Source organism: Oncorhynchus mykiss, chromosome Y (genome assembly GCF_013265735.2).
Source record: "Oncorhynchus mykiss isolate Arlee chromosome Y, USDA_OmykA_1.1, whole genome shotgun sequence".
Taxonomy (NCBI): Eukaryota; Metazoa; Chordata; class Actinopteri; order Salmoniformes; family Salmonidae; genus Oncorhynchus; species Oncorhynchus mykiss.
The window spans coordinates 23,781,575-23,845,988 of NC_048593.1; the positions used below are offsets into that span (position 1 = coordinate 23,781,575).

The window sequence follows — 64,414 nt, forward strand, 5'->3', positions numbered from 1 at the left end:
TGACGTCTGAGCTGAACATCCCCACTCAGCCCCTCTCCATTCCCATGGACGTTAGAGTGCTGGAGGGGCGCTCTATAGGCCGAGTCACTCACAACACCACTCCCATCAACCTATACGTGTGTCTTGGAACCACAGCAAAATCTATCCAGTTCCTGCTCATCAAGTCCCCTCTTATTCCCGTGGTATTGGGATTCTCCTGGCTCCAGCAACACAATTCCCTCATTAACTGGTCTACTGGTGCCATCATCGGCTGGAGCCCGTTCTGCCACGCCCATTGCCTGAATTCAGCACAACCTGCCCCGGGACGTCTTCTTGGGGGCTCGGAAGGTGCCCCGGACCTTACCGCCATTCCCGCCGGGTACCAGGACCTCCGGGAGGTGTTCAGCAAGGCCCGGGCCACTTCACTCCCACCGCACCGAACTTATGACTGCAGGACTGACCTTCTCACTAGCACGACTACGCCCCGGGGATGACTGTACTCTCTGTCGGGACCAGAGACCAAGGCGATGGAGACCTACATTGGGGACTCCCTTGCTGCAGGATTAATCTGTCCTTATTCTTCTCCCGCTGGCGCATGGTTCTTCTTTGCACCCGTGCATCGACTACAGGGGTCTCAACTACATAAGGGTGAAGAACCGCTAAGGCTAAGGTTACGTTAGTGGAGGAGCAGATTGTGACCACAGCAACACTGCCACCAGACAAAGTAGCCATCTCCTGTATCAATGGAGACACCCACTATTATTAGACACTGTTTCATTAGTCGTATGAGTGCGAAGATCTGGGCTCGCACAGCTTGGTCTGCCATGTAGGTCCATTTATGGAACTTTACGGCTCTATCGCGGGCGGTCAGTTGGTACCGGGACAGAATCTTGGTTTTTAGTCACCCATAGTCAGCAGCTTCGCGGGGGTCCAGGTCATAGTAGACTTCCTGGGCTATCCCGGTCAAAAGAGGGGCTGACGCTCTTGCCCATTCTGTGAGGGGCCACTCTTCCAAGGTGTCCGTCCTTTTGAATGTTATGATGAAAGCCTCAATATCATCCTTTGAGAGGCGAGGTAAGATGGCGTGAGCAGCAGCTCTCGGCTTCACTCTCAGTTCTTCTCGCCGGCTCAGATGTTGTTGCATGAGTTCTATGGTTGTCTGCTGTGCCATGATCAACTGTTGTAGTAGAGCATTATCCATCTTTCTTGAATGGTTCCTCTGTGTCTACCGGTAGATTTTCATTTTCCTCACTTTTCCTTGTGTAACTCGTCCACCTAATTCACGCATTCTCCACCAATGTGAGCTGACCAAGTACTTTGAGGTTGCTCTAAAGCGGAAAGGTGGAATAAATGAGTCGGGAGCAGGTTCTTACGTTGAACAAAGTTCTCTACTTAGGTATTTATTTCTTCTCAAACACGATCAGGGATGATCTCACAAGGAAAACACAAATCTTCTTCTTTACAGGAACAAGGAACACAACGTGAGTAATTTTGAACTATAACATAAATTATGGGTGTGTCGCCACCTTAACTATCCGTTCGTGGAGAGCCCCCTTCGGGTGGTGGTACGGATCCGTGGTTGCCATTCCCAAGAGGTAGTTTTTCCTCTTCTTCTCCCTTCCGTCCGGTAAGTCCTCTCATTTGGAGAAGCAATAAAAAAAAAGCAATAAAAAAAAAAAAAATTATCCATTCTCCCCAACTACCGGTTCCCTCCTCTCTCTTGTAGGGGGAAAATAATAGGTCATTAGTAGCATCAGCTGTGCTTAATTGCCTCTGATCACCTTGACTCACAGGCTGGGCTACTATCCGTGGGACCAGCCTGCCCCCTGGTGGTCCTTCCACAAAAAATTAAGGATTTCCTCTTATCCGCTCGTTGTCCCCTTATGCAATAGTTTGGACATCTCAATTGTCAGTAGAAACCACATTTGTTTAAGCAAGTCAGCCATGTCTTTTTAAAAGACGGTAAATGAGGATAAATGAACTTTTTCGCTGCCAGACAAGGTACCGCAGAGAGCCAGGTATTGCTGAAAAGAAAGCTCTGCTGTTGGTACAGCTTTATATAGGCCCTAACAGTTTGTGGGCACCGTTTGTCACCGTTATAGTGCAATTAATGTATTGTTTAGTGTTGTGTTGTGTAGAGGCTTTGCTAAATGAAGATGAATGAACTGTTTCTCTGACAGACAAGGCTACGCTGAGAGCCAGGTGTAGCTGAAAAGAAAGCTCTGCTATTGGTACAGCTTTCTGTAGGCCCTAACAGTTTGTGGGCACCGTTTGTCACCATTATAGTGCAATGAATGTATTATTAAGTGTTGTGTTGTGTAGAGGCTTTGCTGGCATGCATCCCAATTTTGGGGGGTTGAGTTTGCCCCAACAAGATTTACATGCTAAAATCGCCACTGGGGACTAAGATGTGATATGGAGTTCGATTTGGCCTCTGCATTACTCCTGGTCTCCACATTTGTGTCACATGGAGCCTCCAACCACATTTTTGGATCAAGCATAATTTTTTTTTAAAGTTGCTCCGGGAAGGCATGAAGTATGAATGCCCTGACTTCTGGAAAGGCCGTATCACCAAATAAGCTGCACGGCCAATGCAGACTTCAGATTGATGTCCCAAGCACCCCGGATAGCAATGGCCTTTATAATTTTTGGTAATCCAGAGGAAGAGAGAGAAGGAAGTGAGATGTTTGAAATGGAAAAGTGGTAGCCTATGAAAAATAAGAACATCAAGACGAAGCAGCTGCTTTATAAGTGGTATGCACTGTTGAGCACTACACCCCGAGAGGTTCATGCTGATTGTGCAGAGATTGTGACAGCCGGTTAAATGCAGTCCCTTGAGAAGGCAAGAACAAGATGTATGTCAGGAGAAGTGCAGTATTATCATAAGGAGACATATACTTGGAATATGGAGGAGGAATGGAGGGAAAAAGTGAGGCAGAGGAGGTCTAAGAGAGAGAGAGAGGGAGGAAGAGGGTGAGATTGAGTCTGTTAGAAATAGCGGGAAAAGGGAAATGGTTTGTTAAAGAAGAATGGTAGAAAGTGTAAGCAGAGTGAGCTGAAGACAGGAGGAGAAATGGAAGTGAAGGAGGTCGATGTATCGGAGGTGGTAGGTGTGGTGAAGTTCTCGGAGGTCGAGGCTTTTACCGAGGGTCAGCATGAAGATGAGTGTGTGACAGCAAGAGTGAAGTTTTTGGAAAAGTGGACCCTTGCCTTTTGGCTGATCCATTTGTGGGTGAAAACAGAGTTGGGTGCTGTGGTATCGGTGAGGGTAATCAGAAGTGGTCTTGTGGTAATTGTTTGTGTTTCTGCTGGTCAGAGGGAGAAGGCGCTCCGTGTTAAACAAATGAGGACAAGAAAGGTAAATTGTTTCTCTCCCAAGAAAAGGATGCCAAAGGAGTGATTACTGGGGTAGCAGTAAATGTAAACGTTGACCAATTTAAGGGGAAGATTCACAGTGTTTGTGATGCTTGTCGTTTGAGGTAGGACTAAATAGATGTAAATAGTGGAGTAGGGTGGTGTTATTTTTAAGAAATTGTGAGTGTAGTGTTAAAATTAGAAGGTAGGGTATTTGTTAATTTATTGCTTTTTTCAAGCAAAGTATAAGGGAGGAGGCGGTAATGCAACATTTATTGGATGCCAACCGCCGTTAAACCTCATCGAAGAAAAAGGAAAGGAACAGGAAGCGAGAGGATCAACTCGGCGGCAAATCTGCTCCCCCAGCAGGTTGCGTTTTTTTTTCGTTGTTTCGCCCACCAAGCAAGTCGTTTTGTATGTAGGTCAATGACAATGTCGAATTTGGTCAACTACAATATGAATGCCTTATATGTTACGTGAGGTTTATTTGATCGAATAGAAGTTTCGTAATGCTTAAATTGTTATGAGTGTACAGATATAAGTAGGACACGTGACATCCCGGCAATTTTGAGGGGAAAAAAACACTTTTTATTGGAGTTGCCTCTAGATCGACATGCATATTCATTCATGTGATGGGGCAGTTGCATAGCGTAGAAATGATAGGCGGGAACTAGACAGCCCCTTTGTGGACAGCAACTCCCATTTTTAGGGCGGAGAGACATGTATCTTGTCAGTATATCTATTATTTTTGGCTAAATACAAACGAGATAATCCCGTGTTGAAATGGATTGAGATTACGTCAACTAAAAAACGATATATTTTTTTGCCACACCTATCAGTCGTTGAGATATATATTAATAATTATATGTTCGTGGATTTCATTGTTTTTTTTAGCTCGGTAAGTCACGTTAGCCATAGAAGTAGCTTGGGTATGGTTGTTGTTATTGTGCCCGTGCATTTTAAATAGCCATCTAGTTACTTGATTGATAATTTATTATCTGAGTTCATTCAGGGCACGAGAGGGGTTGGAAATGTGACATTTCCAATGCCTAATTTTACACACCCATCATGTATAGCTAGCTTTTCAGACAATAAACTGAACAATAGACGATTCAGTTGTTTCGCATGACGTTTTTATTTTTATTATTTGATTATCCCTGAATAGCACGTAACGTTAGCGAGTCTACATTTTAGTCTCAAGCATACTTTGTAGTGTATTGTGCTAGGCTTGGTGCTGGTTAGGGAAGGGTTAAGTGCTATATGCATTACCTAACAATGTTAGCTAATTTGATTCTGAGAAAATATTGCTGTTCTTAGAACAGCTCTCTCATTTGAGGTATCCCTACATTCGGTTTACAGTAGTAATGTTCCTACAACCTGCACCAGAACACTGCTTCTTAGTTAGGCAATTTTTTGTGTGTGCATAATCTCTCTTTACTTTGTAGGTGTAAACTGTATTTACATTGGAATTATATTATTATACTGAACAAAAATATAAATACAACAATTTCAAAGATTTTACTGAGTTACAGTTCATATAAGGAAATCAGTCAATTTAAACAAATGAACTAGGCCCTAATCTATGGATTGGGCATGTGCGCAGCCATGGGTGGGCCTGGGAGGACATGAGCCCACCCAATTGGGAGCCGGGCCCACTCACTGGGGAGCCAGGTCCAGCCAATCAGAATCAGTTTTTCCCCACAAAAGGGCTTTATTACAAACACAAATACTCATCAAATTCATCAGCAGCCCTGATGGCTGGTCTCAGACAGTCCCGCAGTTGTAGAAGCTGGAGGTGGAGAACCTGGGCTGGCGTGGTTACACGTGGTCTGCTGTTGTGAGGCCAGTTGGACGTACTGCCAAATTCTCTAAAACGATGATGGAGGTGGCTTATGGTAGCGAAATGAATGTTAAATTCTCTAGCAACAGCTCTGGTGGACATACCTGCAGTCAGCAGGCCAGTTGCACGCTATTTCAAAACGTGTGACAAAACTGCACATTTTAGTGGATTTTTATTCTCCCCTGCTCAATGTTAACATGCCACACCTGTCAGGTGGATGGATTATTTTGTCAACGGAGAAATGCTCACTAACAGGGATGTAAACAAACTTGTGCACAAAATTGGAGAGAAATAAGCTTTTTGTGTGTATGGAACATTTCTGTGAAAAACAAATTCAACTCATGAAATATGGGACGAACACTTTACATGTTGTGTTTAATATTTTTGTTCACTATACATCTAGCATAACCATACACATTGCTTGTCTGAAACAGTAAAAAAAATATCCAGTCCAGACTAGTACAACACCCAGCCTAAATGCTGACATCACATTTATGCATTTGGCAACTGTTGCAAAGTCTGAGGTTGAAAAACCTTTCTCTGTTGTAAAGCAGCATCATTTGTAAAAATTGTTATTGGTAAATCCATTGTGTCTCCCCTCCAGCCATGACTCTGAGCATGTCTCCGGCTGCGGTGTGCCAGTGCTTTACACTGGTGTCACTGTGCACATCCATCGCCGACCCAAACTGGATCCAAGTCATGAACAACACTGACCCTGGAGGCAAACAGCTCATCTATGGTGTGGCTTTCATACTGCATGCTCCCCAGAACCTCACTGACACAGGTAGGGGCAAGACTGGAGGTGGAAGAAGTGTTGTACTGAGGATTGTCTTTTCACTCTTATCAAGTTTTATTGGTCGTATGTACGGAATACACATGGTATACACCGTCCAATGACATGCTTGCTTGCAGGTTCCTTCTCGACAATGCAACATCAATAAGAAATAAAATAATATAAACAAAGTAAATCAGTAGCATATAATACACATTTTGGCATAAGTATAATACAGGAAGACAATATATATAGTCCAATATTTACATGTGTTTTGGAGAAAGGATGGATTGGGGGGCAAGTGTCATGTTGACACTGTTAAAATGTGCTCACGCTATGTCTGATAATATGTGTCTGTATTCTATTCTTCTATGTTTGCATTGTCCATATGTAATTGTGTGTATTCCCTGCTTGAGCACATTAGTCTGTGAGCAGCTGTGGGTGTACTGTAAATGTTTATACAGTGCCTTCGGGAAAGTATTCAGAACCCTTGACTTACAACCTTATTCTAAAATTGATCAAATAATAAATGTACACACAATACCCCATAATGACAAAGCGAAAACAGGTTTTTAGAATTTGTTTGCAAATGTATAAAATAGAAATACCTTATATAACTATTCAGACCCTTTGCTATGAGACTCGAAATTGAGTGCATGTGCATCCTGTTTCCATTGATCATCCTTGATGTATTTAAAACTTGATTGGAGTCCACTTGTGGTAAATTCAATTGATTGGACATGATTTGGAAAGGCACACACCTGTTTATATCAGGTCTCGAAGTTGACCGTGCATGTCAGAGCAAAAACAAAGCCATGAGGTTGAAGGAATTGTTCGTAGAGCTCAGAGACAGGATTGTGTCGAGGCACAGATCTGGGGAAAGGTACCAAAACAATTATGCAGCATTGAAGGTCCCCAAGAACACAGTGGCCTCCATTCTTTAAATGGAAGAAGTTTGGAACCACCAAGACTCTTCCAAGAGCTGTCCGCCCGGCCAAACTGAGCAATCGGGGGAGAAGGGCCTTGATCAGGGAGGTGACCAAGAACCCGATGGTCACTCTGACAGAGATTGAGTTCCTCTGTGGAGGTGGGAGAACCATCCAGAAGGACAACCATCTCTGCAGCACTCCAACCTTTAGACCTTTATGGTAGAGTGACCAGACGAAAGCCACTCCTCAGTAAAATACACATGACAGGCCACATGGAGTTTGCCAAAAGGCACCTAAAGACTCTCAGACCATGAGAAACAAGATTATTTGGTCTGATGAAACCAAGATGAAACTTGGTCTGAATGCCAAGCGTCATGTCTGGAGAACACCTGGCACCATCCCTACGGTGAAGCATGGTGGTGGCAGCATCATACTGTGGGTTTAATTTTCAGCGGCTTGGACTGGGAGACTAGTCAGGATCGAGGCAAAGATGAATGGAGCAATATACAGAGAGATCCTTGATGAAAACCACCTGCTCCAGAGCACTCAGGAACTCCGACTGGGGCGAAGGTTCACCTTCCAACAGGACAACGACCCTAAGCACACAGCCAAGACAACGCAAGAGTGGCTTCGGGACAATTTTCTTAATGTCCTTGAGTGGCCCAGCCAGAGCCCGAACTTGAACCCGATCGAACATCTCGGGACAGACCTGAAAATTGCTGTGCAGCAATGCTCCCCATCCAACCTGACAGAGCTTGAGAGTATCTGCAGAGTAGAATGGGAGAAACTCCCCAAATACAGGCGTGCCAAGCTTGTAGTGTCATACCCAAGAAGACTTAAAGCTGTAATCGCTCCCAAAGGTGCTTCAACAAAGTACTGAGTAAACGGTCTGAATAATTACAGTACCAGTCAAAAGTTTGGACACACCTACTCATTCCAGGGTTTTTCTTTATTTTTTACTATTTTCTACATTGTAGAATAATAGTGAAAACATCAACTATGAAATTACACATATGGAATCATGTAGTAAACAAAGTGTTAAATAAATCTAAATATATTTTATATTTGAGATTCTTAAAAGTAGCCACCCCTTGTTTTGATGACAGCTTTGCACACCCTTGGCATTCTCTCAACCAGATTCATGAGGTAGTCAGTCACCTGGAATTAATTTCAATTAACAGGTGTGCCTTGTTAAAAGTTCATTTGTGGAATTTCTTTCCTTCTTAATGTGTTTGTTTGAGCCAATCAGTTGTGTTGTGAGAAGGTAGGGGTGGTATACAGAAGAGAGCCCTATTTGGAAAAAGACCAAGTCCATATTATGGCAAGAACAGCTCAAATAAGCAAAGAGACACGACAGTTCATCATTATTTTAAGGCATGAAGGTCAGTCAATCCCAGAAAATGTCAATAAATTTGAAAGTTTCTTCAAGTGTAGTTGCAAAAACCATCAAGCACTATGATTTTAAACTGGCTCTCATGAGGACTGCCACAGGAAAGGAAGATCTAGAGTTACCTCTGCTGCAGAGGATAAGTTCATTAGAGTTACCAGCCTCAGAAATTACAGCCCAAATAAATGCTTCACGGAGTTCAAGTAACAGACACATTTCAACATCAATTGTTCAGAGGAGGCTGCGTGAATCAGGCCTTCATGGTCAAATTGCTGCAAAGAAACCACTACTAAAGGACACCAATAAAAAGAAGATAGTTGCGTGGGCCAAGAAACACGAGAAATAAACATTTAGACCGGTGGAAATCTGTCCTTTGGTCTGATGAACCAAATTTGAGATTTTTGGTTCCATTCCAACCGCCTTGTCTTTGTGAGACACATAGTAGGTGAACAGATGATCTTTTAATCTGTGGTTCCCACCGTGAAGCATGCAGCAGGAGGTGTGATGGTGTAGGGGTGCTTTGCTGGTGACACTGTGATTTATTTAGAATTCAAGGCACACCTAACCAGCATGGCTACCACAGCATTCTGCAGTGATACGCCATCCCCATCTGGTTTGCGCTTAGTGGAACTATCATTTGTTTTTCAACAGGACAATGACCCAACACACCTCCAGGCCGTAATAAGGGCTATTTGACCAAGAAGGAAAGGGAAGGAATGTTGCATCAGATGACCTGGCCTCCACAATCACCTGACCTCAACCTAATTGAGATGGTTTGGGATGAGTTGGACCGCAGAGTGAAAGAAAAGCAGCCAACAGGTGCTCAGCATATGTGGGAACTCCTTCAAGACTGTTGGAAAAGCATTCCAGGTGAAGCTGGTTGTGAAAATGCCAAGAGTGTGCAACGCTGTCATCAAGGCAAAGTGTGGCTACTTTGAAGAATATAAAATATATTTTGATTTGTTTAAAACTTTTTGGTTACTACATGATTCCATGTGTTATTTTGTAGTTTTGATGTCTTCTCTCTTATTCTACGATGGAGAAAATAGTACAAATAAAGAAAAACCCTTGAATGAGTAGTTGTGTCACTTTTGACTGTTACTGTATGTAACTGTCATATTTCAGTTGTGTTTCTAATAAATTTGCTATAATTTCTAGAAACCTGATGCTTTGTCATTATGGGGTATTGTGTGTAGATTCCCCCCGATAAATGTAATACATTTTAGAATAAGGCTGTATCGTAACAAAATGTGGAAAAAGTAAAGTGGTATGTGTGCGTTCCCTCCCTGCAGGTCCCCTGGGTGGTGTAAATGGCTGGGGGGTGTGGCTGCTTTATGCCCTGGCAGCTCTGTGCTACAGTGCTGTCCTGCTCTCCAGCTCCTCCTTCCTATTGGACTTCCTGGGGACTGGGATGTCCCACCCTCGACTGGTGGTGTTACTCCACATCTCCACAGGTAACCTAACTTCTCTGTCTCTCATTTTTATTTATTTCTCTCTTGCTCTCTTTTGCTGTCTTTTTCTGTTTTCTCACTCACTGAGGGCTTATCACAATACTGTCATCACTTGAAGAAGAATGCACTCTCACAGGTCTCTCAAAATATGAACTCTCATAGAATGACGAGCCATGTTTGCTGAGCCATGTTAGCTTACATCACTCTCTGCAGTTCTCTCTGGGATTAATTAGTATGTCATTCTCTCTCTCTCTCTTACCAACTCTCTCTATTTTCTTCCTTCCTCTCTACCCAGTGGTTCTCCTCCTGTCTGTTCTGGGAGTGTGTGGGGCCTGCCTGTACATCATTCACTGCAACCTTCAGGAGGGCAAGCTTGGGCCACTGTGGGAATGGGTGGGGGGCTGGACCTGGCCTGGGTCTGGCTCCAGGAGCCAGGGAGGGGTGGCGGGGATGAAGCCTTACCCAGGGGAGAGCTTCTACATCACCATGCTGGGCCTGCTCTTCTCCTGCCTGGCCGGTGTGATCAGCCTGAGCAGCCTAGGGGACACCACCTCCACCCAGAGGGACTACATAGCTGTGGTGGAGTGGGACGACAGTGACACAGAGCCCCTTACCCCCAGGGAGCAGGGAGTGGGACAGTCTGACGAAGAGGAGGGGGTAGGAGACGTGTTGCCTGAAATTACTCAGGGGGAGGTGGGTGGAAGTGGAGACTCCTAAAGGGGTTTCTCGGACCACTACAGAGGTAGAGGTTTGAATGTGTGGCCCAAAATGGCTTAGTTTCGGGCTAGAATAAAAACCAGGACCACACCACACATGGCCTGTAACAGACTTAATTAGACAGCAGTGCTGGCGCCTTCCCTGGTCATGTTTTGAATCCCTATTGCTTCACTGGACCAAGCTGGTGGAATCCAGTCAGGAGCCAAAAAAGAGACCAGATACATTTCCTAATGTTGTTTTAATGTTTGTCTGCCTAAAACATGCCTTCTCGGGGTATGTACAGTTGCACAACATCAAGTCAATAACCCATTTACCCATTTTTCATTGTGGGAGTTTATGCCCAGCGTCTCACACTTGACCTGACCAAGATAAATCGTTCTTTGGCTAGCTGTGATATTTGGAAAAGTGTGACAAGAATGTAACACGGTTAAGCTATTTCTGTCTGTGTGTGACCAGGGAAAGTGAGAGTCTGTATGTTATAATCGATGTGTGATGCAAATTATATGCCCTTCCTGCTCATCAATGGGAACAAGCTTTGACCCTGTTCACATTACTGCAAAATAACCACTGGGGAATGTTCCGGATCAGCGAATGGTTTGTAACAGTTCAGAACCAGAAAATATGTTCAATGAGCAGAAGTTCAGACTGCTTAACATTGCGATCGTAACACAGTACAATCACCTATTCTCCTCTTCTAGTTAACATAAAAATCACTAGAGGAAGGTTTTTCTGATTCTCTTCTTTTAACAGGTTGTTTTTTAACGTATGCATTATTTTAACTTCTTAAAACCCTTTGCACAGTCGTCCATAGTGACACTTTAAGTTTCCCAAATGGTGGAAACAAATCACAGATTTCTATGGAAGATTTACCTGAAGTATACTGAAACTGGAGTTTCCTCTGAGAAATTCCATTTAAAAAGCCCATTTGGCTTCTATTATGGCCACTATAGCTTTAATCACAAATTGAGGAACTATTTATTAGCATGGTTGTTTACTACTATAGGAAAGATTGAGTGGGGATATGAAGTCTTTCCTTTCCACAGTAGGTAGTGTAAATACATGGCTCTTGCCTTTAAATGACTTGCTATCTAATCATATTTGAATATGATGTATTAAATATTTGATGTGCTTAAATATTTATTGTTTCATAAAATGGCACTGCTATTGGTCACTAGATACCTCAGATCACTGTGAAAATATATCCCGGTTTGGCATCTTTAGGCGTCTACATTACAGCACAAACCACTGTATGTATGCTTAACCTACTTGAAGGTAACCAATAAGACAAGCTCCTTGATGGTGCTTGGTTGCATGTGACGGTAGGACCATGGATATTGACTTGATAAATTAAGATGGCTGCCTAGAATCAGGTTTTCCTTACCCGCTTATACCCTCAAGGCCTGTTTCCTGGACACAGATTAATCTTAGTCCTGGACTAGGAAACATTTTCGATGGAGATTGTTTTTAGTTCAAGACTAGGCTTAATATGTGTCTAGGAAACTGTCCCTCAATCTTTTCCTCAGGTACATAGGAAGACGTTCCTTCTCTTATTCCAGGGTCACAGTCCCATCTCTATGAATCCGACTTTTCATTGTTGTTGTTTATGATGCTATTTATTCATTAAACTATTTTTGCGTATTTGTAAAACATGTGTACATGCATTTTCTTTCTGTTCCAGAACAGAAGTGTCCAGTCCAGTTACTCTCATTCCCACTCATCTGCTGCATGTGTTGGTGTCTGTCATCTCTGCTTCTATAGGTTCATTTCCAACCTACATCATCAGGAAATGGTCTTCATCCAAGACCGCACATGACCAGGTATTAACTTAGAATGTACATGGTAATTATCCAGTAATAACCTACAGTATGAATTACTTGTTTTCTTTGGGATTCATTTAAACAAGCCCCCACAACATTCACCATTTGGTACTAGGTTATGAAAATGTGTTTTAATTGTTATAAGTACCTAACGCCATACTATTTCTCTAGTAAATGCCAGTCTACACAGTATCAAAAATGAATTGCTACCAAAATTCAGCCTGTGGCAACATCTTATTATCAAATGAGGCATCTACTGTAGTAGAGGGCTAGGGATTTTCTTTTAACCACAAACAATGAGATCGTCCCCCGATGATGTTTGTTGTAATGGAATGTGTATACAGTATCTTCATAGTGTATATCTGACTACTCTATGCAGGGTTCCATCCTATCAAAGAAAAGTTGTCTGGACCAATGTCAATATTTTCCATAGTTACTGGCTTGTGTTTGTGTGGGGATGTTCTTATTTATCATGGGAGTGTCTAACACCCCTGGACATGATTGACATCTGAATCCTGTCTGTTGTTGACAGTAGGTATCCTGGGTTATATGTAAGACTCATTATAGGGACTGCTAACCTTCTCTTCATTGACAATCAGATGGATCCAAATATACCTCTCCCTTTCAGAACTGTCCCACATCTTTCCTGAAGTCTTTCTGAATGCATAGGCAGGATTTAGGGTTAGCCAGGCAGGACTCGCTGTGAATATGATGTCCCCTCAGTCAGCAAGCAATGACTTCAGCAGACAAACCACTACTGGGTAAATATAAATAATCTAAAGATATGGTTGAATATAGCCTATATCTATCCTATTAGTAGATTGGCACAAGGTTGGTTTACACCTGGGTTGCACTGTTCCAATCAAAAGCCCCTCTCTTTTCCTCTCCCCAACGGCTCCCTCTACTGTCACATGACCCCACTCCCTTCTCTCATTGGACGGAAACCATTACCATAGTGACCTTGATAAATTGTTGATGTCGCCAGTGAATTTGTGAATGAGAGATAAGAAAGGAGAGAAGTGGGAGAGAGTCAAAGAGCCTATTTTAGTGGTGGTGTTGCGCTGCTGGGTATGTGAGTTGAATTTGTTAGTTTACATACACTTAGGTTTGAGTCATTAAAGCTTGTTTTTAAACCACTCCACAAATGTCTTGTTAACTAACTATAGTTTTAGCAAGTTGGTTAGGACATCTGCTTTGTGCATGACACAAGTAATTTTCCCAACAATTGTTTACAGACAGATTATTTCACTTATAATTCACTGTATCACAATTTCAGTGGGTCAGAAGTTTATATACACTAAGTTGACTGTGCCTTTAAACAGCTTGGAAAATTCCAGAAAATTATGTCATGGCTTTAGAAGCTTCTGATAGGCTTATTGACATCATTTGAGTCAATTGGAGGTGTAACTGTAGATGTATTTCAAGGCCAACCTTCAAACTCAGTGCCTCTTTGCTTGACATCATGGAAAATCCAAAGAAATCAGCCAAGACCTCAGAAAAAAAATTGGAGACCTCCACAAGTCTGATTCATCCTTGGGAGCAATTTCCGAATGCCTGAAGGTACCACATTCATCTGTACAAACAGTAGTACGCAACTATAAACACCATGGGAACACGCAGCCGTCATAACACTCAGGAAAAAGACGCATTCTGTCTCCTAGAGATGAACGTACTTTGGTGCGAAAAGTGCAAATCAATCCCAGAACAACAGCAAAGGACCTTGTGAAGATGCTGGAGGAAACAGTTGCAAAAGTATCTATATCCCCAGTAAAACAAGTCCTATATCGACATAACCTGAAAGGCCGCTCAGCATGGAAGAAGCCACTGCTCCAAAACCCCAATAAAAAAAGTCTGACTATTGTTTGCAACTGCACATGGGGACAAATATTGCACTTTCTGGTGAAATGTCCTCTGGTCTGATGAAACAAAAGGCTTGCAAGCCGAAGAACACCATCCCAACCGTGAAGAACGGGGGTGGCAGCATCATGTTATGGGGGTGCTTTGCTGTAGGAGGGACTGGTGCACTTCACAAAATAGATAGCATCATGAGGTAGGAAAATTCTTTGGATGTATTGAAGCAACATCTCAAGACATCAGTCAGGAAGTTAAAGCTTGGTCGCAAATGGGTCTTACAAATGGACAATGACCCCAAGCATACTTCCAAAGTTGTGGCAAAATGGCTTAAAGACAACAAAGTCAAGGTATTAGAGTGGCCATCACAAAGCCCTGACCTCAATCCTATAGACAATATGTGGGCAGAACTGAAAAAGCTGCCCCTCAACTTTCACACCTCTAAAGTTGAGGGGCAGTGTCTTTAAACAATGGAAAGCCCATCCCACGCACTACCTCTGCAGGGTAATACCGGTCTTAAGAGTTTTGTCTCAGAGAGGATAAGAGAGGGCCCTCTCCTGGAACATTGTGTTGCTAAGGGTAACCAGAATCACATGACCGGGTCAGCCAATCAGTGGCCTAGTCTGGGGTTGGAGACCCCAGTCTGTCCCTCAACTCTTTAGTTGTTTCCAGGAGGGCAGGTTGAGACAACCTCTGTAAACTCCTGTTCTCCACATCAACTCACATGTGGAGTTGGGTATGTAAACATATATGATATTTACATACCCTACATTACTCATCTCATATGTATATACTGTACTCTATACCATCTACTGCATCTTGCCTATGCCGTTTGGCCATCACTCATCCATAATATGTACATATTCTTATTCATTCATTTGTTGTTGTGAAATTGTTAGATTACTTGTTAGATATTACTGCATGGTCGGAACTAGAAGCACAAGCATTTCACTACACTCGCATTAACATCTACTAACCATGTGTATGTGACCAATAAAATTTTATTTGACATCTGGAAATGTTCATATAGACAATCCAGCCTCTGGACTTCCTGACCGGTGTTTAGTGCATCTTTGACCACACAACCACTATCACTTACACTTCTATTAATCCCCTCTTCCTGTGTGCTGTGTGTGTGTCTGTTTGGTGTGTGGTAATAAAGTGTGTATTGTATCCCTGTCTCCTACTGGTCACTTACGTCTTCACTGGGGTGCTAGGACAATTCTACCTATATCTAAACTGGCACCTCTATCTGAGTCCACCCCCAGTTGATGGTGCTCTTTTACAATTATGTATTTATTTTACAACCCTAATATTCCGTATTCTGTGAGGCAAGTGGATGATTCTTTCAACAGAGCTTCCTGAGTTATGCGTGCATGTGGAGTTCATCTACATGGAGGAGTGGAGAGAGGGATTAGAGAAGCGACATGGACGAACCTACTAGTGGAGCTGTGAGATTCCTCTTTGTATCCCTTCTTCCTCAGTTTTCCTCTCTCTCCTCTTTAGTGACATTCAGCCATGGCTGCTCAGAAATTTAAAAAGAGGAGAGAGAAAGAACAGTGGTGTTATTCAAGATGGATGTCAGATCCTGTTTTACTAGCGTACTTGCATGCGGTTCCTTCTCTTAGTAGCCCATGTGTGTGTGTTTATTTATACACTGCTCAAAAAAATAAAGGGAACACTTAAACAACACAATGTAACTCCAAGTCAATCACACTTCTGTGAAAGCAAACTGTCCACTTAGGAAGCAACACTGATTGACAATAAATTTCACATGCTGTTGTGCAAATGGAATAGACAACAGGTGGAAATTATAGGCAATTAGCAAGACACCCCCAATAAAGGAGTGGTTCTGCAGGTGGTGACCACACACCACTTCTCAGTTCCTATGCTTCCTGGCTGATGTTTTGGTCACTTTTGAATGCTGGCTTGAATGCTCTAGTGGTAGCATGAGACGGAGTCTTACAACCCACACAAGTGGCTCAGGTAGTGCAGCTCATCCAGGATGGCACATCAATGCAAGCTGTGGCAAGAAGGTTTGCTGTGTCTGTCAGCGTAGTGTCCAGAGCATGGAGGCGCTACCAGGAGACAAGCCAGTACATCAGGAGACGTGGAGGAGGCCGTAGGAGGGCAACAACCCAGCAGCAGGACCGCTACCTCCGCCTTTGTGCAAGGAGGAGCAGGAGGAGCACTGCCAGAGCCCTGCAAAATGACCTCCAGCAGGCCACAAATGTGCATGTGTCTGCTCAAACGGTCAGAAACACTCCATGAGGGTGGTATGAGGGCCCGACGTCCACAGGTGGGGGTTGTGCTTACAGCCCAACACCGTGCAGGACGTTTGGCATTTGCCAGAGAACACCAATATTGGCAAATTCGCCATGATCCTCAGACCCCTTGTGAGACCATATGCTGGTGCGGTTGGCCCTGGGTTCCTCCTAATGCAAGACAATGCTAGACCTCATGTGGCTGGAGTGTGTCAGCAGTTCCTGCAAGAGGAAGGCATTGATGCTATGGACTGGCCCGCCCGTTCCCCAGACCTGAATCCAATTGAGCACATCTGGGACATCATGTCTCGCTCCATCCACCAACTGTCCAGCTGTTGCACCACAGACTGCCCAGGAGTTGGCGGATGCTTTAGTCCAGGTCTGGGAGGACCAGGTCCGCCACCTCATCAGGAGCATGCCCAGGCATTGTAGGGAGGTCATACAGGCACGTGGAGGCCACACACACTACTGAGCCTCATTTTGACTTGTTTTAAGGACATTACATCAAAGTTGGATCAGCCTGTAGTGTGGTTTTCCACTTTAATTTTGAGTGTGACTCCAAATCCAGACCTCCATGGGTGGATAAATTTGATTTCCATTGATAATTTTTGTGTGAATTTGTTGTCAGCATATTCAACTATGTAAAGAAAAAAGTATTTAATAAGAATATTTCATTCATTCAGATCTAGGATGTGTTATTTTAGTGTTCTCTTCATTTTTTTGAGCAGTGTATATAGATAATCGGTTGTATTTGTTTTTAAGGACATAAACAGATGGATCAAAGGATCCAGTCAGTGGTAGGTTGGGGGCTTGGGTGTATATTCCAGATTTCAATGTTAGAGTATGTAAGAGGTTAACTGACTATGTATACACACACACACACACACACACACACACACACACTACCGTTCAAAAGTTTGGGGTTACTTAGAAATGCCCTTGTTTTTAAAAGAAAAGCACACCATTTTTTTGTCCATTTAAAATAACATCAGAAATAACATTGATCAGAAATACAGTGTACACATTGTTAACATTGTTAACTTCTAGACATCAGGACTGCAATTACTCACCACAGACTAGCAGAATCTTTTTCTTCTTTCACGACTCTGACAAGCCCGAGACTGAGGATAAATGGCTCCCTCGGGAACAGCCCCCGACTCCCATGATCTGCGTGAAGAGGAGGTAGCGAAAGAGAGGCTGGAGAGCGGGCTGCCTTCTGAGAATTTGAAGGCGATTGAATAAACCCCCACTTCCCTCAATTCTGCTAGCAAACGTGCAATCTTTGGACAATAAAATCGCAGAGTTATGGAAAAGATTAAACCAACGGGACATTAAAAACAGTAACATCTTATGCTTCACGGAGTCGTGGCTGAACGACGACAATAACAACATATACGATTTACCGGCAGGATAGAACCGTGGCGTCTGGTAAGACAAGAGGTGGTGGACTATGTCTTTTTGTAAATAACAGCTGGTGCACTATCTAAGGAAGTCTCGAGCTATTGCTCGCCTGAGGTTGAGTATATCATGACACGCTGAAGACCACACTACCTACCGAGAGAGTTCTCATCTGTATTCTTCATAGCTGTTTACATACCACCTCAGAGGTTGGCACTAAAATAGCATTGAATGAGTTGTATTCCACCATAAGCAAACAAGAAAACGCTCACCCAGAGGTGGCGCTACTTGTAGCCGGGGACTTTAATGCAGAGGAACTTAAATCAGTTTTACCAAATTCCTATCAGCATGTTAAATGTGCAACCAGAGGGAAAAGAACTCTGGACCACCTATACCTCACACACAGAGACGCATACAAAGCTCTCCCTCGCTCTCCATTTGGCAAATCTGACCATAATTCCATCCTCCTGATTCCTGCTTACAAGCAAAAATTAAAGCAGAAAGCACCAGTGACTAGATCAATAAAAAAGTGGTCAGATTAAGCAGATGCTAAGCTACATGACTGTTTTGCTAGCACAGACTAAAATATGTTCCAGGATTCCTCCAATGTCATTGAGGAGTACACCACATCTGTCATTGGCTTCATCAATAAGTGCATCGATGACGTCGTCCCCACAGTGACCGTACGTACATACCCCAACCAGAAGCCATGGATTACAGGCCACATCCGTACTGAGCTAAAGGCTAGAGCTGCCGCTTTCAAGGAGCGGGACTCTGACCCAGAAGCTTACAAGAAATCCGGCTATGCCCTCCGATGAAGCATCAAACAGGCAAAGCGTCAATACAGGACGAAGATCGAGTCGTACTACACCGGCTCTGATGCTCGTCGGATGTGGCAGGGCTTGCAAACCATTACAGACTACAAAGGGAGGCACCGCCGAGAGAAGCCCAGTGACACGAGCCTACCAGATGAGCTAAACTACTTCTATGCTCGCTTCAAGGCAAATAACACTGAAACATGCATGAGAGCACCAGCTGTACAGGAAGACTGTGTGATCACGCTCTCCGCAGCCGATATGAGTAAGACCTTTTAAACAGGTCAACATTCACAAGACCACAGGGCCAGACGAATTACCTGGACGTGTACTGCGAGCATACGCTGACCAACTAGCAAGTGTCTTCACTGACATTTTCAAGCTCTCCCTGTCCGAATCTGTAATACCAACATGTTTTAAGCAGACCACCATAATGCCTGTGCCCAAGAACACTAAAGTAACTTGCATAAATGACTACTGACCCGTAGTACTCATGTCTGTAGCCATGAAGTGCTTTGAAAGTCTGGTCATGGCTCACATCAACACCATCATCCCAGAAACCCTAGACCCATTCCAATTTGCATACCGCCCCAACAGATCCACAGATGATGCAATTTCTATTGCACTCCACGCTACCCTTTTCCACCTGGACAAAAGGAATACCGATGTGAGAATGCTATTCATTAACTATAGCTCAACGTTCAACACCATAGTGCCCTCAAAGCTCATCAATAAGCTAAGGAACCTGGGACACCTCCCTCTGCAACAGGATCCTGGACTTCCTGATGGGCTGCCACCAGGTGGTAAGGGTAGGTAACAACACATCCGCCACGCTGATCCACAACACAGGGGCCCCTCAGGGGTGCGTGCTCAGCCACCCCCTGTACTTGCTGTTCACTCATGACTGCACAGCCAGGCACGAATCCAACACCATTAAATTTGCTGATGACACAACAGTGGCAGGCCTGATCACCGACAACAACGAGACAGCCTATAGGGAGGAGGTCAGAGACCTAGCCGTGTGGTGCCAGGACAACAACCTCTCCCTCAACGTGATCAAGACAAAGAAGATGATTGTGGAATACAGGCAGCCCCATTCTCATCGACGGGGCTGCAGTGGAGCAGGTTGAGAGCTTCAAGTTCCTTGGTGTCCACATCACCAACAAACTAACATGGTCCAAGCACACCAAGACAGTTGTGAAGCGGGCACGACAAAACCTATTCCCCCTCAGCAGACTGAAAAGATTTGGCATGGGTCCTCAGATCCTCAAAAGGTTCTACTGTTGCACTATCTAGAGCATCCTGACGGGTTGCATCACTGCCTGGTATGGCAACTGCTTGGCCTCCGACCGCAAGGCACTACAGAGGGTAGTGCGAACGGCCCAGGACATCACTGGGGCCAAGCTCCCTGCCACCCAGGGCCTCTATACCAGGCGGTGTCAGAGGAAGGCCCTAAAAATTGTCAGACACTAGCCAACCTAGTCATAGTGTTCTCTCTGCTACCACACTGCAAGCGGTACCGGAGCACAAAGTCTTGGTCTAAGAGCCTCCTAAATAGCTTCTACCCCCAAGCCATAACCCAGACTATTTGCATTGCTCCCCCCCTCTCCACACCCCTGCCACTCTCTGTTGTCATCTATGCATAGTCACTTGACTCTGTACCGGCACCCCCTTGTATATGTTGTTATTTTTTTACTGCTGCTCTTTAATTTATTGTTACTTGTATCTCTTATTCTTATCTGTATTTTTTTTTAAACTGCACTGTTGGTTAGGGGCTCGTAAGTAAGCATTTCATTGTAAGGGGAAATACCTGTTGTATTCGTCGCATGTGACTAATAACATTTTATTTTATTTGAAATTACTATTGTAGCTGGAAATGGCCGATTTGTTTATGGAATATCTACATAGGTGTACAAAGGCCCATTACCAGCAACCATCACTCCTGTGTTCCAACGGTACGTTGTGTTAGCTAATCCAAGTTTATCATTTTAAAAAGCTACTTCATCGTTATAAAACATTTGCAATTATGTTAGCACAGCTGAACACTGTTGTGCTGATTTTAAATTAGCAATAAAACTGGCCTTCTTTAGACTAGTTGAGTATCCGGAGCATCAGCATTTGTGGGTTTGATTATAGGCTGAAAATGGCCAGAAACAAAGCCCTTTCTTCTGAAACTCGTCAGTCTAATCTTGTTCTGAGAAATTAAGGCTATTCCATGCGAGAAATTGACAAGAAACTGAAGATCTCGTACAACGCTGTGTACCACTCCCTTCACAGAACAGCGCAAACTGGCTCTAACCATAATAGAAAGAGTGGGAGGCCCCGGTGCTGAGCAAGAGGACAAGTACATTAGAGTGTCAAGTTTGAGAAACAGACTCCTCACAATTAAATAGTACCCGCAAAACACCAGTCTTAACGTCAACAGTGAAGAGGCGACTCCGGGATGCTGGCCTTTAAAGAACATTTAAAAAACGAACTAGGCAAGTCAGTTACTAACAAATTCTTATTTACGATGACGGACTACCCCAGCCAAACCCAGACGATGCTGGGCCAATATTGCGCCGCCCCATGGGACTCCCAATCACTGCTGGTTGTGATACAGCCTGGAATCAAACCAGGGTCTGTAGTGACACCTCTAGCACTGAGATTTCAAACGTATTTTATAAAGCGCTTCTTACATCAGCTGATATCTCAAAGTGCTGTACAGAAACCCAGCCTAAAACCCCAAACAGCAAGCAATGCAGGTGAAGGAGCACGGTGGCTAGGAAAAACTCCCTAGAAAGGCCAGAACCTAGGAAGAAACCTAGAGAGGGACCAGGCTATGAGGGGTGGCCAGTCTTCTTCTGGCTGTGCCGGGTGGAGATTATAACAGAACAGGGCCAAGATGTTCAAATATTCATAGATGACCAACAGGGTCAAATAATAATAATCACAGTGGTTGTCGAGGGTGCAACAGGTCAGCACCTCAGGAGTAAATGTCAGTTGGCTTTTCATAGCAGATCATTCAGAGTATCTCTACCGCTCCTGCTGTCTCTAGAGTGTTGAAAACAACAGGTCTGGGACAAGGCGCACGCCCGGCGAACAGGTCAGGGTTCCATAGCCGCAGGCAGAACAGTTGAAACTGGAGCAGCAACACAGCCAGGTGGACTGGGGACAGCAAGGAGTCATCAGGCCAGGTAGTCCTGAGGCATTGTCCTAGGGCTCAGGTCCTCCGAGAAAGAAAGGAATAGCATACTTAAATTCACACAGGACACAGGACAAGACAGGCGAAATACTCCAGATATAACAGACTGACCCTAGCCCCCTGACACAAACTACTGCAGCATAAATACTGAAGGACAGGAGACAGGAGATGTCAGGAGACACTGTGGTCCCATACGACGATACCCCCGGACAGGGCCAAACAGGCAGGATATAACCCCACCCACTTTTCCAAAGCACAGCCCCCACACCACTAGAGGGATATCTTCAACCACCAACTTACCACCCTGAGACAAGGCCGAGTATAGCCCACACAGATCTCCGCCACGGCACAACCCAAGGGGGGTGCCAACCCAGACAGATCACGTCAGTGACTCAACCCCTCTTAGGGACGGCATGGAAGAGCTAGTTGGAAGACTTCCTGTTTGGTGTGGCGCCATTTCCGTTCCAATTTTCTGGAAGCTTGCTTCAGAGCGCGGGTATTTTCTGTATACCAGGGAGCTAGTTTCTTATGACAAATATATATATTTTTTTGGGGTGCGACTGCATCTAGGGTAATGTGCAAGGTTAAATTGAGTTCCTCGGTTAGATGGTTAACTGATTTTTGTACTCTGACGTCCGGAGGGAGTCTGGAAGGGCATCTAGGAATCTTTGGGTTGTCCAAGAATTTATAGCACGACTTTTGAGGATCCTTGGTTGGAGTCTGAGCAGATTATTTGTTGCGATTGCAAACATAAAAAATGGTGGTCCGATAGTCCAGGATTATGAGGAAAAGCATTAAGATCCACAACATTTATTCCACGGGACAAAACTAGGTCCAGAGTATGACTGTGGCAGTGAGTAGGTCCAGAGACATGTTGGACAAAACCCACTGAGTTGATGATGGCTCCGAAAGCCTTTTGGATTGGGTCTGTGGACTTTTCCATGTGAATATTAAAGTCACCAAAAATTTGAATTTTATCTGCTATGACTACAAGGTCCGATAGGAATTCAGGGATCTCAATGAGGAACGCTGTATATGGCCCAGGAGGCCTGTAAACAGCAGCTATAAAAAGTGATTGAGTAGGCTGCATAGATTTCATGACTAGAAGCTCAAAAGACAAAAACGTCTGGGTTTTTTTTGTAAATTGAAATTAGCTATCATAAATGTTAGCACCACCTCTGCCTTTGCAGGATGCGCGGGGGGATATGGTTACTAGTGTAACCAGGAGGTGAGGCCTCATTTAACACAGTAAATTCATCAGTATTTTAAGCCATGTTTCAGTCAGGCCAATCACTTCAAGATTATGATCAGTCTTTAGTTCATTGACTATAACTGCCTTGGATGTGAGGGATCTAACATTAAGTAGCCCTATTTTGAGATGTGAGGTATCACAATCTCTTTCAATAATGGAAGGAATGGAGGAGTTCTTTATTCCAGTGAGATTGTTAAGGCAAACACCGCCATGTTTAGTTTTGCTCAACCTAGGTCGAGGCACAGACACGGTCTCAATGGGGATAGCTGAGCTGACTACACTGACTGAGCTAATGGCAGACTCCACTAAGCTGGCAGGCTGGCTAACAGCCTGCTGCCTGGCCTGCACCCTATTTCATTGTGGAGCTAGGGGAGTTAGAGCCCTGTCTATGTTTGTAGATAAGATGAGAGCACCCCTCCAGCTAGGACGGAGTCCGTCACTCCTCAACAGTCCAGGCTTGGTCCTGTTTGTGGGTGAGTCCCAGAAAGAGGGCCAATTATCTACAAATTCTATCTTTTGGGAGGGTCAGAAAAGAGTTTTCAACTAGCGATTGAGTTGTGAGACTTTGCTGTAGAGCTCCTCACTCCCCCTAACTGGGAGGGGGCCAGAGACAATTACTCGATGCCAACACATCTTTCTTTCAGTGCCTTAGACCACTGCACCGCTCGGGAGCCCCAAGTGTGTGAGCAGGTGTGTGAGCCGTAGTAGTAGATCAGTACAGCATGAAATGTGAATGCATGTTGTGTGTTTTAATGTCCAGATTGGATGTGGATCACCATATGTGTGGCGATAACAGTCATATATTTGCTTTTGTGTGTGTGTGTGTGTGCTATGCAAGCATTAACCATTTTTTCTGCTAACCTGGCTCAGAGATTGTGTGTTTGTCTTGTCTTGACAGTCCTGTTTGTCCCTATGTGTGCTGAATAGGTTATTTGAGTTTGAGCGTGGCTTGTGTGCTGGTCTGTGTTATGGCCCTGCAACACTGTAGCCATCGGGTGTCCGGCATTGCCGTCAGCCATTGAGAAAATGCTTCCTATGAAATGAATGAAAGCTGCTTCACTGCCCGTGTTGAGCTCGCGTTGCATCGCGTCCAATGGCAGCGTCCAAGCTCAAGAATTGCAGAAGTTAAATAATTGATGACTGACGCTCTCTTTCAATCTATCTTGTGAATTGAAATAATTCAAAATAAAGTTGATTTTGGTTGCATATGGCCTCGACAAAACACCATTGGTTGTTTTACTAAGATTTATGAAGTCAAGAAGCTACTACTACTAGCTAGCTACATTGACTGGCTAGGTTCATAATTTAAACAACAGCAATTTGTGTAATTAGAGGATAATTTAGTACAACCACTAGCAACAATTTTGTACTTGTACTTACACATGTGTCTGGTACCATTCCATTCCAACCATTACAATAAAAATGTTATCCTATATTTCCTCCCACCAGCCTCCTCTAAAGTGAAGGACCATGGCTGTTTTCTGATCATGTTGACAGGGTTATGTGTGGAAGACTGCTTGTAATAGTTCTGCTTGTGTGCAAACAGTGGAGTGTGTATGAAGAAGGCATTATGACTGGGAAATAAGTCACACATTTCTTGACATTGGAAAAGGCTACTGAAAATAATGTGATTTACTCCAAATGAAACCAGAAACTCTCATACTCATCAACCCTTTCATTTAGTTTTGCTTGGAATGTAATGATCTAATGTTTTTAAATCTTTATAAAGGCACTTTTTGTGTGTGAGCTCTGATTTTGAACTCAATGCCTGCGTGTGCATTTGGTAAACCCAGTCAGAGGTTTAGAAGAGAGGACATGGTCCTTCTTATCCATCTACAGACAAGTTAACAGTTCTGTTCTGCTACAGCTTCAACATAGGCTAGTTTCTCTCGCTCTGCCCTCTCCCTGCTCATCTTTTGATATCTCTCTCTTTTGTCTCTTTCTGAAATTTCCCCCTGCATATCCCTCCTCTCTCTCTTGACTAGTCCTGAGTGAGGCTGATTTTCAGGCTCCAGTTCCTCACCTACACAAACACAGCCAGCTCTGCTGTCTCTGCCCCTGGGAACTGGCAATCATGTTTGCCCAAGGCCTCGCTTGCCCTCGGTACTAAGAACTGCATTCTGAGCTACACACACACTTATTATGCATGTATACTAGTACACACACACACTTATCCTGCCCGGTCATATGTAATTCCGTTGTACAGTACTCAAAGGAATATATACATAGTAAGACACAGAAAGACAAATTGCAAGATTGGCAAGAGTCCCCATTTTCCAGCAATAGCCACTGTATTTGTTATCCACTTATTCTGTGTGGAACAAAAGCAATACATTGTGTGCTATTCTGATGTGGAGGAAGAATTCACACCTTTGTTGCTGGAAGTGTGGCGCAGGCGCGGTGCCGTTCTGGGAAGGGGGCGGTGTCGTGGTCATCAGAAGGGGCGGGGCGGAGGTGGGTGTGTGACACAGCTGATGCACGCATCCTCTCGATGCCTCAATCACCCGATCTTTGCTACGGGTACTAGCGGCTGCAGCTTTCCCCGACCAGAGCCACACGAGTAGGCCTAGGCTATACTCCCGCTCCACCGTCGCTATCTGCGAACCTCGAATCCGACAGCTCGCCGAGGAGCAGTGCTGTGCCTGCCGCTAATAGTAAGTGTGGAGCTGCTGTTTGAGCGGAGCGCTCCATCATTTCCACAGAGAAATACGCGCACCTAGTAGGCGACGCAGCGCGGCGCACATCGACACCTGCGTTTTTCTATTTTTATCGCCATTCACTGCATTGCCAATCCATTATCCTGCCGCTTTACATGGTGCACGCTGACGGGGAGAAGGATTTGGGTGATTCAAATGTTGTTGTGGCAGAGCGATGAGGGAGAGGGATACCGTTCTTGTTCATATTGCTTATTGGAGTGAAAGTAAAGACGGCGAGATGGGAATGTGGCAAAAGCGAGCGGTTGTGCGCGCGGGTTGTAGTTTACGACGCTCACTCGAGCACGACCCTCCGCTTCCCCCACGGGGGGAGAGCTATTTCCCTGACCCACACGCACATTATGCAGGCCTAATTCGTGAACGGAAAGAAATGCAGGGGGACATGGGTAGATCGTGTTAATTATCTCGTTTTTCGTTGTTGGGTTAGGGCTTTTTCGCTGGTATGGAGAAACGAGTGATGTTTCTCCATTGTGCTCTAGCATCGCCGCGTCAGCTGACAGTCACCCTGCCTGTGCACATCTGTGCGGTGAAAGGGTTGACGGAGGTTGTTTTAGCTGCTACAAAAATAATGAAAATAATTTTTATATATTAAGAGCATAAATTGACAGACCAAGAGCAAATGTCCTACAGTAGAATTTAGACCTACCTTGGCACTTAACAGGAATAGAGCTTGCATAGGAAATAGGCTGATTTATTAGGCCTACATCACTACCAAACAGATGTAGCATATAACATGTCATGAAGCATATTATATATATATATGTATGTGTGTGCGTGTGTATGTATATGTGTGTGAACTAAAAGTGAGGGCTAACATGTCAGTTGTAGGTATATGGACAGTAATTTGATGATAATGGCAAGGGAGCTCTGATAAAATAGGCCTATTGAATATATTCTACTGTGTAGTGTTTACCTCTGTGCCCAGTGTTACTGCTCTGGAGGTCTTCTAGACCTAGCTTATATGAGGCCTTTAATTAAGTGAAGTGTGTGTGTCTGTGTGTGTGTAGTGGGAAGTGGTCACTTTTTTGGGGGGACAGTTTGTTTGCATTTGAGTTGTGTGTGTATATAGGGGTCTATGTATGGACAATGCAGTGACAATATGGGGAGAACATGTATTGCAGGTGTGTGTGTGTGTACACCTATTAAATACCTCATAGTGCCTTTCAGCACAGGACAAGAGATTGAGAAGAATTACCTTTTTGAGAGATGTGAGGAATGTGTAAGTGTGTGAATGAGGGCACACAAGAAAGAGTGCTTGTGTGTGCCGTGCTCTCTCTGTATGAAGCATGGAGCCGATGATGTAATGCCTAGGAGTGTGTAACTGTGACAGTGAGGAGTGTAGGCACGTGCCACAGCTCAGCCAACACTGGAACAGGTCCCTCTACTGGCCATGGGGCAGTAACGCACCCTATCTAGTTTTGAACAGCACCTTATCCCAAGGATTCAGTACTCGCACTTTCACATTTGGTTCTGTTCTCATGTCCTACCTGAGATGGAATGTTAATTCTTACCTTACTATAGCAAAGTAGCATAGTAGATTAATGTGCACGGTCTTGGATTCAGGCATGAAGAGACAATGGAGAGAGAGACTTCACTCAACGGTTTGGCTGCATCTTTGCCCTGATAGGACTAGTATAGTCTACACTTGGTACAATATGCACTATAAATCCAGATATTACCTTTAGGTCAATGTTCAATCAGTGATAGTTGAGTAATCAGATAGTGTTCTCTGTCTGTGGTTCAGGGGACAGTGAAATAATGATAATATAGTGTGTATTCCTTATTGCCCTCAGTGATGCATACACAGACATGATGTACTCTCTTTATATGCACACATACTTTGCATGACCTTATTCTCAATGAAGTATTGATGATTGACTCCCATGTTTTTCCTTCTATTAGTCAGACAGTTGAAAAATACATTTTTTTTGTCATTATCATTGGCGCAGGGGGAAGAACTTGTGTCTGTGTGTATTTTCATTTGTTTGCATTTGTTTGCATGTGTGTGTCTTCAGGCATGAAGAGACAATGGAGAGAGAGAATTCGCACAATGGTTTGGCTGCATCTTTGCTCAGAAAGGGGTAGTAGGCAACACTTGGTACAATGCACTATAAATCCAGATATTACCTTTAGGTCAATGTTCAATCAGTGATAGTTGAGTAATCAGATGGTGTTTGTTCCCTGTGGGTGTGGTTCAGGGACAGAATATTTGTTGGCATTTGTGTATGTTTTATCGGTTTTCGTGTGTATATAAGACAGAAGGCATATGTTAACATGCAAATGTACCAGGTGTGCAAAAAACCTGCTCTGCTAACCATCAACAAATAGTGAGAGAAAGGGTGTGAAACGAAGATTGTGTGAGCAGTGAGCACAGTAAGCTTTCCTTCTATGATTGTACCTCAATTGCAAATCTTGAAAATGTCTGTTAATGTAGATGTGGAATGTAGTTAATATTTTGATTGAAACACTAATCAAGTAGTTATTGTGTATTAACTCAAATCATATTGATGAGCTAGGTTACTTGTTAACCCTTTAAAGTTAAACTGACAGCATTAACTACTTTGCAGATATTAAACAAACAGACAATCGTAATATCAGTCATAAATATAAAATTCCCAGTTTATGCTTCAAAACCAACTTTATAAGAGGTTTAAAAAAAAAGTTTCATGTGACTCAAAATTCCACGAATACTTTTTGGTTAGGGTGGTGTAACGGAAGTGAAACGGCTAGCTTAGTTAGCGGTGGTACGCGCTAAATAGCGGTTCAATCGGTGACGTCACTTGCTCTGAGACCTTGAAGTAGTAGTTCCCCTTGCTCTGCAAGGGCCGCGGCTTTTGTGGAGCGATGAGTAACGATGCTTCGTGCGTGACTGTTGTTGATGTGTGCAGAGACTGAGTATGGGCGAGGGGACGGTTTAAAGTAATTCTGTTACAGTGGCAGCCTATTATGCCCATCTGCAAGCTTAGCAGCAAAGGCTGGACAAATATATATCTATTTTGTTTTAATGTTAAAATACTTCCTATGTACATTCGTGAACATTGGACCAAAATGTTTTTCCAAATAAAACAATAGCCAGTTTGGGTCGCTGTTGCATGTTTCTTTGTAAAAAACAAATAGGCTATGTCTGGCCTGAAAATGTGTTTTTTTTTCTATACGGGCCCGTGCACTGATTGAGTTTGACACCCCTAGCGTATCTATTTATTTATTGAGCTATAAACATAGAGCCTAACTTTAGCTAGCTAGCTGCTAGGAGGATGGCATGTCATTGGAGGAGTGGGTGAGTGACTGACTTTCCCCCTCATATCGTTTTCAGTGGCTACAGCTAGAGATCCAGGTGTCATATGGTTAGCTAGCAAAAAAAATTATATCGCTGCTGCCTATGCTGAAATTGAGCAACTGTTATCCAGTTAGCATATCTCTTAGTCGTCAATCAAATGCATTTGGCTTCGATCAAATGGGCGGGAAGGCAGGCAGGTTCCGATTCAGTTGTTTAAAACGTAGGTTGGGACAAGCATGCACTGGCAGGCAAACTGCAGAAGGACGAGCAGGTTACTTTTCTGTTTCTCAGTGCAATTTTGTAGCCTACTAGTTTAACGAGTTTGAAGAGGGTTTATCTAATGTTCCGTTGTTAGATTTGAGCTAATCTCGCTCTGACTACCATTAGTTGTTGATCTTGCTATTGTTGATGATGTTCATAGGCAACTGAGGGAGAGAGCCTGCCTTTTCATGGTTGTTTGATCAATAGGACTGTAAAATTCCCAAATGTAAGAGGGCTCCCATGGTTTTTACATATTTACAGAAATCCATTCAGGTGTGTTTTGTGGCTTTTGGTGAATGCGTTCTAATTATCTAATGTCACGCTGATGCTGCTGCCTATTAACACACACTCCAGTTCAAAGTGAATGATGGCAAGCCTGTGCGGCAAATGGCTTTTTTTGCATATAGGCCTACTGTAACTCTGATTGGCTATGGCGCACCGTTCTGCGTAGACGCTGGTCCTGGACAAGACAGTTGTTTTTATTAGGTTTTATTTGCTGCAGTGTCTATTAATTGTCCAAACGCAACTACACTGATTTCCCAAACATTCTATGAACTTATGAAAGAGTGAAAATTACCATATCTAAGTGCTCGCTTGTCAGCAAATGCAAGAAAATGTGTCATATTCTTCCTAGAGATGTGTATGAACAGATTTTTTAAAAGATTTCATGTTGCTAAAATTATGTCAGTTCCACTTTAATGTCAACTGTTTTTACAGTTATACGAGATGTGCTTTCATTTTTATTGCATAAACAATTTTCTCAACTGAAAAAACACATTTGAATATGAATTTTCATATGATTTGGAATAAGGTGCAACTGTATAAGGAGGAATTTCTGCTGAAATTGATACTGCAAATTGTCCTTTATTATTAGCCTTTACATAATTTTTGGGATAATATTAAATGTACTTCATATACAGGTACAGTGCATTCGGAAACTATTTAGACCCCTTGACTTTTTCCAGATTTTGTTACGATACAGCCTTATTCTAAAATGTTTTTTCTTTCTTCTCATCAATCTACACACAATACTCCATGATGACAAAGCAAAAACAGGTTTTTAGACATTTTTGCAAATGTATAAAAAAAACATCACCACATTTACATAAGGATTCAGACCACTTTGTTAAAGCACCTTTGGAAGCGATTACAGCCTCGTTTCTTTGGTATGACGCTACAAGCTTCGCACACCTGTATTTAGGGAGTTTCTCCCATTCTTCTCTGCAGATCCTCGCAAGCTTTGTCAGGTTGGATAGGGAGCGTCGCTGCACAGCTATTTTCAGGTCTTTCCAGAGATGTTAGATTGAGTTCAAGTCCGGGCTCTGGATGGGCCACACAAGGACATTCAGAGACTTGTCCCGAAGCCACTCCTACGTTGTCTTGGCTGTGTGCTTCGGGTTGTTGTCCTGTTGGAAGGTGAACCTCCACCCCAGTCTGAGGTCCTGAGCACTCTGGAGCAGGTTTTTATCAAGGATCTCTATGTACTTTAGTCCGTTCATCTTTCCATCGATCCTGACTAGTCTCCCAGTCCCTGCTGATAAAAATCATCCCCACAGCATGATCCTGCCACCACCATGCTTCACCATGGGGATGGTGTCAGGTTTCCTCCAGATGTGATGCTTGGCATTTAGGCCAAAGAGTTCAATCTTGGTTTCATCAGACTAGAGAATCTTGTTTCTCATGGTCTGAGAGTCTTTAGGAGCCTTTTGGCAAACTCCAAGTGGCGGTCACGTGCCTTTTACTGAGGAGTGGCTTCCGTCTGTCCACTCTAGCATAAAGGCCTGATTTGGTGGAGTGCTGCAGAGATGGTTGTCCTCCTGGAAGGTTCTCCCATCTCCACAGAGGAACTCTGTCAGAGTGACCATCGGGTTCTTGAGTACCTCCCTGACCAAGGCCCTTCTCCCCCGATTGCTCAGTTTGGCCGGGCGTCCAGTTCTAGGAAGAGTCTTGGTGCTCCCAAACTTCTTCCATTTAAGAATGATGAAGGTCACTGTGTTCTTGGGGACCTTCAATGCTGCATAAATGTTTTGGTACCCTTCCCCAGATCTATGCCTCGACACAATCCTGTCTCGGACCTCTACGGAAAATTCCTTAAACCTCATTGCTTGGTTTTTGCTCTGACATGCACTGTCAACTGTGGGACCTTATATAGACAGGTGTGGGCCTTTCCAAATCATGGCCAATCAATTGAATTTAGCACAGTTGGACTCCAATCAAGCTGTAGAAGGATGATCAATGGAAACAGGATGTAATGTAACGAAATGTGGAAAAAGTCAATGGGTCTGAATACTTTCTGAATGTACTGTAAGTATCAAAAGTAAATGTAATTGCTAAAATACTTAAATATCAACATTAAAAGTATACACCGGGGCGGCAGGGTAGCCTAGTGGTTAGAGCGTTGGACTAGTAACCGGAAGGTTGCATATTAGAGTCAGTAAGGATGACCAGGGATGTTATCTTGATAAGTGAATTGGATCATTTCCCTGTCCTAAGCATTCAAAATGTAACATACTTTTGGGTGTCAGAGAAAATGTGTAGAGTAAAAGGTTTTAACATTTTATTTAGTGAAGTGTGTGTCTTATGTACAGTATGTCAACCCCTTTACTCTCTTCCTTGTATTTGTGTGTAGTATATAATTAACCACTATTTCTTTGGTGTCAGTTTGTCGTCTCAATAGTAACCTTAGCCCTGATTCAAACACCACTCTGTCGCCACACCAAACTAAAAAATGTCACTTTCTCTTTGGAAGAGAGAAGATAGAGTGCCGTTTGAAACCATTGTGTGCCTCATTTTTTTTTTTTTTTACTTGCAAATTAAAAAAAAATCAAAAGCTGAAATGTCTTGTCAATAGGTATTCAACCCCTTTGTATGGCAAGCCTAAATAAATTCAGGAGTAAAAATGTGCATTATAAGTCACCATCAGTTGCATGAACTCAATCTGTGTGCAATAATAGGGTTTAACATGATTGTCGAATGTCTACCTCATCTTTGTACCCCACACATACAATTAATTATCTGTAAGTTCCTCAGTCAAGCAGTGGATTTCCAACACATTTAATCACTAAGACCAGGAAGGTTTTTCAATGCTTTGCAAAGAAGGGCACCTATTGGTAGATGAGTAAACATTTAAAACAGACACTGAATATCCCTTTGAGCATGGTGAAGTTATTAATTACACTTTGGATGGTTTATCAATACACCCAGTCACTACAAAGATACATGCGTCTTTTCGAACTCGTTTGACAGAAAGGAAGGGAACTGCTCAGGGATTTCACCATGAGGCCAATGGGGACGTTAAACCCGTTCTAGAGTTTAATAGCTGTGATAGGAGAACTCCAAAATACTAATCTAATTGAAAGTGTGAAAAGAAGGAAGAATTCCAAACACATGCATCATGTTTGCAACAGGGCACTAAAGTAGTACTGCAATGTCCTGAATACAAAGTGTTATGTTTTGAGCAAATCCAATTGCTGAGTACCACTCTCCATATTTTCAAGCATAGTGGTGGCTGTATCATGTTATGGGTATGCTTGTAATTGTTAAGGACTGGGATTTTCCTAAAGAAAATCCTGGTTCAGTCTGCTTTCCACCAGACACTGGGAGATGTATTCACCTTTCAGTAGCTAAATAACCTAAAACAGAAGGCCAAATACACACTGGAGTTGCTTATCAAGAAGACAGTGAATGTTCCTGAGTGGCCTAGTTACAGTTTTGACTTAAATCTGCTTGAATATCTATTGCAAGACTTGAAAATGATTGTCAAGCAATGATCAACAACCAATTTGACAGAGCTTGAAGAATTCTGAAAATAATAATGGGCAAATACTGTACAATCAAGGTGTGCAAAGCTCTTAAAGACTTACAGGAAAAGCACATTTCTGCCAAAGGTGATTCTAACATGTAATGTCCAAGAAAGGGGTGTGACTACTTCTGAAATTAGATATTTATGTATGTCATTTTCAATAAATGTAAAAAAAAAAAAAAATCTAAGCACATTTTTTTCACTTTGTCATTGTGGGGTGTTGTGTGTAGATGGGTGAGATTTGTAAAAAATGTAATCAATTTTGAATTCAGGCTGTAACACAACAGAATGTGGAATAAGTCAAGGAGTATGAATACTTTGAGGGCACTGTAGGTGCCGGTACTCATTTGGTGCCGTACTGTTTACATTTACTGTTTACATTTTAGGTGCAAGAGCTCCACAATACTTTTGAGCTAATATTCTATAAGAGGAACAGGAGCAGTAGAACATTTGAGGTGCCGATACTCCGCTCCTGCCCAAGTCAAGCACTGATGGTCTCAGATATCGCAGTTGGAGGACTTCATCCTCCTCCTTCTGTTACGAATAGTGTGTGTTTGTGTGTGGGCATGGGCTTGTGTGTACTTACAGTTTGTGTCTCTTTACCTTCTCCCTCTCCTCTCGATGTCTCTGTGTGTTCTGCAGTGCATGTCGGCTGGTGCTGCCTCCCTGCCCTCCATCATGGCACGTGTGGAGTGTGGGGGGATGAGTGAGGGGGGGCGCCCCCAGGGCATGGGAATTGTGGCCAGCGGGGTATTCTCCTCAACCACCACCTCTGGCCAGCAGCAGTAGCAGCAGGAGATCGCCATGCGGAGCGTGGGCACCCGCACCACCCAGCAGAACAGCCTGCCTCGTGCCCCCCCACCACCCCCCTCCACTTCCACCCACAGGGGCAGGGGCTTGGAAGATAGGAGTTACAGCATCGAGAGGTCCTCTCAGCAACCTCCTCCCCTGACCCATGCTAAGGGGACTACGGCTGACGAACGAAGCTTTGCCACAGTGGAGCACTCTTCTTCTTACTACGGCAGCGAGCGTCCTCTGCCGCTCTGCGAGAGAGCAGAGAGAGAGAGGCCCCCCGCCCATAACAATGGAAACAGACAAGTCTCCAATGGCAATAGGGGCGTTTCCAATGGGAACCGAGCAGCGGTGGGTAACAGTGAGAGGCAGGTGTCCAATGCAGTGTTTTTGAATGGAGGCGGGCGGTGTGATGGGCGGGACCAGAGGGATGGGGGGCGAGAAGTGCCGAGAGGGGCAGTGAGTTTGGACGTTTGCGGGAACAACGAGGTCTCGCTGAACAATGATCGAAACAGTAGCCAACAACTAGCTCAGTACAAGGAGGCGGGCGCCAGCGCAGCCAAACTGGATAACCATAACAACCCCCCCAACATCCTCCCCATCTCTGGGAAGCTGGAGAAGGTTCAGGTGAGTCTCTCTCCTCTCTCTTTCTCTGTGTGTGTGTGTCCAAATACAGGCTGTAAGTTGAGTATGAGGGTGCATGTTGAAAGTGTGTATTGTGCATGTGTGTATGTATTTGTACAGGAATGTATATAAAAAGCTGTCATAAATTGATATACTGTACTTTGTTACCTAGCTGCCTGAGTTATTTCTCCTCTCCCCTCAACTCCTCCATGCATTCTAATAGCATTAGCCTTTACTTAGCTGTTACTGTTCTTTATGATAGATTTCTGAAAAGGTCTCTCATACTGGACATTTGTTTTTTGTATATCTGCATATAATTTGTGTACCGGTACATTAACAAACCACAGTAAATGCTCTTAATCCCCATTTGAAATTCACATGTAGCGTCAGTATGCTTGCTGCTTAATTAATTACATGTATAGCAGCATATTCATAATCTCTGTCAACCTAATTGTCAAATAATGTATATTATACAATCCTTGCGTTACATTTCACAACCAATGCCATTTTCCATCCTCCCCCATCCAGAGCAACGATGGATTGGTCCGCCCCTCTGCCTTCAAGCCTGTAGTGCCCAAGAGCTTCCATTCCATGCAGAATCTCGTGTGCCCCCCCCAGACCGGAAGAGGGGGCCGCAGCCCCGGAGGAGGGGCCGGAGGTGGGGCTGGAGGTGGTGGGGGTCCCAGTCTACCAGGACCCCTCAGAGAGACAGACAGCTCTGGCAGCCAGGGTGGAGGTACCAGAGGCGGGGGAGGTGGTGGCAGCAGGGGCGGAGGTCAGGGGAGCCTCTCCGACTCAGGGAGGAACTCTCTAACCAGCCTGCCCACCTACGCTGGCTCCAGCTCGGGCTACGGGCCCCCGCCTGTCCTAGGGCCCCTGAGTGCCTCCACCAGCCACATCAACCGCCTGGGGACCACAGGGGCCCTGGAGAAGATGGACAAGCCTGGTGGCGTTAGCGGTAATAGTGGATACCAGAACGGACTGAGCACCTCGGATAGTGGTCGCTCCTCCTCTGGGAAGAGCTCCTCATCCTATCAGAGGCTCAGCCACCTGAGTGACGCCCCCCCGCCCCTCCGCCCCTCGCCCTCCTCCGATGACGTCATCCAGGACCTGGAGGATCGGCTATGGGAGAGAGAGCAAGAGGTGAGTTGAGACAGATGTAGATGACGAGAGAGGGAGAGAGGAAAAGGGAGAAGAAAGAATGGATACTACTGGGGGGTGCAGGAGGAGATTTAATATATTATATTGTAGAAGAAAGCAACAAACAAATAGTGCCAGTAGTGCACATTATCACAACTATAGGACAGTGAATGCAGTTATTTTATATAATCACAAGAAATTGTTATTTGAAATTTGAGGAGTTTGCATAACCCATAGAGGGCATAGGTAACTGTACTAGTGATCTTACTGTTTACCTAATACTGTCTATAGCTTAAGAATAACCCATACATAGCTTACACGTTCCTGTTTTTTTTTGTTGTCTTTTTAAAGTTTTTTTATACTATTTTGATATTGAATACTGCACTGTTGGGAAGGGCTTGAAAGTTAAGCATTTCACAGTACTTGTGCATGTGACAAATAAAACTTGAAACTAAAACCGCTGGGAAACTGGTTGGGTGAGTTGATAAACTGGTCAGGTGGGTGTGCCCTAAACTCGCCGAGCGGACAACTGTATTTTTATTAGCTGACGGTCAACCAGGTAAGACACATTAGGTCTTTGGTTTGAAATAGTAGTGCAAGTTATTCAAGTACTGAGGGCTTGGAGGTAGCAATATTTGAAAGTGGGGTGGTACACCTTGGTGGTAGATGGTGAATGAGGAGTGTTACCCACATACAATACAATGCAATTGAATGAGACATAGTGGCACACCTAAAAAGCAATCAATTAATATTCAGTATCCGTTGACATTGCAAATGAGAAGTATAAAGAAATATGAAAGACTGGTGGGGCAGTAACCTTGATGATGGATGGCAGCCATTTTGTGAATTCCCCATCACCTCCTGCAGCTACATGTGAATTACAGATGAGTTACTTCCTTTCCTCCTCTCCCAGGTGCTCCACATGCGCCGTAATCTGGACCAGAGTGAGGCGGCCATCGTCCAGGTGTTTGAGGAGAAGCAGCGCGTGTGGGAGCGCCAGATGGACGAGCTGCGGCAGAATTATGCCTCACGCCTGCAGCAGGTAATGGCTCCTTAGTTCACAGATTGTGGGGTCGTAGGCTATACCCAATAGCACAATAGCATTTGCCATGGCTGCATGGCAAACACTGAGAAAGGCAAAGAATGAGCGTTGAGGAGTAGTTTTTGTCAAATTCTGTGCAAAATTTTTCCCACTTACCTTATTTCAAATAGTACATTCAATATGGCCGCCTCCAGTATACCCATTGTTGAATGTTGATTTGAATCGGGAATCTCCATTCTACCAAATGTATTTCTACCCAGGTGACGCGTCGCGCCCAGCGCTCCCAGAGTGCCTTGCAGGCCCAGATCACCCGTCTGTCGCAGGACAAGCGACGCCTGCATGAGGAGATGGCTGCGCTGCTGGCCCAGAGAGAGGAGCTGGAGAGGAAGTGCCTGGACTACAGGAAGGAGCAGGCTGACATCCTGCCACGCCTGGAGGAGACCAAATGGGAGGTGAGAGAGGGGACCCGGGGTTAAGAGGGTAGTGTGCATGGCTGGGTGTGGGATACTAGAGAGATGGGTGAGGTTTACAAGTTAACTGGGAGAAAGGTAAACTTAGGGGGCATGACAAGTGAGAGGGAGAATGTGAAAAGGAGTGCTGAGAATAAATAGTTGATGTCCATGCTAAAAATGACAAAGGGCAATACTGTCTAAACCAATGGTCAGATGTGTCCTATTTGTTCTGTGCAAATGCTTTTTGATCATTAGCACACAATGTAGCAGTAGCTGTCCTATACTGTAAGTGCACATCCATTACACAGACTCATGCCCTTTACATAGGTGCTTGTTCATCTCTATTTCAACCATGTCCATATCTTTCATCCCCCTCCCTGTCAGGTGTGTCAGAAGGCAGGGGAGATCTCCCTGCTGAAGCAGCAGCTGAGGGAGAGCCAGGCGGAGGTGACCCAGCGGGCGGGGGAGATGGTGGCCCTGCGGGGCCAGCTGAAGGAGGCCAACGCCCAGTTGAGGGACTGGGAAGAGGCCATGTTGGGCCTCAAGGACTCCTACAGCACCAAGAGCCTGGAGCTGGAGCGCTGCGAGGGGGAGCTGCAGAAGACGCTGACCGAGGTAGGGTTGAGGTCTGGAGAGTCAGAGACGGACCTGAAACACTAACTACCACTTGAAGGGTTGTTCTGGTCTGTGCACCACACGTTTTGAGCTCTTGAGTCACTCGCATGCATACAGTACAGATACAGGCATTGAAAGACACAAACAATACTCTCTCTCTCACACGACACGCATTAAGTGAATTAACTACCACTTACTCTCTCTTTAACTCCTGATTGACTCTCCGGCCTCTCCTCCCTGTGTCTCTCCAGGTCTCTCAGCTGAGGGACAAGCTGGGAATGTTTGAGGCTGAGGTGGTAGGGCTGAAGCGGGCCCTGGGTGAGCTCAGTGTGAGGGATAGGGCTGTCGAGGCTAGTGGTGGAGGGAGCAGGGAAGCATCCAGGACCAGAGTGGGGCTTCCCTCGCCACACAGCCCACCTGAAGGCTCCGCCTTCTCCTACCCGGCCCTGCCTCCACCCCCCGTACCCCCCCCAGATGCCATACTGAGTTTGCAGAGCGATGAGGTTCAGTGCCAGGATGCCCACCATCGCCAGGAGGCTCACATGCGTCAGGAAGCCCACCAGCGTCAGGAGGCTCACTTGCGTCAGGAAGCTCATCAGCGTCAAGAGGCCCAACTGCGGCAGGAAATCCACCAGCAGCGCCAGGAGGCCCACCAGCAGTGGGAGGAGGCAGGGGACCTGCGCCGGCAGCTGGAGCACCTCCAAGGCGAGCTGCGTCTGGAACGACAGCAGCGTGAGCGACAGGCACTCACCTTCAAGAAGGAGCGCCATGTGTGGATGGACGAGAAGGAGCATGTGCTCAAGTACCAGGCCCAGCTGCAGCTCAGCTATGTGGAGACCCTGCAGAAGAACCAGGCCCTGGAGCTCCGCGTGGGCCAGCTGGGCTCCAAGCTCACCTCCACCAACACCACCCCCTCGCCCACCTCACCACCCCCACTGTCCCCCATCCCCCTGCCTGCCCCCGTCACTCCCCTACCCTCCCTCTCTCTCTCCCCACCTCCCCTTGCTGAGGACAAGAAGCTCCCTCCCGCCCTCCACCAGCTGGCCCCTCCCTGGCCGGTACTCACCCGTCTGGAGAGGATAGAATCCACAGAGATCTAGATTCTATGTGCTCTAGATCCATAGTCCTCCAGAACACTACAGAGCAGTTCAATTCAGCTTATACATACTTTTATAATAATTAAACAGTATCACATATCAATAGCATTCATTTTGTAGTCCTAAATAGTTGTACTCACTGCTACCCCGGGGCGGTCCTAGGACGCACTGCACTACGGATGGCAGAGAGAGGCATGGAGGACCATTGGGGAAGGAAAATAACAGTTTACTCTGGTTTTCAAAGACACTCTTCAAGCCACCCTGTATGCAGGTTTTAGTTCTATTGATCGGCAATCCACTGAACATTTAGGTTGGGGTGAATTTTGGGGTCAAGAGTAGCACACTATTGGAAAAGCTATTGGTGCATTGTCATTAGTATGAAATGAAATGAATATATTATAAAGCGAAGATTCTCCTCAAGGCAGCCTCTAGAAATTATGTGAAGTAAAAAAAATCTCAATTTAAATCAAGCCAAATACTACTACTAAACATGTACTACTGCAGTTGTCAAATACTGTAAAAGTAGGGATAAGGAAACTACCCTGCAGATTCTGTCTGGGCCTATTTGTAAATTGTCACAATAACTGACAGTGTAAAGACCGAGAATGTATGAAGTTTGATTTAGATTTTTTAAATTATTAATTTCACCTTTATTTAACCAGGTAGGCCAGTTGAGAACAAGTTCTCATTTACAACTGCGACCTGGCCAAGATAAAGCAAAGCAGTGCGACAAAAACAACACCGAGTTACACATGGAATTAACAAACGTACAGTCAATAACACAATAGAAAAATCTGTATACAGTATGTGCAAAATTAAGTAAGAAGGTAAGGCAATAAATAGGCCAATAGTGGCGAAGTAATTACAATCTAGCAATTTACACTGGAGTGATATGTGTAGATGAGGATGTGCATGTAGAGATACTGGTATGCAGAAAAACAAATATGGGGATGAGGTAGATAGTTGGTTGGATGGGCAATTTACAGATGGGCTGTATACAGCTGCAGCGATCGGTAAGCTGCTCTGACAGCTGACGCTTAAAGTTAGTGGGGGAGATATGAGTCTCCAACTTCAGTGATTTTTGCAATTTGTTCCAGGCATTGGCAGCAGAGAACTGGAAGGAAAGGCGGCCAAAGGGGGTGTTGGCTTTGGGGATGACCAGTGAAATATATCTGCTGGAGCGCATGATACGGGTGGGTGTTGCTATGGTGACCAGTGAGCTGAGATAAGGCGGAGCGTTACCTAGCAAAGACTTATAGATGACCTGGAGCCAGTGGGTTTGGCAACGATTATGTAGCGAAGACCAGCCAACGAGAGCATACAGGTCGCAGTGGTGGTAGTATACGGGGCTTTGGTGACAAAACGGATGGCACTGTGATAGACTGCATCGAAATTTGCTGAGTTGAGTGTTGGAGGCTATTTTGTAAATGACATCGCCGAAGTCAAGAATCGGTAGGATAGTCAGTTTTACGAGGGTATGTTTGGCAGCATGAGTGAAGGAGGCTTTGTTGCGAAATAGGACGCCGATTCCAGATTTAACTTTGGATTGGAGATGCTTAATGTGAGTCTGGAAGGAGAGTTTACAGTCTAGCCAGACACCTACTACACCATTTGTAGTAGTGATGCTAGTTGGGCGGGCGGGCAGCGATCAGTTTAAGAGCATGCATTTCGTTTTACTAGCATTTAAGAGCAGTTGGAGGCCACGGAAGAGTGTTGTATGGCGTACAACACAGCTTTATCAACCTCCTGTACATAAAGGGTCTTGAAGAACAACATTGAATACTACTGGTGTCAGATTTGCGGCATGACTGTTGGGCATGTGTGGTTACTGTATGCCCGTAACAAGTTGGCCAGGGCCAGTTCTTCTGTTTAATTCACATGGTTAACATTAGGAACAAGATATGATTCAGGTAAACAGGGGGAGATCCATCCATACAGCCTCCCTCTGTGACTTTATTGGTGCTATAAGAACACACCACCACACCAAATCACGAAGGAAACAAACCAAAAGGTTAAGATACAGAAGCTGTTTTAAGGGGTGTGAGATGTGTTTTTCAGGAGTGTGTTGCATTGTGTTATTAAGGGGGGCATTTAATAATGTGCTTGGTTGAGATGGGAAAATGAGGCTTCGGAACGCTAAGGGCTGGGATTGCATGACAGGATCAGTTGTATTAACCAATCAGGGATCTCCAAAGCTTTGATGGGTCTGCAGCTGTGAATGATTGATGGCACATTGTATTTGTTGGGCGTAGAAGGCTTTGTTTCCTCCATCTCCAGTGATGCCGCACATGTAGATTCCTCTGTGCTATCAGTAGCTGCAGTGACTGAGGACAGCCACCTTGTGGCGACAACAACTGACACAAAATGGCTCAATCAGTCCCAGGATGACGAATCAGCTGCAAACCTCTTAGCATTTTACTTCGTTTCGAAACTACGTAGGCGACAGCTAAAAGCAGCTTGTAATTTGTTGACGTTCTAGATGCTTTTGGTCTCCATTGATATTTCTTAAAGTGACAAAAAGGGGTGTGTTAGTGATTAATTAATGATTACTTAAACATAAAGGTTGGTCAATGAAGCTGCTTTTCTGCGCAAAGTGTATATTTAAGATCACTAGCAGCAGGTGGTAGCTGAGCCAGCAGACTTGATGGTGTTAGATGCTAATTGTAAGATTCAGACTTTATAGGAAGAGTAATGAATTTTTGGAATGATTCTTTGAGATAATGGAGTGTACTTGTGTGGTGTACTTGTTTGAACAGGACCCACCCTTATTTGAAAAAACAATGTATATGTCAATATATACTACCTTTATAGATCTCTAGAATATATTTGGCTATATGGGACATTTTACAATATATTAAACTATTCTAAAATTTAGTGTGTACAGTATATGTTGACATATTTTTTCATGGGTCTGGGCAATTTAGAGAATAACTTTGAAGACAGGGGTGAAAGAAGTGAGGACTTAAAAAATAATGAATGTTAGAGAGGAAAAGAAAGAGGTAGAGCAAGGGATGGAGGGCCCACACCCTCAGTTTTGGGGCAACATTTGCTGCTATGTACTTTTGTTGTGTCCTGCTGTGTTCTTAGTAGAAACAGAAAGGCAGTGTACTTGGATGTAAATATTATTGTTATTTATTATGTGTACATATTTATTCAAATATATCAAGCTTATTACGTGTGAATAATTGAAGAGGATTATTATGAATTAATGAGACAGACATTTCCGCTTTTATTTTTTAAACTATATCAATATAAATATATAAATATATACATATATATGAAATCTTTTTAATTTTGATCTACTACATGGTACAGTACAACTGAAGCGATTGTTCAAAAACGAATATGTTCGATTTTTTGTGTGTTTCAACTCTTGTAATGTCTTAAAAGACAAAATGGTATCAAGTTTCTTTTTGTATTTATTTTGTGTTACTGAAAAATGGCTTGAAGAAAACATATCTTAGCAAATATTAATTTAATGATTAAAGATGTGATTAAATCTTGAATAACTCATTTTTTTGCCCACAGGGTGGTCACACATGCTCACTATGAATAAAGCTCAATACTCAATATCTGACTTTCAATTTTAAACATGTTGAAGTAGTTCTAATCTCTTATTAGAAATACAGTTGGCCAATCGTTGTGAAGTTAGGATAATTGAATACAGTTGGCCAATTACGCCCAATTTCAGTATTAGGATAGTATCGTGTAATATATTGATTATTGATTGATTGCATGATTTCACATTCATTTGAGCAACTGCGTAAGTAGGAAAACCCTGCCTTCCACATCTGCAGCATTCATTTAATATATACTAGGAGAGCGGTCTAGTGCACAGCTACTTCGACAAAGAGTTCGCTTTCGCTGACGCTACTATTTTTGTACCCGCACAGCGCCGTAGGTCAGAGCTCATCAGCGACCTTACAGACAAGGATGTTTCTGAAATGTCATAAAAAATGATATATATTTTTCCTTGTGCAAGATATTGCTATTATCGGTGAGTTTGCTTTGTTTTGTATATATGGCAAACTGCAACTGGCTAGTATTGTGGAATAAATTAGCTAGCTAATACAATTTATCATACTTAGCTAACGTTAGCTAGCAACTCATTCCAAAGTGGCTACCTGGTTAGTTAACTAGCTACTGAACTTCAGGGGAGAGCTCGCCAGTCTACTGTACTGTGTTCTTCTTTGCCACCAATGTTATAGCTTACCCGGCGTTATCAATTATGTATATTAATATCCTAACGTTAGTTAGCTATAGGAAACCCAGCTAGCTAGCTATATCCTGAACAAGATTCCACATGGCTCTCGTATAGGCTGTTCTGTTAATATGGATGAAGTAGAAATGTCATCTCTAGAATTGAAGCAGCATGCACATTACATTTTAGGAACAATATATCTATAGTTAGACCAACAACCTAATAATTCCTGCACATTCTCTGCCTTTCAGCTTCTGAGGTGGATGTCTGTGGGATCATTATGCCATATGGCTAGGCTACGCCATCTCTCCCTAGCCCTCCATAGGCAGTTCCTCAGAGCTCGGCATCTGCACAACGCTAATGGAGCACCTGAAACGGAGGGACTCGATGAGGAGGACGGGAGGGAAGGGGTACATCCCGGGGGCTACAGGTTACAGTACAACCCCTCCTCTTACTATCGGCCCCAGCATGACCCTGGAGCCTCCCTGAGCAGGTTGGAGATGGAGGAGCAGTGTCAGTCCACCGTCACCTCTGCCTTCAGGCAGCAGAGTAACCGCTACAGTATCAGCTCCTCACGCCGCCTATCCAGCACCAAGAACACTCTGCTGGACCTGGCCTTCAACAGAGGCACTGGGGCTAAGGCAGAAAGGGTACCCCCCTACCGCACAGAACCCCTAACCCCAGATGTCAAAGGCGACCCCCGTGCCTTCCAGACATGCCGCCCAGAGTACTCAGCCATGACCCTTGACCTGTCCCAGCGGCCTGCCCCAGTCCATTCCAAGCAGGCCTTTTTCCTGCTGCACAAAGTAACCATCCTGAAGGGCAGCATGGAGCCTGTGGACGTAACCGGTTTCCTCACCAAGCTTAGCCACCTGCACCCGGACCAGACACCTTTAGTGAGGGGTGACACGCGTTTCATCATGCTGCTCCGCTACTCAGTGGAAAACCTGAGTCACTTCAGCCACTCCCAGCTACTGAAGGTGCTAAGGTCTTTTGTTTGGCTGGGCCTGCCCCCCACTCACAGCATGCTGGGGCTGTATGAAGCTGAGCTGGGCCGCAGGGCCGGGGAGATGGGCCTCCACCAGCTGCTGTTGGCCGCAGATCTGTGGCGCTGCCTGGGGAGGTCTGTGCCTCAGTACCTGCAGTGCCTGTATGACTGCGCCAGCCTGCACTTAGGCCAGGTAGGTGTCCCTGAGATAGTCCAGCTTCTGTATGTGATGGGGGAGGGCAGGCACTGCCCCAAAGAGCTAGTTCACCCCTTAGAGCAGATACTGATGCGTCACCTGGACCAGCTGGAGCCAGAGGAGGTAGGTGCAGTGTGCCTGGGCCTGTTCAAGTCCCAGACAGCGCTCTCGGAAGGATCGGTGAACCGGCTGGTGGACAGGGCCCACTCGGTTGTGTATGAGATGAGTGACTTTGCCATGGTGAATGTGATGAAGCTGTTGCGTTTTAGCTACCTGGACCATCGGGCTTGGCTTGAGGTCATGGCGCATGAGGTGCCTCGCCGTGCCCCCAGCATGGGCGTCCAGGGTCTGATGCATGTGGCACTGGCCTGCTCGTCCCTGCATTACCGCAACGAACGCATCCTCCTGGCTGTTGCTGAGCGCCTGCCGTCGTTAGCGCCACACTGTCGGAGCAAAGACTCGGGCAAGCTGATATGGGCCTTTGGGACCCTAGGTGTCTTGCCCAGCCAGTGCCCTAACTTCTACCCCAGCCTCATTGAGGCCCTCCGGCAGAGAGAGGATGAGTTCCAGCGCTATCCTGAGCACCTCCTAACCGGCCTCCTCGGCCTGGCATTTATCTGTCAGCTCCCTGAGGACCTTGTGGCGTTAGCTTTGAGCCCCGAGTTTGTTAGGCTAGCCACCAGGTCCAAACAGCTGGATCTGAAGAAAGACTTGTTCACTCTGGATGGGACGGTGGCGTTGGAGCTGCCTCACTGGACTGGCCCGCGGCTGAGTAGAGAGCTGCGGGAGGAGACAACGGAGATTCTGTGGCGCTTTGCCCAGAAGGATGTGTGTCAGAAGGTTGAGGTCCTTGAGGCAGAGGCCGTGTTACGGGACCTTCTGGGTGGAGAGGAGTTTGTGAGCAAACGAATGATCCTGCCTCACACCCGCTCCATCGACCTGGAGGTGCATTTGAACCCTGTCGGACAGCCGCTACCTGTGACCTCAGTGCAGACATACCCCATTTCCTCCCAGGATTGGACAACTTCTTCTGGCTCTTCTACTCAGGGCTGGGAGAAGATCAACACAGGAGTCACTCTCACCGAGGACCTTTTGACTCAACTTACCAATGGCAGAAAGACCCCCCTTCCTCCAACCCAAGCTTCTCAGCTGCCCCTCCTCCGAAGGACAGAGCCGGATGAGGGAGGGGGGCTGTTCAGTGTGGGAGTCGACCTGACGGACGGGCTTGTGGGGACTCTGACCAAACGTAACAACCCAGGCCCACTCCCCAGTGATTCCCACAAAGCCTCCATAGCCCCCATCAGACTGGCCATCCAGGTGACGAACAGGAACCACTACTGCTACCGCTCTCCACAGCTGCTGGGGCTGCACGCCATGAAACGGAGGCAGCTGAAGCTGACTGGATACCGAGTGGTGGAGCTGCCTCACCGTGAGTGGTTCCCTCTGCTGAGGCGAACCCACGCTGAGAAACTGGCCTATATGCACTGTAAGGTTTACGGTACCCTTGACTGACGTGTTCACATGTTGAAGGGCTAGGTGGAGATGAACATTTTAGCTAACACCTATCCAGTGCTTTTAGATCTCTGAACACTGAAGTGGTAGAGGCTAGGAACCAAAATGAAACCAGGCCCAAGGCTTACCAGGACAGTTTTTTTTTTTTTTTTTAGTAAGCTTATGGGCAATCCTTGTTGAGAGGCTGTTGAATATAATGTCAGATTTTTACCTTGTCAGCTCGGGGAATCGATCCAGCAACCTTTCGGTTACTGGCCCAACACTCTAACCACGAGGCTGCCTGCCACCCCTAAACAGTGTGAGAGGTGTCAAAAATAAATGTTATGACTGCAAGATTTTGAACAGCAGCCAAACATGACTTCTGCATGTTCTTCATGTGTGGGATGGGACATTTTTTGTTGCTAGTCCTAAGCTAAATGGTAAAAGAGGATCTATTAAGCGAACGTAATGAATGAATACTTTGAATGTACAGTACATATCACTTCCCCACTGTTGACATGTTTGCAGTATTCCATTAAATGTTTGATGGTCCATTAAAAACCGCTTCAGAGAACTCATTTTAGTATCTTCTGTGTAATAACTCCGGGTGGTAGGCGACATACAGTACCTTCGGGAAGTATTCAGACCCCAGCTTTATTCTAAAATGGATTCAATTGTTTTTTCCCCCTCATTAATCTACAAACAATAGCCCATTTCTAAAAACAGTTTTTTATTAAAAGTAAAAAACAAAAGACATTACATTTACAGAAGTATTAAGACCCTATACTCAGTACTTTGTTTGATTGGGTTCAAGTCTGGTTTCTGGCTGGGCCACTCAAGGACATTCAAAGACTTGTCCCTAAGCTACCCCTGCATTGTCTTGGCTGTGTGCTTCGGGTCGCTGTCCTGTTGGAAGATGAACCTTCGCCCCAGTCTGAAGTTTAGCGCACTCTGGAGCAGGTTCATCAAGGACCTCTCTGTACTTTGCGCCGTTCATCTTTGCCTCGATTCTGACTAGTCTCCCAGTCACTGCCGCTGACAAACAACCCCGTAGCATGATGCCGTCACCACCATGCTTCACCGTAGGGATGGTGCCAGGTTTCCTCCAGACGTGACACTTTGCATTCAGGCCAAATAGTTCAATCTTGATTTCATCAGACTAAGAGATTACTTTTTCTAAGGGTCAAAGTCCTTTTTAGGTGCCTTTTGACAAACTCCAAGCGGGCTGTTGTGTATTTTACTGAAGAGTGGCTTCCGTCTGTCCACTCTACCATAAAGGCCTGATATGTGGAGTGCTGCAGAGATGGTTGCCTCCACAGATGAGCTTTGTCAGTGACCATCAGATTCTTGGTCACCTCCCTGACCAAGGCCCTTCTACCCCAATTGCTCAGTTTGGACTGGGTGGCCAGCTCTAGGAAGAGTCTTGGTGTTTCCAAACTTCTTCCATTTAAGAATGATGGATGACACTTTGTTCTTGTGGACCTTCAATGCTGCAGACATTTTTTGGTACCCTTTCCCAGATCTGTGCCTCGACACAATCCTGTCTCGGAGATCTACGGACAATTCCTTCGACCTCATTGCTTGGCTTTTGCTCTGACATGCACTGTCAACTGTGGGACCTTATATAGACAGGTGTGTGCCTTTCCAAATCATGTCCAATCAATTGAATTTGCCACAGATGGACTCCAAGTTGAAACATCTCAAGGATGATCAATGGAAACCGGCTGCACCTGAGCTCAATTTCGAGTCTCATAGCAAAGGGTCTGAATACTTTTTTTTGTTCGTATAAATTTGCAAACATTTCTGAAAACCCCATAACGACAAAGCAAAAACAGGTTTTGTGTGTAGATTGCCGAGGATTTTTTAAAATCCATTTTAGAATAAGGCTGAAACATAACAATGTGGGTGGGGTCAAGGGGTCTGATAACTTTCCGAAGGCACTGTAGCCTATCATTAGACTTTTTTCCCTTCGATTTTATTGGTTTTAAATATTGCGATATTTAACGGCATATAACCTTACGTTTTGTGCCATTTACCCCCAGTCCAGCTGTCTATACAGTATAGATATCTGATTCATGTCTACCACATATGTGATTTGGCCTAAAATGTTTTATTATAATTCGCCAACCCCTAAATCCAGCAGTTTTTTTTCTCCCAGCTATGTATTTCTGCTTCACTATGCACATGCATTCATGTATTTCATTTAATTAAGAAAAGTTGAGGTTTTCATGTTATTGAGTGGAGGCACATATGTGAAGGGTTTAAATTACCATTCATTAATGTTAATCAGGAATTCAAAGTAGGATCTTAAATCTAAAGCCCATGTGCCCTTTTGTACGTGCAGGAAATTAAAATATTCTTGATTGACTGTTCATACACCTGGTTCTCCAGATTTGAGTTATTAGTGTGTGAGTTTGTTTGCGTGTGGGTGAGAGTAATCGAAGGCCAAGCGTACAAAATTAAGAACACTAAACGATAATCAGAGGTGTGGGGCAACTTCATGACCAGAATTGATACGCCTTTATTTATCCAGTTGTGTTCTTGAGGCAGGAAGTATAAAAAGGGACAGCATGTGTTATTTATAGCAGATTTTCTATTCGCTACATGTCAACAACTATACATCCTTTACTTTGACAAAGTGTTTTAAATCAGAAAAAAATGACACAAGGCATGGCATGAACAATTACCGTAAAGGTTTTCACATTTGTCACAGCCATATTCTTCATTTCATGTGTTAATTTACAAAACACTAATGGCCCTTTTTAAAAGAGGCTATTCAGTCAAGAATATAGGTTGTGCCAAATCTTACAAAAGTCTCAACGCATCACTGTACATTTGACTCATGTCTCTCTGAATGAGGTCGTTCGAGTGTGACGGTGTTTCAATGTTTTCTCAATAGACCAAAGACTTCACGTCACAATGTCAGCTGTTTCTTATAGAGAGCAGGGTCAATCATTCTCTGAGTCTTTTGATACTTGGTGACCAACTGTTCTCCATCATGTTTACTCGTTCTATGAAGGTCAAAGCTTTTCAATGTCCCGTTGAAGGTGTCCTCGTAACTCAACAGCATGCACCAACACAATAAAAGTGTCCGTGCCCTTTGTCCACGTTTGTGTAAGCCAGCGGACCCACTGACCTGACTGACCAACTGTGGTTAAACCGGGGTCATCTGTACAATGCAAGACTATGTTAGCATGCCGAGCTAAAGCCTAGGCATTAGCTTTGGAGGCTAGAGCAAGTTGTCAGGTCTCAAGGAAAGGTTACTCATCATGCGATCGTAGTTCACTGAACCACCTGTTACATAACCAGACCTTAATTGGTCTGACCTGGTCAGGGAAAAACTCTGGCCCTATGCCCAATAACTGGAAGGAATGGAGGAAGGTGAACATTTCTACACACCAATTTGGCCTGTCATGCTGGGTTTCTCAATTGGCATTGCATAGCCTCAACGTGACAGAAATTGTGAAATTTTGCCATTGCGAAAGCTGTTATTTGTCACTTTGGAATGTGGTCACTAGTGAATTGTTTAACATGCTTTTGTCTTGCACTTGTCTCTTTTGCTTTCTGTGATTTAAGAGATTCTTAAGTGTCTTATCCTTTATCCTGCCCGTGTCTGCGTGCCTCACTCCGTGTCTATCCTCCACGTCAATATACCCTTCCTTTTCAGGAGGAGACGAAGCATGAGTCAGAACTGTCCTTGGAGAGGAAGATGTGATGTTCTTTTCTCCCTATAGCCATATCCACTACGTCTTGTGTTTGTTCCTCATGGATTCAAGTACTGACAATACATCTTTGCCAATATTGTTGCTTCAACCTACATACTGGAACTGAATAAATATGTCCTACCTTTGTATAAGCATTATACAGGATCAGCCATAGTAATATGGCACACTCTTGCTCAAGGGCACATTGACAGATTTTTCACCTTGTTGGCTCGGGTATTCGAACCAGCGACCTTTCGGGTTACTGGCCCAATGCTGTTTCTGCTAGGCTACCTCCCACCCTGTCATATGTCCGTCATGTGAATATTTTACATAGTATGTCGCTTATTTTTGAGGTATTGACATTAAGTGGGGATGTTTATGAACAAAATCATGAGAATGTTCAGGAAAAAAAGTGACTGAGATGTGTGTATTACGGACAGAATTTCATTCTCCAATATGGCAGTGGCATTTTTATTTTTTTCACCTTTATTTAACTAGGTGGGCTAGTTGAGAACAAGTTCTCATTTACAACTGCGACCTGGCCAAGATAAAGCAAAGCAGTGTGACACAAACAACAACACAGAGTTACACATGGAATAACAAACATACGTCAATAATACAATAGAAAAAGTCTATATACAGTATGTGCAATGAATAGGCCATAGTGGCTAAATAATTACAATATAGCAATTAAACATGAGGGATAAATGTGTAGAAGATGAGTGTCCAAGTTGAGATACTGGGGTGCAAAGGGTGCCAAATAAATAAAATAACAGTATGGAGATGAGGTAGTTGGATGGGCTATTTACAGATGGGCTATGTACAGGTGCAGTGATCTGTGAGCTGCTCTGACAGCTGGTGCGTAAAGCTAGTGCGGGAGATACGAGTCTCCAGCATCAGTGATTTTTGCAGTTTGTTTCAGTCATTGGCAGCAGAGAACTGGAAGGAAAGACTTCCGAAGGAGGAATGGGCTTTGGGGGTGACCAGTAAAATATACCTGCTGGAGCGCGTGCTGCTTTGGTGACCAGTGAGCTGAGATAAGGCGGGACTTTACCTAGCAAAGACTTATGACCTGGAGCTAGTGGGTTTGGCGACGAATATGAAGCGAGGGGCCAGCCAACAAGAGCATACAGGTTGCAGTGGTGGGTAGTATATAGGGCTTTGGTGACAAAACGGATGGCACTGTGATAGACTGCATCCAATTTGCTGAGTAGAGTGTTGGAGGCTATTTTGTAAATGACAGCCGAAGTCAAGGATCTGTAGGATTGTCAGTTTTACGAGGGTATGTTTGGCAGCATGAGTGAAGGATGCTTTGTTGCGAAATAGCAAGCTGATTCTAGATTTAATTTTGGATTGGAGATGCTTAATGTGAGTCTGGAAGGAGAGTTGTATGGCATTGAAGCTCGTCTGGAGGTTTGTTAACACAGTGTCCAAAGAAGGGCCAGAAGTATAGAGAATGGTGTCGTCTGCGTAGAGGTCACCAGCCGCAAGAGCGACATCATTGATGTATACAGAGAAAAGAGGCGGCCCAAGAATTGAACCCTGTGGCACCCCCATAGAGACTGCCAGAGGTCCGGACAACAGGCCCTCCCATTTGACACACTGAACTCTGTCTGAGAAGTAGTTGGTGAACCAGACGAGGCAGTCATTTGAGAAACCAAGGCTGTTGAGTCTGCCGATAAGAATGTGGTGATTGTCAGAGTCGTCGATAGCCTTGGCCAGGTCGATGAATACAGCTGCACAGTATTGTCTCTTATCGATGACGATTATGATATCGTTTAGGACCTTGAGCGTGGCTGAGGTGCACCATGCCCAGATTGGAAACCAGATTGCATAGCGGAGAAGGTACGGTGGGATTCGCAATGGTCGGTAATCTGTTTGTTAACTTGGCTTTCGATGACCTTAGAAAGGTAGGGTAGGATAGATATAGGTCTGTAGCAGTTTGGGTCTGGAGTGTCTCCCCCTTTGAAGAGGTGGATGACCGCGGCAGCTTTCCAATCTTTGGGGATCTCAGACGATACGAGAGGTTGAACAGGCTAGTAATAGGGGTTGCAACAATTTTGGCGGATAATTTTTTTAAAGAGAGGGTCCAGATTGTCTAGCCCGACTGATTTGTAGGGGTCCAGATTTTGCAGCTCTTTCAGAACATCAGCTATCTGGATTTTTATTTATTCTATAAAACAGATTTACCAAGTGTTTGCACTACCATGTACACGTTTGTCTGTTTAAGCTAGAGATATCTGGGTTATTTGAATAGGCTGCGTCTTCCACCGCATCTGCCGATGTTGGCCTTTTGCATCTGCAGTGGAAGGTGGCAGAGCTACAGCAGTTTGTCAGACCAGGATATATCCTGAAAATCGGTCTTCTCACGAAAACGTCAATAGAGTCCAAACAGTTTGGGCTACACACTAATATGACCCCTTTAAAGATGAGACTCATGAACACGATGGTGTTCTCCGTTTTGCTCTATGACCCCCACCACTGTCATAGGACTCGTCTGAAGGTAATTCGGTACTGTGCCAAAAAATCTGTGAAAGTGAATAGGGCATTTCCACGTCGAAGGTATACGGTTTATTCCACAGTAGAAACATATTCCTGATCTTTCTTATCTCCGATATAGGACAGACATTTCAAAACATACACATGACCAAAAGTATGTGGACACCTGCTTGTCGAACATCTCATTCCAAAATTATGGGCATTAATATGGAGTTGGTCCCCCCCTTTGCTGCTATAATAGTCTCCACTTTTCTGGGAAGGCTTTCCACTAGATGTTGGAATATTGCTAGGGGACTTGCTTCCATTCAGCCACAAAGGCATTAGTGAGGTCGGGCACTGATGTTGGGCGATTAGGCCTGGCTTGCAGTTGGCGTTCCAATTTATCCCAAAGATGTTCAATGTGGTTGAAGTCAGGAATCTGTGCAGGCCAGTCAAGTTCTTCCACATCGATCTCAACAAATAATTTCTGTATGGACCTCGCTTTGTGCACTGTCATACTGAAACAGGAAAGGGCCTTCCCCAAACTGTTGCCACAAAGTTGGAAGCACAAAATTAGTCTAGAATGTCATTGTATGCTATAGTGTTAAGGGTTCCCTTCACTGGAACTAAGGGCCTAGCACGAGCAATGAAAAACAACCCCAGACCATTATTTCTCCACCAAACTTTACAGTTGGCACTATGCATTCGGGTAGATAGCGTTCTTCTGGCTTCCGCCAAACCCAGATTTGTCCATCAGACTGCCAGATGCTGAAGCTTGATTCATCACTCCAGTGAATGCGTTTCCACTGCTCGGCCATGGAAACCCATTTCATGAAGCTCCCGACGAACAGTTATTGTGCTGACGTTGCTTCCTGAGGCAGTTTGGAACTTGTTAATGAGTATTGAAGACAGACTATTTTTACATGCTTCAGCACTCTGTGGTCCCGTTCTGTGAGCTTGTGTGGCCTACCACTTTGCGACTGAGCCGTTGTTGCTCTTAGACGTTTCCACTAAACAATAAAAGCACATGCAGTTGACTAGGGCAGAAATTTGACGAGTTAACTTGTTGGAAAGGTGGCATCCTATGACGGTGCCATGTTGAAAGTCACTGAGCTATTCAGTAAGGCCATTCTACTGCCAATGTTTGTCTATGGAGATTGCATGGCTGTGTGCTCGATTTTATACACCTGTCAGCAATGGGTGTGGCTGAAATAGCCAAATACACTAATCTGAAGGAGTGACAACATACTTTTGTATATATAGCGTACTTCCTTTTCATTTTTTTTTTGACTATCCTTGTATGATTCTGTTATTCAATAGGTTTCTATGGGCTAATAACAGGAAGACCAAATTCAATATTTCATATACAGAACCAGTCAATAGTTTGGACACCTACTCATACAAGGGTTTTTCTTTATTATGACTATTTTCTACATTGTAGAATAATAGTGAAGACAACACAACACAAAATAATACATATGGAATCATGTAGTAACCAAAAAAAGTGTTAAATCAAAATATATTTGAGATTCTTCAAAGTAGCCTCCCTTTGCCCTGATGACAGCTTTGTACACTCTGGCATTCTCTCAACCAGCTTCATGAGGTAGTCACCTGGAATGCTTTTCCAACAGTCCCACATCTGCTGAGCACTTATTGGCTGCTTTTCCTTCACTCTGCGGTCCAACTCATCCCAAACCATCTCAATTGGATTGAGGTCGGGTGATTGTGGAGGCCAGGTTATCTGATGCAGCACTCATCACTTTCCTTGGACACATAGCCCTTACATAGCCTGGAGGTGTGTTTTGTGTCATTGTCCTGTCAAAAAACAAATGATAATCAGGCCTTTATGGTTGGAACATAAGCCTATGTGGCCACATTATATAGGAGAATGATGATCGGCAACAGACAACGCATCAGAAGTAAAAAATACAGCCAGACTGGCCTGCTACTGTGCCATTCTATAATCTGTCGACCCACAACTGATCCAAATGGAATGAAACATAAAAATGAGAGGGCTTTCACAGCATTATTAAAATTATATTTTAATGCAATTATAGTTCCTGAGTGGCACAGCGGTCTAAGGCACTGCATGCATCTCAGTGCAAGAGGTGTCACTACAGTTCCTGGTTCGAATACAGGCTGTATCGCATCCGGCCGTGATTGGGAGTTCCATAGGGCGTCGCCAGGATAGGCCGTCTTTGTAAATAAGAATTTGTTCTTAAATTTGTTTTTAAATGCAGAATTGGAGTGTTGTTGGTTAGTCTAGGTATGATAAGTTTATTGTCCCAAAATAGGATCAATAGGGGAGCTTTTTGAACTGTCTTGACTGTTATTTCATGCGCAATGACGCACCTGGCCTCTCGGCTGCCAATTAGATTTGTGAAGATTTGAAATATTTTATGTGTGGTATGATTGCTAGTTAACGTATTGCAGATATTGACTAAAGCCACTATAGTTTACTATATGGTGCTTTTGTAAAGTATTTAGATACCTTGACCTTTTCCACTTTTTGTTGTTACAGCCTTATTCTAAAATTAATGAAATTGTTTTTTTCCTCAGCAATCTACACACAATACTCCATAATGACAAAGCAAAAACAGGTTTTAGACATTTTTGCAAATGTATAAAAATAGAAAAAAACAGATATCACATTTACATAAGTATTCAGACCCTTTACTTAGTACTTTGTTGAAGAACCTTTGGTAGTGATTACAGCCTTGAGTCTTCTTGGGTATGACAAGCTACAAGCTTGGCACCACTGCATTTGGGGAGTTTCTCCCATTCTTCTCTGCAGATCCTCTCAAGCTCTGTCAGGTTGGATGGGGTGCGTCGCTGCACAGATCATTTCAGGTCTCTCCAGAGATGTTCGATTGAGTTCAAGTCCGGGCTCTGGCTGGGCCATTCAAGGACATTCAGAGACTTGTCCCGAAGCCACTCCTGCGTTGTCTTGGATGTGTGCTTAGGGTCGTTGTCCTGTTGGAAAGTGAACCTTTGCCCCAGTCTGAGGTCCTGAGCGCTCTGGAGCAGGTTTTCATCAAGGATGTCTCTGTACTTTTCTCTGTCCATCTTTCCCTTGATCCTAACTAGTCTCCCAGTTCCTGCCGCTGAACAACATCCCCACAGCATGATGCTGCCACCACCATGCTTCACAGTAGGGATGGTGCCTATTTTCCTCCAAACAGGTTTTTAGTACCAAAAGTCCACTTGGCAATCGGGCCAAAGAGTTCAATCTTCATTTCATCAGACCAAATAAACTTTTTTCTCATGGTCTGAGAGTCTTTTGGTGCCTTTTGGCAAACTTCAAGCGGGCTGTCATGTGCCTTTTACTGAGGAGTGTCTTCCTTCTGTCCACTCTACCATAAAGGCCTAGTTGGTGGAGTTCTGCAGAGATGGTTGTTCTTCTGGAAGGTTCTCCCATTTTGACAGAGTAACTCTGGAGCACTGTGAGAGTGACCATCAGGTTCTTGGTCACCTCCCTGACAAAGGCCCTTCTCCCCGATTGCTCAGTTTGGCCCGGGTGGCCAGCTCTAGGAAGAGTCTTGGGGGTTTCAAATGTCTTCAATTTAAGAATGATGGAGGCCACTGTGTTATTGGGAACATTCAATGCTGCAGACATTTTTTTGGTACCCTTCCCCAGATCTGTGCCTTGACACAATCCTATCTCAGTGCTCTACAGACAATTCCTTCGACCTCATGGCTTGGTTTTTGCTCTGACATGCACTGTCAACTTCGGGACCTTATGTAAACAGGTGTGCCTTTCCAAATCATGTCCAATCAATTGAATTTACCTGAGATGAGATGCATGCAGTGCCTTAGACCGCTGTGCCACTCGGGAACTATAATTGCATTAAAATATAATTTTAATAATGCCGTGAAAGCCCTCTTATTCACAGCAAAGTGTCTGAGTACTTATGTAAATAACGTATGTTTTTATTTGTAATACATTTGCAAACATTTCAAAAAACCTGTTATCACTTTGTCATTATGAGGTATTATGTGTAGATCAATGAGGGGGAAAAAAATTATTTAATCCATTTCAGAATAAGGCTGTAACGTAACAAAATGTGGAAAAAGTCAAGAGGTCTGAATACTTTACAAATGCACTTTAGATAGAGGGCAGGATAGACAGTTGACTATGTTGACCTGTGGTATAGTAAGCACATGGAAAAGAGTAGTGCATAGGGGAAGTACCAAAACACATTTATAGGGGAGGCACATGCAAGCAGGTGAGGACATTATATCGTAAAATCTGCAAATGTAAATCACGGGAAAAAAGCACTACCCTCCTCTGTGCTCAATAAAAAAACAACAAAAAGTTACGACAACCCTCCCCTATTTTGGACCAGACCAGACCCCACCCCAGTAAATGTTGAACTGTCCCTTGCTAACCAATCTTACTCTGTATTAAATTATGTCATCAACCCCATACATCATGTTCCTTTGATCAAGGCCTTTGGTCACCTTGGTTGGGGTTCAAAGGTTAAACAGGCACAATAGAGAGCGGGGAACAAAATGTATTCATTAATCTTTAAAATCATTCTCTGTGAGATTGCCAATGTGGTTCAAGGGCCCATCCAACTAAGGTTAGTTCCTTCAGTTGCCTTGAAGGAAATTAGTAAATTCCTGAGCAAAGACCATGCTTTATGTGTTGTGGCCTTTAAAGCCTATTGGATATTTGCTGTCATTATCCATCCACTATCTAGAGTTAGCTCTGCACAATGTCAACAAAGTACTAATGAAAAATAAATGTTTTTTGGGAGTTGTGAAGTTAAACGTTTTATACCAGATTTAAACATTTCATATCTCTCTCTGGTTCTATTTCAGCTAGCTACATACAGTTGCAAGAAGAAGTATGTGATCCCTTTGGAATTACCTGGAATTCTACATAAATTGGTCATATTTGATCTGATCATCTAGATCACAACAATAGACAAACACAGTCTGCTTAAACTAATAACACACACAAACAATTATATGTTTTCATGTCTTGATTGAACACACCGTGTAAACATTTACAGTGCAGGGTGGGGAAAGTATGTGAACCCTTGGATTTAATAACTGGTTGACCCTTTGGCAGTAAGAAACTCAACCAACAGAATTTTGGACCATTCATCTTTACAAAACTGTTTCAGTTCAGCAATATACTTAGGATGTCTGGTGTGAACCGCTCTTGAGGTCATGCCACAGCATTTTAAAATCAGGTTGAGGTCAGGACTCTGACTGGGCCACTCCAGAAGGCGTATTTTCTTCTGTTGACACCATTTTGTTGTTGATTTACTTCTGTGTTTTGGGTCGTTGTCCTGTTGAACTTCAATTGGCGGACAGATAGCCTTACATTCTCCTGCAAAATGTCTTGATAAACTTGGGAATTCATTTTTCAAATCAAATTTTATTTGTCACATACACATGGTTAGCAGATGTTAATGCGAGTGTAGCGAAATGCTTGTGCTTCTAGTTCCGACCATGCAGTAACATCTAACAAGTAATCTTACCTAACAATTTCCTTATACACACAAGTGTAAAGGAATTAATAAGAATATGTACATAAAAATATATGAATGATGATGGCCGAACTGCATAGGCAAGATGCAGTAGATGGTAGAGTACAGTATATACATATGAGATGAGTAATGTAGGGTATGTAAACATTATATAAAGTGGCATTGTTTAAAGTGGCTAGTGATGCATTTATTACATCAAGATGCAGTAGATGGTATAGAGTACAGTATACACATATGAGATCAGTAATGAAGGGTATGTAAACATTATATAAAGTGGCATTGTTTAAAGTGGCTAGTGATACATTTATTACATCAATGTTCCATTATTAAAGTGGCTGGAGTTGAGTCAGTATGTTGGCAGCAGCCACTCAATGTTAGTGATGGCTGTTTAACAGTCTGATGTCCTTGAGATAGAAGCTGTATTTCAGTCTCTCGGTGCCCGCTTTGATGCACCTGTACTGACCTCGCCTTCTGTATGATAGCGGGGTGAACAGGCAGTGGCTCGGGGGGTTGTTGTCCTGGATGATCTTTTTGGCCTTCCTGTAACATCGGGTGGTGTAGGTGTCCTGGAGGGCAGGTAGTTTGCCCCCGGTGATGCGTTGTGCAGACCTCAATACCCTCTGGAGAGCCTTACGGTTGTGGGCGGAGCAGTTGCCGTACCAGGCGGCGATGCTCTCGATTGTGCATCTATAAAGGTTTGTCAGTGTTTTTGGTGACAAGCCGAAATTCTTCAGCCTCCTGAGGTTGAAGAGGCGCTGCTGCGCCTTCTTCACCACGCTGTCTGTGTGGGTGGACCATTTCAGTTTGTCTGTGATGTGTATGCCGAGGAACTTAAAACTTTCCACCCTCTCCACTACTGTCCCGTCGATGTGGATAGGGGGCTGCTCCCTCTGCTGTTTCCTGAAGTCCACAATCATCTCTTTTGTTTTGTTTTGTTGACATTGAGTGTGAGGCTATTTTCCTGACACCACACTCCGAGGGCCCTCACCTCCTCCCAGTAGGTCATCTCGTCGTTGTTGGTAATTAAGCCTACCACTGTAGTGTCGTCTGCAAACTTGATGATTGAGTTGGATGCCACGCAGTCGTGGGTGAACAGGGTGTACAGGAGAGGGCTGAGAACCCACCCTTATGGGGCCCCAGTGTTGAGGATCAGCGGGGTGGAGATGTTGTTACCTACCCTCACCACCTGGGGGCGGCCCGCCAGGAAGTCCAGGACCCAATTGCACAGGGCGAGGTCGAGACCCAGACCCTCTTGTCCAGATTGGTTAGGGCAGTGTGCAGTGTGATTACGATTGCATCGTCTGTGGACCTATTGGGGCGGTAAGCAAATTGGAGTGGGTCTAGGGTGTCAGGTAGGGTGGAGGTGATATGGTCCTTGACTAGTCTCTCAAAGCACTTCATGATGACGGAAGTGAGTGCTATGGGGCGTTAGTCATTTAGCTCAGTTACCTTAGTTTTCTTGGGAACAGGAACGGAATGGTGACCCTCTTGAAGCATGTGGGAACAGCAGACTGGGATAAGGATTGATTGAATATGTCACACCAGCCAGCTGGTCTGCGCATGCTCTGAGGACGCGGCCTGGGATGCCGTCTGGGCCTGCAGCCTTGCGAGGTTTAACACGTTTAAATGTTTTACTGCACTGAAAGGGAGCCCACGGGTTTTGATAGTGGGCCGTGTCAGTGGAACTGTATTGTCCTCAAAGCGAGCAAAGAAGTTGTATAATTTGTCTGGGAGCAAGACATCGTGGTCGGCGACGGGGCTGGTTTTTCTTTTGTAATCCGTGATTGACTGTAGACCCTGCCACATACCTCTCATGTCTGAGCCGTTGAATTGCGACTCTACTTTGTCTCTATACTGACGCTTAGCTTGTTTGTTTGCCTTGCAGAGGGAATAGCTACACTGTTTGTATTCGGTCATGTTTCTGGTCACCTTGCCCTGATTAAAAGCAGTGGTTCGCACTTTCAGTTTTGCGCAAATGCTGCCATCAATCCACGGTTTCTGGTTGGGGAATATTTTAATAGACGCTGTGCATCGGTACAACATCACCGATGCACCGATGCACTTGCTAATAAACTCACTCACCAAATCAGCGTATTCATCAATGTTGTTGTTCGACGCTATGCGGAACATATCCCAGTCCACGTGATGGAAGCAATCTTGAAGCGTGGAATCCGATTGGTCGGACTAGCGTTGAACAGACCTGAGCACGGGTGCTTACTGTTTTAATTTCTGTCTATAGGCTGGGAGCAACAAAATGGAGTCGTGGTCAGCTTTTCCGAAAGGAGGGCGGGGGAGGGCCTTATATGCGTCGCGGAAGTTAGAATAACAATGATCCAGTGTTTTGCCAGCCCGGGTCGCGCAATCGATATGCTGGTTAAATTTAGGGAGCCTTGTTTTCAGATTAGCCTTGTTAAAATCCCCAGCTACAATAAATGCAGCCTCAAGATATGTGGTTTCCGTCAATGATAGCAAGCTCTCCAGGCCCTAAGGCAGCAAAGCAGCCCCATACCATGATGCTCCCTCTACCATACTTTACAGTTGAGATGAGGTTTTGATGTTGGTGTGCTGTGCCTTTTTCTCTCCACACGTATTGTTGTGTGTTCCTTCCAAACAACTTAACTTTAGTTTAATCTGTCCACAGAATATTTTGCCATAAGCGCTGTGGAACATCCAGGTGCTCTTTTGCTAACTTCAGACGTGCAGAAATGTTTGTTTTTTTGGACAACAGTGGCTTCTTCTGTGGTGTCCTCCCATGACCACCATTCTTGTTTAGTGTTTTACGTATCGTAGACCCGTCAACAGAGATGTTAGCATGTTTCAGAGATTTCTGTAAGTCTTTAGCTGACACGCTAGGATTCTTCTTAACCTCATTGAGCATTCTGCACTGTGCTCTTTGTAGGATGGCCACTCCTAGCGAGAGTAGCAATAGTGCTCAACTTTCTCCATTTATAAACAATTTGTCTTACTGTGGACTGATGAACATCAAGGCTTTAGAGATACTTTTGTAACCCTTTCCAGCTTTATGCAAGTCAATAATTCTTAATCTTAGGTCTTCTGAGATCTATTTTGTTCAAGACATGGTTCACATCAGGCAATGCTTCTTGTGAATAGCAAATTCACATTTTGTGAGTATTTTTTATAGGGCATGGCAGTTCTAACCAACTTCTCCAATCTCGTCGTATTGATTGGACTCCAGGTTAGCTGACTCCAATAAGCTTTTGGAAAAGTCATTATCCCTAGGGGTTCACATACTTTTTCCAACCTACACTGTGAATGTTTAAATGATGTATTCCATATAGATGAGTAAAATACAATAATTTGTGTGTTTTTAGTTTAAGCACACTGTGTTTGTCTGTTGTGACTAAGATGAAGATCAGAAATGCAGGTATTTCCAAAGGGTTCACATACTTTTTTTTGCCACTGTAACTGGAAGGTAACCAGAATATCTTTCCTTCTTTCACTGCATTTGGGGCAGCAGGTAGCCTAGTGGTTAGAATGTTGGGCCAGTAACCGAAAGGTTTCTAGATCGAATCCCCAAGCTGACAATGTACAAATCTGTCATTATGAACAAGGCAGTTAACCCACTGTTCCTTGGCCATCATTGTAAATAAGAATTTGTTCTTCACTGACTTGCCTAGTTAAATTTTAAAAATACAATTTCACTGCACTCAGAGACAACTGAATAAATGCGCTAAAGGAGTCAATAGAATGCAGATGTTCCGTTGACCAGATTGGAGCACATTCAACAAATCTGATCTAACAAAGTGGATATTTGTCAAATCCGTCATGATTGATGTATTGTAACAGTCCCATAATGTGGTTACTTAAGTCCGATTTGTCTGTTTTCGCTGCATAACATGTAGAAGTTCTCTTTTCAGGTTTAGTATAAGTGACTGCTAAATGCTAACTCCCGTTTTTATAAACTGGTTAGCAAAGCTACCATACAGAAATCAGTGGTGGTAGTCAAATTCAGTTTGTTAAAGGATTTTTATGAATAATGACTAAATTATGTTTACATTTAAATCAGAACGAAAACTAAACAGAATACTACTATGTTACTGTATGGATGTATGAATCTTATTATAATCATAATACTGAATGTAATGTGTATAGTTTTCGTCAAGAATTAGAAGGACTTTCTGTTCCTTGTTAGAAACTAATGGAGCTATCGTCAGACTGGCTGGAATGCTGTGTTCCTTACAGGACATCCTGTCTCTACCCAGGGAGGGGAGAGACCTTGGGCTAGTAGTAGATTGTTTAACAGGTGGCAGACAATGTGGGAAGGCTTGTGAACTATATTGCCATTGTATCTGAGAGGAGAGACATTTATGATGAAATAGTAGGTATATAAACTAACGTACATGATTTTATATGTAGTACTCTCGAGAATAAATGCTATTGATTGATTTTGAGACTGGTTTCTGTCCATTTTATGCAAATAAGTATCTCCAAATTCTTAGAAATGGGCAGAGTGTTTTAATTGAATTGGTTGGTGAACATATAGGAATGAAATTCCTTTAACAAGTTTGAACTGTAATGCAGTTGATTGGTAAGAATGACCTGAACATGTGTTTAGGGTTGACATCCATACAAGCATTATACTCCGATCTTCACCTCAACAGTGTGAAATACACATTATTAATAAATATTCTAAATGTAGGCAAATTTTACTAGGGGGGCAATAAGGAGACAGACTCAGGGTCTTTCCCCCACGTGTTTCCATTGTTTTGGTCGAGTTCGATTGACCTCTTTACCGCATCTATACAAGAAAGCGTGCTTTTCTGATCTTGTCTAGTACTTCTAAAACTCTCTAATATGCGTGACGCAGGGTTTAGTTTCTTGGCAATGACATTGTCTAGGCCACAAGCAACATGGTTAAAGGTGGGCATGACGCATTTATTCAATTACGTCCCGATTTCATAACTACTTTGTTTCCTATGTCCTTCTCAAAGCAGAGGACGTGTGCCAGAGGCCGCTGGTCCTTTTAAGTGGATTGTCAAATTGAAATGAAGTGTGTCATGACATAGAGTCACTGAAGGATGGGGAGGGAGTTATAGAAGAGGCTGTTTGCAAAGTTTCCAGCTCTGTGCTCAAGGTTCAGAAACAAATAGACTATTGTGGAACGGAAATCAAATTTTCATATACAGTGAATAATTTCAATGACAGGGCTTCATGATAGACAACAGATTGTTCACATGAAAACCATGATAAAGGGCAGGAAAAATAGGTTGACTTTGGGCTCTATTCAATCAGATCCACTTTAGCCTATGTAACAGTATAGACTTTACGTCCTTCCCCTCGCCCCGACCTGGGCGCGAACGAGGGACGCTCTGCACACATCAACAGTCACCCTCGAAGCATCGTTAGCCATCGCTCCACAAAAGCAGCGGCCCTTGCAGAGCTGCGAGGGGAACCACTACTTCAAGGTCTCAGAGCATGTGACATCACCGATTGAAACGCCACTAGCACGCACCTACGCTAAAGCTAGCCATTTCACATCGGCTACACCTACATCTGCATAGCGGATGTTTAGGCTGTGTCAGAGGCGGAACTGCGTTAGAGCTATCAAATCCGCAAGTGGCTCCTGACATTAGCTTATACCTAAAGCCAACATTGCCATTGGCTGCACGGAGTTGCATTAACAGAAATCCCATGCAGCCTTGTTTACAAGTTTGAACACTGGAAGGTGAGATGTAATTTACACCATGACTTAGATGATATACAGTGCCTTGCGAAAGTATTCGCCCCCCTTGAGCTTTGCGACCTTTTGCCACATTTCAGGCTTCAAACATAAAGATATAAAACTGTATTTTTTTGTGAAGAATCAACAACAAGTAGGACACAATCATGAAGTGGAACGACATTTATTGGATATTTCAAACTTTTTTAACAAATCAAAAACTGAAAAATTGGGCGTGCAAAATTATTCAGCCCCTTTACTTTCAGTGCAGCAAACTCTCTCCATAAGTTCAGTGAGTATCTCTGAATGATCCAATGTTGACCTAAATGACTAATGATGATAAATACAATCCACCTGTGTGTAATCAAGTCTCCGTATAAATGCACCTGCACTGTGATAGTCTCAGAGGTCCGTTAAAAGCGCAGAGAGCATCATGAAGAACAAGGAACACACCAGGCAGGTCCGAGATACTGTTGTGAAGAAGTTTAAAGCCGGATTTGGATACAAAAAGATTTCCCAAGCTTTAAACATCCCAAGGAGCACTGTGCAAGCGATAATATTGAAATGGAAGGAGTATCAGACACCTGCAAATCTACCAAGACCTGGCCGTCAGCTCATACAAGGAGAAGACTGATCAGAGATGCAGCCAAGAGGCCCATGATCACTCTGGATGAACTGCAGAGATCTACAGCTGAGGTGGGAGACTCTGTCCATAGAACAACAATCAGTCGTATATTGCACAAATCTGGCCTTTATGGAAGAGGGGCAAGAAGAAAGCCATTTCTTAAAGATATCCATAAAAAGTGTTGTTTAAAGTTTGCCACAAGCCACCTGGGAGACACACCAAACATGTGGAAGAAGGTGCTCTGGTCAGATGAAACCAAAATTGAACTTTTTGGCAACAATGCAAAACGTTATGTTTGGCGTAAAAGCAACACAGCTGAACACACCATCCCCACTGTCAAACATGGTGGTGGCAGCATCATGGTTTGGGGCTGCTTTTCTTCAGCAGGGACAGGGAAGATGGTTAAAATTGATGGGAAGATGGATGGAGCCAAATACAGGACCATTCTGGAAGAAAACCTGATGGAGTCTGCAAAAGACCTGAGACTGGGACGGAGATTTGTCTTCCAACAAGACAATGATCCAAAACATAAAGCAAAATCTACAATGGAATGGTTCAAAAATAAACATATCCAGGTGTTAGAATGGCCAAGTCAAAGTCCAGACCTGAATCCAATCGAGAATCTGTGGAAAGAACTGAAAACTGCTGTTCACAAATGCTCTCCATCCAACCTCACTGAGCTCGAGCTGTTTTGCAAGGAGGAATGGGAAAAAATGTCAGTCTC

The 64,414-nt window shown here is 44.2% G+C and overlaps 3 protein-coding genes across 4 annotated transcripts; all 3 read left to right on the plus strand.

Moving 5' to 3' along the window:
• The first annotated feature begins 3,485 nt into the window (after window positions 1–3,485).
• LOC110509837 lies at window positions 3,486–12,066 on the plus strand. 2 transcript variants are annotated; one of them, XM_036968110.1, is made up of 4 exons: window positions 3,486–3,702; window positions 5,778–5,957; window positions 9,554–9,715; window positions 10,008–12,066. In XM_036968110.1, the coding sequence occupies exons 2-4, from the start codon at window positions 5,780–5,782 to the stop codon at window positions 10,427–10,429; spliced, it is 762 nt and encodes a 253-aa protein (XP_036824005.1). In that variant the 5' UTR covers window positions 3,486–3,702; window positions 5,778–5,779; the 3' UTR covers window positions 10,430–12,066. The 2 variants fall into 2 exon arrangements, with proteins under 2 accessions (XP_036824005.1, XP_021446647.1); XM_021590972.2 differs by lacking the exon at window positions 3,486–3,702 and adding an exon at window positions 3,739–4,231.
• Window positions 12,067–25,519: 13,453 nt separating this feature from the next.
• Window positions 25,520–39,560, plus strand: LOC110509838 (leucine zipper putative tumor suppressor 3-like). The gene is made up of 7 exons (XM_021590973.2): window positions 25,520–25,664; window positions 33,707–34,483; window positions 35,009–35,623; window positions 36,534–36,662; window positions 36,923–37,114; window positions 37,499–37,729; window positions 37,981–39,560. Exons 2-7 carry the CDS (start codon window positions 33,869–33,871, stop codon window positions 38,827–38,829), a joined length of 2,631 nt encoding a protein of 876 aa, XP_021446648.1. The 5' UTR covers window positions 25,520–25,664; window positions 33,707–33,868; the 3' UTR covers window positions 38,830–39,560.
• A 3,099-nt stretch (window positions 39,561–42,659) lies between these two features.
• Window positions 42,660–46,263, plus strand: LOC110509839 (FAST kinase domain-containing protein 5, mitochondrial). The gene is made up of 2 exons (XM_021590974.2): window positions 42,660–42,823; window positions 43,279–46,263. Exon 2 carries the CDS (start codon window positions 43,291–43,293, stop codon window positions 45,721–45,723), a length of 2,433 nt encoding a protein of 810 aa, XP_021446649.2. The 5' UTR covers window positions 42,660–42,823; window positions 43,279–43,290; the 3' UTR covers window positions 45,724–46,263.
• Window positions 46,264–64,414: the final 18,151 nt, after the last annotated feature.

Bases quoted from the DNA above. Each gene is read 5' to 3' on its own strand.
- LOC110509838 (XM_021590973.2), top strand. From the start codon at position 33,869: ATGCGGAGCGTGGGCACCCGCACCACCCAGCAGAACAGCCTGCCTCGT. The intron at 35,624-36,533 runs GTGAGTTGAGAC...CTCCTCTCCCAG, and splicing joins TATGGGAGAGAGAGCAAGAG to GTGCTCCACATGCGCCGTAA. The intron at 37,115-37,498 runs GTGAGAGAGGGG...CCTCCCTGTCAG, and splicing joins TGGAGGAGACCAAATGGGAG to GTGTGTCAGAAGGCAGGGGA.
- LOC110509837 (XM_036968110.1), top strand. From the start codon at position 5,780: ATGACTCTGAGCATGTCTCCGGCTGCGGTGTGCCAGTGCTTTACACTG. The intron at 5,958-9,553 runs GTAGGGGCAAGA...CCCTCCCTGCAG, and splicing joins CCAGAACCTCACTGACACAG to GTCCCCTGGGTGGTGTAAAT. The intron at 9,716-10,007 runs GTAACCTAACTT...CTCTCTACCCAG, and splicing joins GTTACTCCACATCTCCACAG to TGGTTCTCCTCCTGTCTGTT.
- LOC110509839 (XM_021590974.2), top strand. From the start codon at position 43,291: ATGTCTGTGGGATCATTATGCCATATGGCTAGGCTACGCCATCTCTCC.